The sequence below is a fragment of the Amblyraja radiata genome, chromosome 14 (assembly GCF_010909765.2).
Source record: "Amblyraja radiata isolate CabotCenter1 chromosome 14, sAmbRad1.1.pri, whole genome shotgun sequence".
Classification (NCBI taxonomy): Eukaryota; Metazoa; Chordata; class Chondrichthyes; order Rajiformes; family Rajidae; genus Amblyraja; species Amblyraja radiata.
The window spans coordinates 48,638,612-48,700,244 of record NC_045969.1 but is presented as its reverse complement, the minus strand read 5'-3'; the positions used below and the strand labels follow the sequence as shown (position 1 = coordinate 48,700,244).

At 44.1% G+C, this 61,633-nt stretch overlaps 3 protein-coding genes across 6 annotated transcripts; 1 reads left to right on the top strand and 2 right to left on the bottom strand.

The window, feature by feature from the left end:
* Nucleotides 1-9,540: 9,540 nt before the first annotated feature.
* On the bottom strand, nt 9,541-11,626 carry klhl34 (kelch like family member 34). The gene has a single exon (XM_033033520.1). The coding sequence runs from the start codon at nt 11,580-11,582 to the stop codon at nt 9,723-9,725; it is 1,860 nt and encodes a 619-aa protein (XP_032889411.1). The 5' UTR covers nt 11,583-11,626; the 3' UTR covers nt 9,541-9,722.
* Nucleotides 11,627-27,480: 15,854 nt separating this feature from the next.
* smpx (small muscle protein X-linked) lies at nt 27,481-45,591 on the bottom strand. 3 transcript variants are annotated; one of them, XM_033033309.1, is made up of 4 exons: nt 45,475-45,591; nt 35,261-35,322; nt 35,037-35,123; nt 27,481-28,298 (listed from the first exon to the last, which is right to left on the bottom strand). In XM_033033309.1, exons 2-4 carry the CDS (start codon nt 35,294-35,296, stop codon nt 28,173-28,175), a joined length of 249 nt encoding a protein of 82 aa, XP_032889200.1. In that variant the 5' UTR covers nt 35,297-35,322; nt 45,475-45,591; the 3' UTR covers nt 27,481-28,172. The 3 variants fall into 3 exon arrangements, with proteins under 3 accessions (XP_032889200.1, XP_032889198.1, XP_032889199.1); XM_033033307.1 differs by lacking the exon at nt 45,475-45,591 and adding an exon at nt 37,071-37,397; XM_033033308.1 differs by lacking the exon at nt 45,475-45,591 and having other exon boundaries at nt 35,261-35,587.
* gtpbp8 (GTP binding protein 8 (putative)) lies at nt 35,777-61,394 on the top strand. 2 transcript variants are annotated; one of them, XM_033033306.1, is made up of 7 exons: nt 35,777-35,882; nt 48,680-49,066; nt 49,513-49,611; nt 51,705-51,835; nt 54,395-54,494; nt 58,745-58,863; nt 60,926-61,394. In XM_033033306.1, exons 2-7 carry the CDS (start codon nt 48,710-48,712, stop codon nt 61,020-61,022), a joined length of 903 nt encoding a protein of 300 aa, XP_032889197.1. In that variant the 5' UTR covers nt 35,777-35,882; nt 48,680-48,709; the 3' UTR covers nt 61,023-61,394. The 2 variants fall into 2 exon arrangements, with proteins under 2 accessions (XP_032889197.1, XP_032889196.1); XM_033033305.1 differs by lacking the exon at nt 35,777-35,882 and adding an exon at nt 47,402-47,576.
* Nucleotides 61,395-61,633: the final 239 nt, after the last annotated feature.

Sequence of the window (61,633 nt, the reverse complement as noted above, 5' to 3'; positions counted from 1 at the left end):
GGCAGGCAACAGAAAGCTCACGATTGCTTCTGCCGAATGAATGCAGGTGCTCTGCAAAATGATCACCCAATATGTGTTTGATGAAGAGGAGGGCACTTTGCGAACACTAAATGCAATCCACTAGATTGGAAGAAGTGCAGGTGAATCGTTGCTTCAACTGGTTTGGGTTCCTGGACGGTGGGAAGGGAAGAGAAGAGGTAGGTGAAAGGACAAGTGTTGCATCACCTGAGGTTGCTATGGAAAGGGGCCGTATGATGGGGTGGTTGGTGGGATTGGGAGAATGGACCGCGGGGTTATGAAAGGAATTGTCCCTGCAAAATGCTGGGAGGGGAAGAGAAGGGAAGATGTTTCTAGTGGTGGAATCTGTTTGAAGGTGGTAGAAATTGTGGAATGCAGAGGATGGTGGGATGGAAGGCAAGGACCAGGGTTGACTGCGATAAAGTCAACACTTAACCAACATAAATTGTGAAAGCATCAAACACATTATTAAATAAGTCCTCACAAAAAACTCCAACTTACGAACAAAAACTTCTCTCTACAGAACTGACTTGGGTACTAGTAATTTGAACATTCACTGAAGAATTATTTTTGCAGTAGATATCTTATGCACTATGTGTTAACAGCATGCAACACACTCACAGGAAAAGCATCTGTACCTAATATTGTTAAACTGTTCGACAGTTCTACCTCACCCCATTTAAACTGTAGGTTATATACTTTGAACTATGTTTCAGTTGCAAGTCACCGAGCTAAACTTTGACTGAATTAATGCCAACACAAAAACAAGATTGTCCCAATTGTACAAAACCTTGATAGAGCTTTACAACTTACTCCCCTGGAATTTCCAATTTTTATGGGACATTATCATCGTATTATATGTTATAAATGTACACGTTTTTAGTTACTATTTCTTTGTATCTAGTTCAGTATAATTCTAAAGCGACTGCTCTATCCTACATTACAGACAATTTATAATTTTACCAACGCCAATTAACCTACACACCTGTCCGTCTTTGGACTGTGGGAGGTAACCAGAGCACCCAGACAACCCACGGTACAAACTCCGTACAGACAGCACCTGTAGTCAGAATCGTACCTGGGTCCCTGTAAGGCAGCAACTCTACCTCTGCGCCAGTATGCCACCATAATATTAAACAATTGTGTTATTTACAGAACCAATTACCAGCAATTTTTTTGCCGTTCTTAATTCCCATAATGCAAATTGGGAGCAAAAAAAAATCTGTTACTTTTGTGACAGAAACAGTTCTGTTACTGTTACTTTTGCCTCTTTTAAGTCAATAAATGCACTGAATTATATTTTCACTTTCTCTGTGACTCGCAAGGGAATTCAAACCTTCTGCCAAAATGTTCTAAAAAACTAACTCAATTAATTGCAATAAGTAAAAATTCAACCCTAAAAATGACAAGTTCATTTTGATAAATATTGTAGAAATGGTTGTTGTGGCGAAAACAAATAGCAATATTCTTATTGATTGGTGGCTGTGAATGACTGACTTCTGCATTTATTCTTTGTGTTCTATTATTGACCAAAAAAATAGAGTGTAAACATAGAAACAAAAAATAAATTATATGTTTCCCTTTGAAAACAAAGTGGGCTTCACAAAATAAACTACACATTACAGGCTCTATGAGCAGTAAAATGGTGGCAATTAATCATTCAAATGCTTTTGAACATATTCTAAAGTTCTGGTGAGCCCAAGACACAAGACAAATATGCTCACTCCCAAAAGTGTCCAAGTAGGAAACTGTTGAAAGAATAACATGCTATTTTTATTAAGGCGTCTTCTAAGTTCCTCACAAAGTCCTCATTTGCCAAGCTACAGAAGTTCTAGTCTAGTCCGTCTATTCATCTTCTTTCACACTCATAGATTAATCAATACGTTCAGGATTTATATTTTTCTTCTTGACACCATATCAAATTAGTACCAGTCAGCAGGATTCCAGCTAGATAACCACTAGAACCTATATTTTACTGCAGTTCCCTATACCATTGAGCTGTTAGTGTGTACTGTTCTGAAGGGGTGTGAGATCAAGTCCAACAAATAGAATTTGATTTGGCTGTTATGTTTTATCAAAGGAACCTGACAAAGATATTCTGGCCTGATCACAATATGTTTATGTACCCCTCTCCAAAGATTTGCCAAAGACATTTATTATTCCTACCAATGATGCAATAGATTTGGGCAGTAGAGATGCACCTTGAAATGTAAGACATGACACTTAACAGAAACGACCATCACTCCTATACCAAGAGACTTACAAATGCAAATAGCATTGACAAAACATCCATGTGAAAAATCTTGCTGCATGTTTGAGTATGCATTTGTTTTTTTTCCGAAACAGGGCAGCACAGAGGCACAGTGGTAGAGTTGCTGCCTTACAGCGCCAGAGACCCGGGTCCGATTCTGACCATGGGTGTTGTCTGTACGGAGTTTGTACGTTCTCCATGTGACCACATGGGTTTTTTCCAGGTGCTCCGGTTTCTTCCTACATCCCAAAGACATACAGGTTTGAAGATTAATTGGCATCTGTAAATTGTCCCTCGTGTCCAGGATAGAACTAGAGTATGAATGTTCATTGGTCGGCATGGACCCAGTGGGCCGAAAGGCCTGTTCCCATGCTGTATATCTGAAACTAAAACTAATATAAAAACAGAAGGATATGGATAATTGAAGATTTGGGTGAAACTAATTCTTGAGTATTTAGACAGAATATTTTTATGCCAGAACAGATGTTGGCACAAACATAATGGACTCCACAAGTGGTTGTATTACTTTAATAAGACTTGCATGGTCCAGGTAGTCAATTTTTGTTGTGTTACTCGTGCAAACATAGAGTTGACCTACACTGAGACTTCAGTAAGGTGATATATAGGAGATTCTGTATCAAATTATGAAGTGAATTTATTCCACATTGGGTAATCCCAAAAGTCAGATCATGTTTACATGCTTATCTCTGAATTTGAAGCTCAAGCAAAACCTAATCAAATAGAACATAAAAGCACTGGACATACAGCACTGGAACAGGCCCTTTGGTCTACAATGTCTATGCTGAACATAAAGCCAAGATAAACTAATCTCACCTGTTGCTTGTCCATACCCTGCATATCCATGTGAAATCCAGAATCCATAACATTTTAAATCAGAATGAATTATTGCTGTAGAGGTTGTTGGAGTAAAAAACAGGCCATGTACTTATTTTAAAATTTCTGACCCATGGCCAAAGGGGTCTTGGAAGGCATCTAAACTATTTGGACATGTTATTTTTCAGATGAAAAATAAACATACAAAGTGCTGGAGTAACTCAATGGGTAGGCAGCATCTCTGAAGGGCATGTGGTAGGTGACGTCTTTGGTCGGGACCTTTTTTCAGACTGATTGTAGTAGGGGAGAGCATGCTAGAAAAGAGATGGGTGTGGAATAAAGCCTGGCAAGTGATAGGTAGGTACAGCTGAGGCCTTTACATTTCACTTCTCTCCTCACCTTATCTGACCTTCTATTGTCTCTTCATCCCAGCCTTTATTGACCCATCTGCCAATCAAACCTTCCTCACCTGTATCCACTTATCAAATGCAAGACTTTATCCCATCCTCACCCTTTTCCAGCTTTCTCCCCATTGCTACATTCTGAAGGGTCCCGACTCGAAACGTCTCCTTTCCATGTCCTCCAGAGACGCAGCTGAACCCACTGAGTTACTCCAGCACTTCGTGGGTTTTTTTGGTAAACCAGTATCTGCAGTTCCATACGTCTTTCTTTATTTTTCAGATGGCTAGGTTAACCACCTAAATGGTTATTAAATAAATTGCCTCTTCCAACGTGAGGAAGGCATCAGTTTTAGGACCTCTTTTTCAAGCAGTGTCTGCACTGTGGTAACTTTCTATTAGATGTGGAAAATGCAATGTGGATTTATTATTATTATTACGGCATTGTATACTCTTTACTCTGTGAACTTAATGTGAACAAGGAATTATATTGTGCACTCATGCATATAGCAATAAACTAAGCTGGACAAAATGTGTAGGAAGGAACTGCAGATGCCGGTTTAAACCGAAGATAAGACAAAAAATGCTGCAGTAACTTGGCGGGACAGGCAGCATCTCTAGTGAGAAGGAATGGGTGATGTTTCGGGGCGAGACACTTCTTCAGCTTAAACTAAGCAGGATTTGGCAGCAGGGGAGGTGGTGAACCATCATAGAAATGATCAGCAGCTTCAATTTCCTACACATCCCTATCACTAACCTAACCTGGTCCCTTAACACTGATGCTGTTATCAAGAAAATACATTTGCGTATTTACTTTCGTAGACATCTAAGATTCACCATGTCCGCAAGGATTGTCTCAAACATCTACAGATGCGCTGTAATAGGTATTACATCTCATCTGAACCTGCAGAGTGGTGAACAGAGCTCAATCCATCGCAGGCTCACAATTTCTTCACATCCAGCCCATCGTAGCAGTCATGTAGGTTTGGAGGTTTCACGAAGGATGCCTACCACCCTAGCCATTCCCTTGTCTACCTTCCAGGAAAAGATACGTTTGAAAGCCCAGACATCCAAACTTTAAGAACAATTACTTCCCCATTTCTATCACACTCCTGAATTAATAACCTCATTCTCTCCCACTTCCTGGAGGTGCTGACACATATTCTTATTCTTAACTCCTGCATTCGGTTATTCCATTATTGCACATATTTATTTTGTGCTCTGCTTCAGATTGCACCACATTCTTTGCACTATTCTGCTGTTTTACATTTTTCATTGTATTTATTGTTTGTCTACCATTAACATGCTTACTGTTTTCTCTGTGAGCTTTATACGAACAAGTAATTTCATTACACCCTGGTGTATATGACAATTAACATATGAATATGAAGCTATTTTATCGGATGAGACCTTATACATGCCTGCTCAAATGAATGGAAAGAATTAGAGTGTTTGCTCAGAGTGGTTTTCAAAACAATGGTTCCTCAATTTAACCAATAGACACACTGGTCAGATTTATGCTTGTCAAAGTTTGGTGTGTATTGGTTGCTGCATGTTCTTAGATTACAGCGACAACAGCCCAGATGTAATTTATTAGCTTTTTAAGGATTTGAGATATCCTTCTTTCATTACAGTCAAGAGTTTAAATAATTTTATTATGAAAATAGTTCATTTACAGTACATTCATTTCTTAACATTTTCAAAAATTAACATTGACATGTCTTCCTAGGGATCCAAAATTAGGCAACCTCACTTTATAATTTAATGAAGTACAGAGCATGAAAAACTATGGCAACTCTGCCTATCAACTGGTGTTTCATACAGTCCGCAGATTCTGTACTATCCCACAATATCGACATTAAATGCGGTAAGGTTACTACACAGAGACTCAGTTTCTGTCCATCAATAATATTGCTGTCAATCCGGACAACAATGACAATATGTAGTTTGTCAGTGAGTTTCAGTGGATTACTTTGAAGATAACTCGTGAAATTTGTCTCTCTGTGGAAAGTTGTTGAAATGAACATAAATACCAATGAAAAATACCGTGCAAATCAATTGACACCTTCAGCCCGACAATAAGCGAGTTTGGTATTTCAACTGCGCATGCCCAGTTCATAGGTCACTCGTGATAAACGTTCTCGGCAGCTGAGCTGCTGCATGTATACAGACCTGCGTTTCATCCATAGTTAGGATCGAACCCGGGTCTCCGGCGCTGCAAGAGCTGTTGAATAGCTATTGGACCGTCCCCGTCCCCTGCCGAGTGCCCCATCCCTATCCGGGACAGCCGGAGATGTCCAGGGTGACCATGGACTGACGGGACAACAGCCCGGAGCAATGGTGGCCCCAGGCTTACAGCCAGTGCAGAGAAGAGGCAGCTCCCGAGGAACCCAAGATGGGTCTCGACCCGAAACGTCACCTATTCCTTTTCTCCAAAGATGCCACCTGTCCTGCTGAGTTACTGCAGCATTTTGTGTGCATCCCCATTGATGACTGGTGCTCGGCTTTTGCCGGCACCGAGGGGGTTAACCGACAGCCACTGGATAAGGCAAGAGGTGCAGCTGACAGTCCCCGGGAGGTGGAGCAGAGGTCAGCTGTAGTTAGCGCTTCTTCTCTGCACTGGCTGTAAGCCTGGGGTCGCCACAGCTCCGGGAAGGTGTCCTGTCAGTCCAGGGCTGTCAGTTTACCCGGCGGGACAGGCAGATTTAGGCTGGAGTTAGCGCTTCTTCCCTGTGCTGGCTGTAAGCCTGGGACTGCCATTGCTCCGGGCTGGTGTCCCGTCAGTCCAGGGTCAACCCGGACATCTCTGGCCACCCCCGGACAGGGATGGGACACTCGGGAGGGTACAGGGACTGTCCAGTGGCAATTCAACAGCACTTGCAGCGCCGGAGACCCGGGTTCGATTCTGACCACAGATGAAACGCAGGTCAGTACACCTGCCGCAGCTCAGCTGCCAAGAATGTCTCTCCACCGGTCCAGTCTCTCCCCGTCTCCCACTCGCATCTGCCCCCTCCCTCTCGCTGTTATATCCCGCTCTCCTGCAACCTGACACCCCCGTTCCTCAGATTAAATATATTTTTACACATAAATTATGAACAAAAGATAAGAATTTATACAGTTATACAGCCAGCACTTTGTTCACTTTTTCTTTATCACGAATGACCTTTGACAAATCCCATAATTCCTTATCTTTTTCGGAATACTGAACTCGCTTATTCACAAAACTGAGGAACAGCAAAAGGAACTGTGCAAATGTAATACATAATTCCAACAATATCGCAACTACAACAATTACAACTCCTGAACTGAGCTTTAAAGCTTCTTGAATACAAGTGTATTTTTATTTGCTTATTCTTGTATTTGTTGTTCACGTTTAACATTGCACAGCTCCTTCCAGAGCTTCATTAGTACATTTACCATATTCGTATGCTATAAAGTGACAATATAATTTACAAATAGGAGAAAAGGTGATAATATAACACTGGAATAAAGTTATTTTACAGTACCAGACATCCAAAGGACTTTCTCAAAATATATTAGTATTTTTAAAAGTGCAGATTATTACCCGACTTCTTCTGTGACATTAAAAGATAGCTGGGCATTACAGAAAAAGCACCTGCAATCACAGAGTTTCAGCAGAACGCATTGTAACTTCCAGCATCATTCAGATAAGGTACCCCAATAAAGCTGCAAACACAGATTATGGATGGTTTCACTCAGAGATCATAACATCATGCAGCACAAGAGGCCATTGTCAGTCCATGTCACCTCTTTCAAGAATCAAATCAAACAATGCATCTTCCTGTTCATTGCCTGTAATATTGGAAATAGTCTTTTTTTTTTTAAACATACAATTCCATTTTAGGAAAATGGCATTGAATCTGCTTCCATTGCACCTTAACCCTCTGTGTTGCAGGATTCTAAATATTCTAATTTCCTATGATTCTGTTGCTGATTATTTAAAATTAGTTTTCTGGCCATAGACATTCCCTGACAGTGGAAACTACTGTATTTCCAACCTACTCAAATTCCTTCATACATTTGGACACATCTCTTAAATGTTCCTCAAACCAACTCTTCAAGAAAACAATCCCAATTTTTCCAGTCTCTACATAACTCCAATGGTGAAATGGTGCTGTATTTGTCACATGTGCAACTGTACAGCGACATTCTTTTGGCATAGTTACACATGCAGCCGCCGCCACGCTTTGCCGCCATTTCCACGATACAAAGTCCAATCCGCCCATGCGCTCGGTCTACTGAAGCAGTTCCCAATCCTAGTAAACCATAGGCTCCTTCCGGGGCTTCCTCCCACTCATCCCACTGGGACATTAGTTCAATATCTGGCCCACGCTAAGCCATCCTGAGGTTTAAAATTCATAATGGTGGAGCTGAGTCAAGACATACCCACATCAGTTTCAACTTCAGTTTCTAACTTTATAGCAAAAAAGCCACCTGTCATCAGGAATACTGCAACCAACAAAATGCACGTAGATTTTCTGCCAATGTACTACTTTCGCCAGTTATTGAAGAGTGAGGAAAAGCCACCCGTTTACCCAATTCACTCTCTCCTATATAATGGAAAAAGATCGTTTTAATTCACACCGAAGATAGACACAAAATGTCTGAGTAACTCAGCGGGACAGGCAGAATCTCTAGATAGTTTCAAGTCGAGACCCTTCTTCACACTGAGAGTTAGGGGAGAGGGGGACACAGAGCTAAGGAAGGGTAAGGTGTGAAAACGAGACATCTAAAGGGGATGATGGTCAAGGAAAATATAGCTAGGAGAAGTTGACAACGAAGAATAGGGTGATTTCACGAAAGGTCACTGGATCATAGACCCTCACACACATGACCGCAAAATCCAACTGGGGTACAAGCGTCACTTCCGGTACATGTTATTGATGCTGAAAACGCGCACTTTCACACCCGTTAAAAACCGCGAAAACGGCCCGTTTTTGAGCTGTAAATAACTGTGCCAGTCGGGGTGACCGTGAGGCACAGTTATCTTACTTTATAGTCCAGAAGATAGATAAAAACGAAGGTAAATACAAGAGGGAGCTGAAGGGGCAACAACAGCGGAAGTGGTTAGCGGACATTCGCCGTGGAGATATAAAGATCGAAAATATCGGGAATTATCGCGTTTCCTCGCTGCATTTCATCAAAAGTAAGGCTTTATTGACGTTTTATCTTTATTCATTTGTTATATGAAAAGTTGTAAAAGTTGTTGCACGTGCGTGGCGTTCTTGTGCACGTTGTTTATCCTGCTCACAGTGGGTGCCCAATCAGGATTGGTGACATCATTCCATGCTGCAGGCTTGTCTGTTATTAGATGATAAATAAATAAGTAGTTTGGGTGATTGTGCAGGCTTTAAACAAGAAACATTGAGAAATATATTTTGGCAAATAATTAAATGTCCTGATTTTGTCCAATTAACAGCTGACAATTATCCCATTCCTTAGCTTGCATCTGAGTAAAATTTATTTCAAAACGCATTGATAGTTTACGATTATTTAAATGGTAAATGTAGCTTCAGAAGCGTTTTCATTTTGCATGTTAAAACCCACCTGAGAACCATGGGCGATTTTGCAATTTTACTGACGGATTTTTCACTTTTACATCTTTTTATATAACAAATGAATAAAGATAAAACGTCAATAAAGCCTTACTTTTGATGAAATGCAGCGGGCAAACGCGATAATTCCCGATATTTTCAATATTTATATCTCCACGGCAATGCCCGCTAACCACTTCCGCTGTTGTTGCCCCTTCAGCTCCCTCTTGTATTTACCTTCGTTTTTATCTATCTTCTGGACTGTAAAGTAAGATAACTGCGCCTCGCGGTCACCCCGACTGGCACAGTAATTTACAGCTCAAAAACGGGCCGTTTTCAACGGGTGTGAAAGTGCGCGTTTTCAGCATCAATAACATGTACCGGAAGTGACGCTTGTACCCCAGTTGGATTTTGCGGTCACGTGGGTGAGGATCTATGATCCAGTGACCTTTCGTGAAATCACCCCTATACAGATAGAACATTTAATCAGGGCGAGAGCCAGACTGATGGGGAACTAGGAAGGGGGAGAGAGACGGAGGGGGGAGCAAAGGTTACGAAGTTAGAGGTCAAGTTAGATGAAGATCAAGGGAAATGTAGAACATATTAGATTCTATAGATAGGGGAAGGTGACAACGACGCCTACAGAGATATGGTCTGCAGCTCGGCCTAACACTGGGCCTCGGGCAGCTCTGGCAGGAGCAGCGCCCCGCACTGAGTGCCGTACAGGGACACGGGCAGCGGGCACACCTGTCGCCAGGTGTCGGAGGCCGGCTCGTAGGCCACGGCGCTCTGGGCCGCAACCTCACGGCCTTGCTGCCACTTCTTGCCGCCCACCAGGTAGACGGTGCCGTCGAGCACGGCCAGGCCGTAGCAGGAGCGGTCGAAGAGCAGAGGCCGGAGGCGCTGCCACTGGGCCCGCAGCGGCTCGTAGCACTCGATGTCGCAGAAGGGCTCGTACATGCCGACGAACGAGTAGATGCGCTCGCCCACCGTGGCCATCTGATGGCCGAAGCGGGCGATGGTCATGGGCGGGCAGCACTGCCAGGAGGCCCCGGCCTGCGGCGCCAGGCTGTACATCTCCTTGCAGGCCTCGGCCTGGCCTGACGCCCGCCCGCCCGACACGTACACGGTGCCGGCGTGGACGGCGCTGGCGTGGCCGTGCAGACGCTGCGGCAACTCGGCCGCCGCCACCCAGCGCCCGGCCCCGCCGCCGGCCCCGAGGTCGAGTTGCTCGGTGGCCGAGAGCGAAGGGTGTCCGTGGCCGCAGCGGCCGCCCAGCGCCAGCAGCCGCTCGCCCAGCACACAGCAGGCGAACTGGGCCCGACGCTTCAACATGTTGGCCGCCCGGCTCCAGCTGTCTGAGCGGGGGTCGTAGCGGAACACACGGCGGCTGGGGATCGGCCCGAGGCCGCTGCTGCACCTACCCGGCTCCCCGGCTTGGGCCTGGTCCACCTCCTCCTCCAGCAGTTCTCCCCCCAGCACGAACAAGAAGTCGCCCAGCACACACACGCAGTGGCCCTGCACCCTGGGCCCGGCGGCCAGCGGCCTCCAGCTGCCGCTGCGGGGATCGAGCGCCGCCAGGCCGCGGAAAGGCGGGCAGGCACCGGCCTCGCCGCTGTCTGATGCCGGCGGCGGCAGCAGCAGCCCCCCGGCGGACACCAGCAGCAGCCGGCCGCTCCTCAACGTGCTCTGGCGGCTCTGGCGCGCCGGCTGGCGGGCCTCGGCGTGGTGGTAGCGCAAGGCCTGGGTGATGAGGCGGCGGGCGGCGGGGGCGCGGCCGGTCACTCCCTGCCCGCCCTTGTCCTCCTGCAGCAGCCGCTGTAGTTCAGCGCAGGGGACGAGGCCGTAGCGGACGCGGCTGAGCAGCGGGTCGGCCAAGAGCCAGCGCTGCGGGTCAGGGTCGGGGCCGCGGCCCAGCCAGTCGAGGACCAGGCCGAGCAGCGACACCTCGGCCACGCCGGGCAGCCGCTCCGAGTCGAGCAAGGCGAGCAGTGAGTCGGGGTTGAGGTCGTCCAGGCCGCTGCGCTCCGGCCCCAACTCCAGCAGCCGCCACAGGTTGGCGGCCATGTAGAGGTCGGCGCGGTGTCGAGCCTCGGGCAGGGCGAAGGCGGCCGCAAGGTTGGCCGAGTGGCAGCAGCGGGCGTTGCTCAAGCTGCCGGCCAGGTAGACGGAGCAGAGGCGCAGCGCCTCGGGCACCTGCAAGTAGCTGGCCGCCTGCAGCGTCTGCTCCACGCTGTCGGGGCAGAGCACCAGGCAGGAGGTGTAGATGAAGTCGAGCACCCGGCCCAGGCCGCCGGCCGACACCAGCTGCAGCTGCACCGCCGCCGCGCCCGCCTCCCGGGTGTGAGCCTGGAACAGGCACCTGAAGTAGTCGCTGGCGCAGGCCAGCAGCGAGCGGTGGGCGCGGAACTCAGTGCCTTCGGCCACCAGCACCACGTCGCACAGCAGCCTCTCCTCCCGCAGCGCCCGGTACCGGGACACCACCGCCTCGCCGTGGGTGTTGGACAGCGCCAGGAAATAGCTCATACCCCTCCTAGATTCACTCACCACCCAGCCCTCTTCTCTCCCCTTTCCCGATTCTCTCCCTTCCCCCTAGACTCCTCGTCTCAGCCTCAATATTCCTCTACCCTCCCTCTATCCCCCTCTTCCACCCCCCTGTCCTCCTCTCCTTCCCATATCCCCCTCCCTCTACACTCCTTTACCCTTCCCTATACTTTTTCTACCCCTTCCCACTCCCTCCCCTCCCGTCCCACCAATGCACCAAAGAAACTTCAGGTCGGATAAGGTTTTTGGCAGGACGCCGAGGTCCAGAAATAATGTCTGAGCCTGCACTCCTTTAGAAATTATGCAGATTGCCCGGTTAACCCGCAAATTCAAACTTGCCCTTCATTACAACTCGTCCGGAAGATGATCCACAGAGCAGCTGGTTGCGATTTGAGACATTATCACCGCAGCGCTGTCCCGCTGGGACTTTGATTCGGTCGTTGAGAAGTGCATCAATCCACGCAAGACCGATGTTGCGCTTCCAATCTTCCGCTTTCAGCTAAAGGCGCACTCCATTCAAATCAGATGAGATTATTTTTGAATGTTGAATTTGTCCTCATTATAAATGGCCCGTCTGGGAGATCATCCTGGCAACGACGAGCTGCAAGAGTTGGCATCTGAAGCAGAACACGCACTGGAATCTGAAGTCAGTCTCGGAGGACCCACCGCGTTAAGGGATTACAGAAAACGTCTCGTCCATCCAGTTCAAAGTTGCTCTCAGTTCAATTGAATGCCGCGGTTGTTCGTAAACCTGAAGTCCTTCGCCATTAAGCGATGATCTGTCCCGGAGGCCATCGTGGAACTGGCCGTGTGAGCTGATAGTTTAAACTTCCAAGTCTATAAGTCCTCGTGTGATGACAAACAGCGCCGGGCGACACCAAATTCCCGATGTGGTTTTGTGTGTCCTGGTGTTAGATAATGTCCGCGGGATGCTCTCTCCACTCACCTACACGAGCTACTAATCTAGCTGGCAGGCCGGTGACCTCTCGTTAGCGATGATGGACGCCAAGACCAGAATAGAAACAGCAAACAAAACAAGGCTGTGTCAAGTTTGTAAAGTCTGCGGTCGATCTGCTTAGCTGTGTCCCGCCCACTGCCCTACTTCCTGATGAAGTGGTCAACGAGCATTGGGAACGACCAGTGGAGTCAGTTGAAAGGCGAGGAAAGTATTTTACAGATATCAATGCCTAGACCTGTGGGCCGATTGGCCTGCATTTACTTTGTATTTAACACAATCTATAAACTCGTTGGCACAAGCCCTTGCAAATGGCGCGATGGAGCTAATGCATACCATCCTTGTATCCCAATTGATACCAGTGATCTTCGACAAGGGCCATAAACAAGTCCACTACCGCGCTGATAATGTCCCAGTGCAATCTGAGTTTTGCATGAAAAAGTGCTGGAGTTACTCTTCAACTGCTGACGAATCCTTCTACAAATACACCCAGAAGATGCTGGAAATTCTCAGCAGGTCGACTAACATCTCAAGAGAGAAGTAGATTTAACTTTAAAGTTCATCGCATCAGAACGTGTATTGGAGTGTGGAACTGGTTTCAGTGTTTCACGTTCCGATGCTCTCCCTGTAGCCCAGACCGAGGAGTCGCATGTTGCATGCTGATTGTACAAATATACCACCAAATAATTTCGTCGCCTTTGAAGACCATGATATGCATCCAATGAGATATTGTATCTAGGGCCACAGGAACTGCAGATGCTGGAATCTTGAATAACATACAAAGTACTGGAATAACTCAGCAGATCAAATAACATCAGCCCCGACCCAAAACGTCGCCGATCCATTCCCTCCGTGGATGGTACCTGGCCTCTCTGAGTTACTACGGTACTTTGTGTTTTTCTCGAGATCTTAAATCGCACACTTTCAGGATTACTCGCACCACGCGCACTGAAGAATGTCTGCCAATAATTAAATATATTGCTGACTTTTATGTAGCGTCCCTATGTGTTGGCTGATGGCTGGGGCAACTCATAACTCAATCGCACACCAGGTGCTACCTGATCCTCGCCCTGCACCTGCAACGCGGAAACACAACTCACAGAGTCAAAGGCTACAGCCAGACTCTCGCTAACCTGAAAATACAGGATAGAATAGCAACAATTTCGCCTCTTCTGACCCCCTTAAGTAGAGTTACAGAGACCAGGGTTCGATCCTGACCACGGGTGCAGTATGTACGGAGTTTGTACGTTCTCCATGTGACCTTCGTGGGTTTTCTCTGAGAACTTCGGTTTCCTCCCACATTCCGAAGACGTGCAGATTTGTAGGTTAATTGATGTAGTGTAACAGCAACACAACAATCGGCTTGGTATAAATGTAAAAACATGTCCACAGTGTGTCGGATAGTGTTAATATGCGGGGATCGCTGGTCGGTGCGGAGTCGATGGGCCGAAGGGCTCAAAAGTTCTAAACTAAACCTTTCAGACTCGGTTTTTAAAATATAAACATGTGTCGGGAGCGGAGGGAATGTAAACGTGATTTATTTTGAGGCTCACATGTCGCAATGGGTATGTACTAGCGTTAGAAAGTGAAATGGATGTTCGGTGCTCCAAAGCAAAGATTATGCTCCAAAGTAACCATATTTAAAATAACCGCAACATTTGTTTTCAGTAAACGAAGAGGATTGGACGGTAAACTGTGCACAGCAGGTAAGAATAATTTCCTGCCATTTAATCGTGAATTTGGCGGGGGTTTTATTTTGTTCTGAACTTTGCTTCCTGTCAGTTAAAATGTTGTCGTTAAAAAAGACGATTTAAAATATATTTTAAGAATATTTTTGTTTAATGTTTTTTTTTTTTTTAATTAACTAATATTTTAAGAACTGAGGTCGTTTTTTGACCGTTTTTGTGGATATCGGTGCTATGGTTGGGTCGGTGCCAATGACACAGTCATTGCCTTTTTTTAGACTATGTGCATTCCATGAGATGAGTGGATGAGAATAAACAAAATCTCTGGACAAATGCCTGGGAACATTTTTGGATGGTTATCAGTCAGTATTGTACCTGAGGAAGGGCCAAGGTTCTACCCCCTGTCTGATGTGCAATTTTTAAACCCGAATACAAAATGGAAAACTCCAAACATAAACCACTGGTGGCACAGTGGCGAGCAAAGTATCTTTGGTGATGAGCTAGTGGAAACCCTTGCCTCAGAGCGGCAGAGGCTCAGGTTTATTTTAGTTTATTGTCACATGTACCAAGGCACAGTGAAAAGCTTTTGTTTGCGTGCTCTCCAGTTCAATCGTGATCTTGTGTGGGGTTTTGCATGTTAGCCCTGTTGTCGCACGGGATTCTCGAGGTACTCCCGCTTCCTCCCACAAAGACATTCAGGTTTGTACGTTCGTTGTAAATTGTCCCCACGTGTGCAGTGCGTGGTCGAGTCTCGGGGGAGTTAACGTGAACACGAGGAGTTATTTTTAAAGCAGTTCGTGTAAATGGGTGATAGACACAAAATGCTGGAGTATCTCAGCGGGTCAGGCATCATCTCCAGAGGAAAAGGTCTCAATGCAAAACCTTTCCTCCAGAGATGCTGTGTTACTCAAGCATTTTGTGCCTATCTTCGGTTTAAGCCAGCATCTGCAGTTCCTTTCTACACATCTCATGTAAATGGGTTGTTTAATGATAAGCGTTGGAGTCGATGGGCCGAAGGGTCATCTTCTGTTCTGTGTCTCACAATGAGACACCAAATAAGAACACCATAGTAAACAAAGACAAATTCAAGCCCCATGAATCAAAAATCTAGCCAATCCACAAACAATAACTATCCAGAATGTCGTTTATAAACCAAAATTTTAAAAAATGAAAATTCTGAAATTGTTGCAACCCTACGTCGAATTCTTGAATAAATTATAAAATATGATTTGTTAAAGCATTTATTTTTTGTAATATCAAATTGCCAAAATTTGGCAGAAAAAAATCTCTCATCTCATGACATGATTTAATTTTAAATGAGAGGGAGTTTAATGTACTAAAAGGATTGTCGCTTATTATTTATTTAAAAAAAATGAAACCCTGACCACGAGGAGGTAGAGAATAATGTTTGCTGCAAAAAAATATCAAAAATGTATGAAAGAACATGATTCTCACCATCGATACAATGTACCTCCAAGATAGTACTAAAAATGTTAAGGATGCACGAGATTCAATAAGCGAGTTCGGTATTCCGAAAACGCAAGGAATCATGGAATTTGTCAAAGGTCATTCGCGATAAACATTCTTGACAACTGTGCTGCTGCATGTATACAGACCTACGTTTCATCTATAGTCAGGATCGAGCCTGGATCTCCGGCGCAGCACTGGTGAATTGCTACTGGACCTTCCTTGTTCCCTCCCGAGTGACCTATCCTTGTCCAGGGGTGGCCAGAGATGTCTGGGGTGACCCTGGACTGACGGGTCACTGGCCCGGATCAGTGGCTGCCCCAGGCTTCCAGCCAGCATGGAGAAGAAGCGCTAACTCCAGCTCAACTCTGCCTGTCGCGCAGGGTTAACCAACAGCCCTGGACTGACACCGACCGGGAGCAGTGGAGTTAACGCTTCGTCTCCGCGCTGGCTGTAAGCCTGGGGCCGCCACTGCTCCGGGCCGGTGTCCCGTCAGTCCAGGCAGCTACGCATCATGTTCGGCACAAACATTGTGGGCCGAAAGGCTCGTTCCTGTGCTGTACTATTCTATGTTATCCATTGCCTGGTTCAAGAATGATCACTTTATCTCAAGACTGTGCAAAGATGACAAATCAAATTTGGCAGAAAGACATTTTAATTTAAACATAGAAACATAGAAAATAGGTGCAGGAGGAGGCCATTCGACCCTTCGAGCCATTGTGATCACAGCTGATCGTCCCCAATCAATAACCCGTGCCTGCCTTCTCCTCATATCCCTTGATTCCACTAGTCCCTAGAATAGAAACATAGAAATTGAATGTCCAATCCCAAAATACTATTCGTGGTATCCCCTCATTTTAATGTAACTAATTGTTAACCTGGTCCAGTCAGCAGTGCTGAGCTCTGTTGAAGAATATTATAGACTTCCTATTCCAGGATTTGAGCACGTAATCCCATCTGGTATTTCAGTAAGATACTGTAAGAATAGAATTGAACACTTTGCTTTGATCTGTTGCACTGAGGCTTGTCTGCTTGTGCACACGAGGCATTAATGGCCCCATCATGTCTCTATTCAACAACGAACAGATATTTGGCAAACATTTTTCCTTCAATCAACAACAGCGTAGAAAGATTAATTGGGCATCCATCTCATTTGTTGCTCTGGGATTCTAGCTGGACACACACTTGCTCTTGTGTTTACTTCCGTAACAACAGTAATGCCACTTGAAACATAATTCCAGTTCATTCCAAACATGATTTTCACTGGGTGATTTCAAACACAGGACTAAATGAAAGCCCTTCCCTAGTTATAAATTTATCGTGATTTCTAAGAGGCACTAATTTAAAGTAATAAAAAATGAGCTAACTAACAGCAATAGATTCCATGCTTTCATATATGTTTTATACAAGAGTTTATGAAAGAAGAATTGAGAGGAAAATATGTTTGATGTTTGTGTCAGGAGTACCACCTTGCTTCATATGTGTCGGGCATCTTAACCCCAACTTCAGCATTGACATAAATCATAAACAGATTTTGAATATTAATATTATTAGTTAGGGGCCTGTGGAGAGTAGGGATGAGCCTCATCCCTGTTTAATTTAAGAAGGCTGAGCATCATGCAGCACAGCAGTTGTTAATTACTATGAGGTTGTGCTGAACTACTATCTACCTCTTTGATGACCCTCGGACTATCCTTGATCGGACTTTGCTGACGTTACCTTGCACTAAACATTATCCCCTTATATATCTGTACACTGTAAATGGATTGATTGTAATCATGTATTGTCTTTCTGCTGACTGGTTAGCACGCAACAAAAGCTTTTCACTCTACCTCGGTACACGTGACAATAAGCTAAACTAAACTATCTCAACACTTTCCTCTCCCAACTGGCTCCATCTGGCCATCAACCCCTCCTCTCCTGCAGTCACCTGCACCGTGTCCGTTCCCGCTTTAGCATTTCCCCTCACCTCTTTGCATCCCCCTTACACTCTCAATCCTGAGCAGAGACACAATCTGAAATCGCAACCATCTCTTTGCCTCTCCAGATGCTGACTGACCCACGACATGGCTCCAACAACTCTTTATTATGACATGGCGACCCGAGCCAACTTTACTTCACAGTAACTATGCACAGAGAGTCATTTGAAGGATTCATCATTGCAAAAGTTAATTTCCATCATTCATTTCTTAATTGCTTTTCATCCTTTTACTGCTGAAATTTAGATTCCTGAAGTGTCATGACCCTATCAATGGTTTTCCAAGTTGAAATTCCTGGATATTTTGCTATCAGAATAAGAGAAACCAACAGAAGCATGCAAGACAAACAAGGCGCAGAGTGCCCATCTTCTGGCCTGCGTGCATGCACGTGCTTGGAGAGAGGAGAAAACGTCTCACTTTGTCAAATGATTAGTGTAGGTAAAGATCCAATTATCCCCAAACTTTCAAAATAGAATCCAATAGCAGCATTAATATATTTAACCTTCTTAGAAACGATTATTGAATTCGTTATACAGAAGCACTTCAATCTGGAGATGCTCCAGAGATGCTGCCTGTCCCACTGAGTTACTCCAGCATTTTGTGTCTATCTTTGGTTTAAACCAACATCTGCAGTTCCTTCCTGTAAATCGGTTTTGTTTAGTTTAGTTTAGAGATACATCGCGGAAACAGGCCTTTCAGCCCATTGTGTCCGTACCGACCAGCGATCCCCGCACGTTAACACTATCGGACACACATTAGGGACAATTTATACATTTATACCAAGCCAATTAACCTACAAACCTTTGCATCTTTGGAGTGTGGGAGGAAACCAAAGATCTCGGAGTTCGTACAAACTCTGTACAGACAAACACCCATAGCCAGGATCAAACCAGGGTCTCTGGTGCTATAAGCGCTGCAAGGCAGCAACTCTACCTCTGCGCCACCCATGACATTCCATGAAATAAGGTTTTCCTGAGTAATTACCAGTCAATGCAGCCTGCTTAATAATACTTAATCACCACAATGCCATAACTCCATCTGCAGGTGCTGTTGTACCCCAGTGCTGAGTGATGCTCTACCTAGTGCTTTTCAGCGCACTACATCCAGATCCAGGTCCCTGCAGTTAGCCGTGGGGAAGACACAGAATGCTGGAGTAGCTCAGCAGACCAGGCAGCATTTCAGTGATCATGGACAGGCAATTTTTCTCCAGCCTGATTGTACGGGTGGGTGGGGATAGGGGAAGAAAGCTGGAAGAGGGGAGGGACAGGACTGATACAGTTGTGGAGGGTTACTTGATAGGTAGATATCGGACAAAGGCCAGAGATATGAGACAAAGTAATTGAAGAGTTGCAAATTGTGAAGCTAGAGGTGAGAATGGATGTGTTTTCCAGGTGGAGGACAAGGGAGGATGTGGGGAAGATGGGGGTTGATATGATGAAAGAAGGGAGTGTTATGATGCCATGGGGATATGTGTTCACAGGATCCACTTCAGAGGACACTGAAATGCAGAGCTGTGCCATCTATGGATACCTACAGGCACCATCCAGTGTACATCTGCACCTTGGAGTAATGTACTAGTAATGGCAATGTACTAGTAATGCCAAAGATTTGCTGGACAAAACTTATCGCTGTTTGGATGTCGACGACACCTCTGCAACTGGGTGTTTGCTGAACTGGCCCTGCCAAGATATTTCTCCCTGGCTGCATTCAAATAGATGCAACAAACCATCAGCCAAGCCCACCTTCTTAAGGCCATTTAAAGATGAGCAATAAATGCTGTTCTCACCAGCAATGCCCATATCCCACAATTTGAATAAATCAAAACAAATGTGCTTTGATTTGTTTGACAACCATCATTTCCTCTGCTGAAAAGCTTTCGTTAAAGAGTTTGGCAATAGGGAAGGAAATATTATTGAAATATTGCCACCTCAGGCAAAAGAGAAGTGGGAACTGATGAGAGCTTCAATTGCAACAATGAAAAGATAGAAAACAGTTAAGAGATGAAAGATAGAAATCCACCTCAGCAATAATGTGTCCTTTAAATGGACTGCTATGAGAATCACTCGGTCAGACCACATGGACAGAATTAAAAACCCACACACTGCCTGTTCTTTAATGCAGGTTTTTGTGTAAAATATTCACTGCTTGTTAGTTTTTTTCTAAATATATGTATCCAATATTATGTCCCCAAGAAAGCCTTCTGTGCTGGTAGATCCCTCTGAGTTATTGAATATAATACTCTTCATATTATAAGGTAATTCCTGCCTAATGCTAGTGAGAGTAGACTTGATCCTGAATCCTAAGGGAACATTACTAAAGGAAGATGTAAAGCAAGGCCAGAGAATAGTGGTTCAACTCTAGTGGCTCAAAACAATGGACTGAAGCTAAGCCTCAGCTTAAATCTTATAATTCATTCATTAACTAATATAACTAATTAATTCACAATATTTATGTGTGAAACTATTCATTAAACATAATCATTACTAATTCATTTAAATACATTTTTACATTTAAAATTCCCAGGACAATCATATTGCAGAAATTAATGAGTTCCTCGCATGAAGAAGACTTTATAGTATATTTTCCAAGGCTACATAATTTCATCAAACTTTTCATATTTAAAATTAAAATTGTAATTTCAACATTCATCCATAGAACATTTGTGAATCAAAGACAAACTATCATATCTATCATATACTTACTAAAAGTCTGATCTTGTACATGTGTATATGTGTGTGTGTGTGTATATGTGGTTGTCTTTACATCTTTGCAAAAACACTACGTGGTAACGATAATATTTTTACATATTCCGATTGACATATTTCCCCTTGAGGCCAGGATCACCTTTTCTGAACATTTTATGCTTTATTTTTCGACTTATTACTGATTAAAAGTTAGTAAGGTTTAAAAACATCAAAAGACTTTGAATTTAAAACGACCAGCTTTCACTGAAGACGTCACAATGACTCGGCTCGGAGTCGTATCACACACAGAATCTTCCATGCGCTTCAAGAAACATCACCCCCCCCCCCCCCCCCCCCCAAACCCCGACCCCCCCCCCCCCCCCGGGTTATTCACAATCCCCCCCCCCCCCTCCCCGCCAGGTTATTCACATTCCCCCCCCCCCCCGGATTATTCTCTCCCTCTCTACCCGTCCCCTCCATCTCTACCCCCTCCCCAATACCCCATCCCCTTCCCTCTCTACCCCCCTCCCTCTCTACCCCTCCTCCCTCTCTACCCCCCTCCCTCTCTAACCCCCTCCCTCTCTACCCCCTCTCCCTCTCTACCCCCCTCGTCTCTGCCCCCCCTCCCTCTCTGCCTCCCCTCCCTCTCTGCCCCTCTCACTCTCTGCCCCCTCCCTCTCTACCCCCCCCCCCCCTCTCTACCACCACTACCTCAATAGGCCTGACTTTGGGGTGAACTTGGGGTTGGGGACTGGACATTGTGCCTTCCCCCACAGTGGTATCCATTGTGGGGGGATGATTTTTTGTCTGTAAGGTAATCCTGTTAGCCTTTGTCCAAGATGGCTGCCGTGAAGGGAGAGTGGACGTTGGCGCGCTTTAGCTGCCGCTGCTCTCTCTTCACATTGTGTTTTTGATTTTTTGTTTTTGGACTGAATTCTGTTTTTAATTTGTGTTTCTGTGATGTCTTTATTATTTATTTTATTCTGATTATATGTTTTTATTCCTGTTAATCTCTGTAAGGTGTCCTTGAGATGTCTGAAAGGCGCCCAAAAATAAAATTATTATTATTTATTATTATTACCTCTCTACCCCCCTCACCTTCTCTGCCCCCTCCCTCTCTACCCCCCCCCCCCCCCCTCTCTAGCCATGCCTGCGCAGTTGGGGGCTATGCGTGGGTGGATAGGGCGAGGGATAATTAATAATATTAATATAATATCAAGGCGGGGTTCGTGTGTGTGGGGTGGTTAGCGTATGTGTGTGTGACGCTGCAGGCCGCCCCCCAACCCCGCAACCATGTATTAAGGGGACGGAACCCAACGGGCCCCACTTGGTCTAGTATAATTCTAAAACTCTTACCTTGTACGTGTGTATATGTGTGTGTCTTTACATCTTCGCAAAAACACTACGCGGTAACGATAACATTTTTACATATTCGAATTCACATTTTTCCCCTCTAGGTAGAGATTACCTTCACTGAACCTTTTATGCTTTATTTCTCGACTTATTTCAGAGAAAATTAGTGAGACCAAGCAGCGAAGTAATGTTTCTGAGGAGCTATGATGGCACAACAAATAGGTTGCGGCATGAGATTCTCTCCGCACAGGAAGTGCGGGACCACAGCTCAAAAAGGCAGCAAACACCCCCCCCCCCCCCCCCCCCGGATTATTCACACCCCCCGACACCTCTCCCCCCAGGTTATTCACATCTCCCCCAGTTATTCACACTCCCCCCCCGCCCGGGTTATTCACCCCCCCAGGTTATTCACACTCCCCCCCCTGGGGTTATTCACCCCTCCCCTCCCGGGTTATTCACAACACCCGCACCCTCCCCCCACCCCCAGGTTATTCACACCCCCTGCACCTTCACCCCCCCCCTTGGTTTATTCACAACCACCCCCCCGGGTTATTCACGCTCTCCCCCTGGTTTATTCACACTCCCCCCCCCCCTGGGTTATTCAGAAACCCCACTCCTCCCCGGGTTATCCACACCCCTACACCCTCCCCGCCTCAGAAAGGCAGCCAACACCCCCTCCCTCTCTACCCCCTCCCTCTCTACCCCCACCCTCTCTACCCCTCCTGCCTCTCAGCCCCCATCCTCTCTGCTCCCCGTCCCTCTCTGCCACCACTCCCTCTCTGCGCCCCCTCACTCTTTACCCCCTCCCTCTCTAGCCACGCCTGCGCCATCAGGGGCTATGTGTGAATGGATAGGGCAGCGGATGGGGAAAAGGAGTGAATTAATAATATTAATAAAATATCAGGTGTGTGTGTGTGTGTGATGCCGCAGGCCACCCCCCCCCCCCCCCCCCCCCCAATGGGTCCCCCTTGGTCTAGTACTTATTAAAAGTCTGATCTTGTATTTGTGTGTGTGTTTGTATATGTGGTTGTCTTTGCATCTTAGCAAAAACACTACGTGGTAACGATTACATTTTTACATATTCCAATGGACATTTTTCCCCTTGGGGCCGAGAGCACCTTCACTGAACATTTTATGCTTTATTTCTCGACTTATCACTGATTAAAAGTAAATACGTTTAAAAACATCAAAAAACATTGAATTTAAAACGACCAGCTTTCATTGATGACGTCACAACTGCTTGGCTAGCAGTGAGCAGCTTCACTGAAGATTTCATTCTATATTTCACGTTATTCGCGATTAAAATTTTAAAAATGCCAACTTTCACAAGATTTTTACATACTCTGATTCACATTTTTCCCCTCTAGGCAGAGAACACCTTCACTGAACATTTTATGCTTTATTTCTCGACATTATTGATTAATGTTTAAAAAAAATCAAAATACTTTGAATTTAAAATGACCAATTTCAACTGATGACGTCACAATAGCTCAGCTAATAGTGATCAGCTTCACTTACGTTCAGGAACGGCTTGAGTTAGAGAACCACGCCTCCCGTGGTAGTTACGCGTAGGGAACGGGTGCGTTTGGGGAGCTGCATTTTGTCTAGATACATATAAAAACTATATACAGGTAAACTATTAAGATTCAAGATTCAATTTAATTGTCACATGTACCAATTAAGGTACAGTGAAATTTGAGTTACTATACACTCATACTAAAAAAGCAAAATTACACACAGCACATTAAATAAATTTTAACATAAACATCCACCACAATGGAATCAACATTCCTCACTGTGATGGAAGGCAATAAAGTTCAATGTTCACCCATGGTCGGGGCCTTGAACCCTCCGCACTTGCTGTTGCCGACGGTCCGCTGTTCAAGCCTTCTCGTCGGGATGATCGAAACTCCGTCGTCGGGACGGATCAGAACATGGAGCTCCCGAGTCGGCCGCTTCTTACCGAAGACCGCTGCTTCATGGTGTTAAAGTCCACAGGCCCCGCGGTCGGAGCTCTAACACTGGCGATCCTCGGCAAAAGATCCCAGGCTCCGTATTGGTAAATCTGCGCCGCATCCACGGCTTGAATCTCTGGGCCGGTCTACAGAAAAGGCCGCACCACTCCATGTTGTAGGCCGCGGGGGGGGGGAGATGCGACACGCAGAAAAATCACATCGCCGTCGAGGTAAGTGACTGGAAAAAGCTTCCCCCGATCCCCGCACCCCCCACACCCCCAACATTAAACATACCAAGAGACATTAAAACAAACATTCAAGACACACTTAAAATAATAAAAACAGAAGGGACAAGACAGACTGCTGGCGAGGCGGCCATTACCGGCGCCACCCGGTGGTGAAATGTAATTTCAAACCATGTACTACAATTGTAGACCAATGTATTAATGTATTGTGTCAAGTTTCCTTGGGATGAAAATTCAGTGTACATCACAAAAGTAGTTAAAAAATGTAGCAAAAACCCAATTTCTAATCTTCCTTGACATAATTGGAGGGAAATTGAAGCTGTGTGCAAAATATGCTGCGGTTTCTCAGTAGAAATAAAGATACATTTAAATCCCTTCTCAGTCATGGCATTCTTCAGCCCATAAAAAATGTCATGCATCAAGCACGAGATATGATGACTTGCTTTCTTGGTTGTAATTATTTAAATCCTGCCAGAAACACACCTACATCAACATAAAATGATTGCAAGGGATGCATCAGCTGTGGCCAACTCCAATTGCACATATCCCATATTGAGTGGATCACTTTCTCCTAATGATGTTACTCATATGTCACATCGTAGGTAATTTTTAAAGGAGGGAAACTGAATGCAGTTCCCATACGGTCACTTACTAGATGGAAATCATTATACCTTGCCATAATTAACTATCACTAACTTGGGATGTAGATAGCACATCAAGAATATTTTTGAAACTCATAGTTCATTCTCTAAAACTTAATTCTACTTTTATATTTCAATAATTTAACCAACAATCATTGTACCTTGTGGTGTAATAATGCATATGCTGCTAGGTGTGTACAAGAGTATAAAACCAACAAGAGTTGGAGGTCATTTGAGACCTGTTCTCCATTACAACAGTAACTGTTCTAAAATATATTTAAACATTTTGGAGTTCTTTGGGATCTCCTGAGTTATTGAAAGGTGTTATGTTAATACAAATCTTTCTTTTCAATGCTAGCATTTATATCAAAAAGACTGGAATACAAAAACAGAAATGTAATGCTGAGGCTGTATAAGGCACTGGTCAGGCCGCATTTGGAGTATTGTGAGCAGATTTGGGTCTCATATCTGAGGAAGGATGTGCTGGCTCTGGAGAGAGTTCAGAGGAGGTTTACAAGAATGATCCCAGGAATGAGTGTGTTAACATATGATAAGCGTTTAACAGCACTAGACCCCTACTCGCTGGAGTTTAGAAGGTTGAGGGGGGACCTCATTGAAACTTACAGAATAATGAAAGGTATAGATAGAGTGGATGTGGAAAGGATGTTTCCACTGGTAGGAGAGTCTAGGACCAGAGGTCATAGCTTCAGAATTAAAGGGTGCTCTTTTAGAAAGGAGGTGAGGAGGAACTTCTTTAGTCAGAGGGTAGTTAATCTGTGGAACTCTGCCACAGAGGGCTGTGGAGGCTAAGTCAGTGGATATTTTTAAGGCAGAGATAGACAAATTCTTGATTAGAACCGGTGTCAAGGGTTATGGAGAGAAGGCAGAAAAATGGGATTAGGAGGCAGAGATCAGCCATGATTGAATGGCAGAGTAGACTCGATGGACCGAATGGCCTAATTCTACTCCTATAACTTGTGAACTTTTAATTTTAGTTGTGCCAATCTTGGCAATGTGTTACATAGAGACTTGAGGACCTGAGAAGCAGATGGCCCAAAGCATTAAAATAACGTAATTGGTAATTTTTAAAGGAGGGAAGCTGAATACATCGTAAAAGAGTACAGTAACCCCTTGTTTATATGGACCTCTTTGTAACAGATTGTCATGAGCTTATTCCCTACTAACTTACTTATCTACTTCTATGACACGATCCTATTTGTCTTTTAGAGAGAAGATGAGGAGAAATGTATTTAGTTAGAGTGTGGGGAATCTTTGGAATTCTTTGCCACAGCAGGCTGCGGAGGCCATCAGGGGATAATTTTAAGGCAGAGATAGATAGATTTTTGATTAGTACAGGTTATGGGAAGGCAGGAGAATGGGGTTAGGAGGAAGAGATAGATCATCCATGATTGAATGGTGGAGTAGACTTGATGGGCCAAATGGCCTAATTCTACTCCTATTCCTGATGACATGACAATTCTGAGGATATGACCTCTAGTCCAAGCCTCTCCCACTAATGGAAACATCTTTCATTCTGCATCTTTCTACTTCCCTTTCGTTCATTTAAAAACAAAAAGGCACCTCTGTAAGTGCAGTTCTTGCTCACACTAAATGTTATTGTTGGAATGCCATAGATTACATTTGGTTATGGCGGATAATCAGTAATAATGGATACTATGGTGTGCTTTAACGAGGGTTTACTGTAGTGCTTTCCATGGTAATGAGAAGAAAGAAAATTCCCAAGGTCATGATCGAACATAGCTCGCTGTAGCTGTAAAGCAGCAACTAACAGCTGTGCCACCTGCTGGTTGTCACTGTTCACCATTAAAAAATGCCTGTGACATGTTTGCAGCAATTTCAGCTTTCAAGTATTGTCTTTGGTGTGTACATTTGTTAGATGTACAATTTCACAAATGAAGAAGGGGGAGGAGGAATGGATGAGAATAAGAGGAGAATAACACATGGGATTAATGCTGGATTAGTGTAGAATGGGTGGACGATGATCAGCATGCACGTGATGGGCCAAAGGGCCCATTTCTGTGCTGTGTCTCTACTATACCCATTGCTTTCAGTCATCAAAATAATTTCTCACTTACCTTGTGACATAGTACAGCACAAGAATAGGCCCTTCATCCCCAATGTCTGTGCTGAACATGAAACCTTGTTTTGGAATCACTGCCTCGGCAGGCAGGTACAATTGGATGGTTTGCATAATGTTCACTGTGTGTCTCGTTCTCCTTGTTGTCAAGAACCCACATACGCACACAATCCTGATTTCCGTAGAGGCAAGATCAGGCTGATTCAAACCTGTTTGATGAATTGACAATGTGGAAACAGGCCCTTTGGTCCACGGAGTCCACGCCGACCTTCGATCACGGGTTCACACAAGTGCTATGTTATCCCAATTTTGCGTGCACTCCCTACACACTGGGGGCAATTTATAGAGGTCAATTAACCCGCAAACTTGCATGTATTTGGCAGGTGGGTGAAAACAGGAGCACCCAGATGAAACATGTGCAGGAGCTCTTCCATCTGCGCCACTGTGTCACCCCTGTTCCACCACCATTGCAGGACCAGCCTGCGTTAGGACCAGTGAACAGCAGGTGGAGTGGAACAAGAAGTCAGATCACTTTCACTATTGTAACTGGGCTCGCCTCTACTTCCATGTTTGAATCAGGCCTGCAGTCTTTATTAGCGCTTGGAAACCTACTGCTGCTCAATGCTAATGGTCTGAGGGATTGGGCTGGTTATTTTACAATTAATATAACAGTTGATGATCTTAAATAGATTTCACAATTATTATGAAATGAAACAATCTGTCTCAATAACTATTGTCTTATTATTATGGTTATTGAGACAGATTGTGCGTATTCACTTTAAGTATTCGTAAAGAAACAAATACTAATAGAAGCATGACAGACTTTAGGTACATTGTTTATTGCTGTTAAGTAGACTTGCGATGAAGAACCTTGTAGTGAACAAAGATTTAATCTGAAAGTCAACATGTTCTACTATTTTGTGCTGTAACGACACCTGGAGATAGTATTATTATTTAAAACAAATACAGTATTTGCCTAAAATCCACATATTATGTTAAAAGTAATTTATCATCTGAATTTAACATGTCTACAGGCTTAATAATCTTTCATTATTTCATAATAAGTGTTATAATCACATTCAGAGGGCGGTGGAGGCCAGTTCTCTGGATACTTTCAAGAGAGAGCTAGATAGGGCTCTTAAAGATAGCGGAGTCAGGGGATATGGGGAGAAGGCAGGAACGGCGTACTGATTGTGGATGATCAGCCATGATGACATTGAATGGCGGTGCTGGCTCGAAGGGCCGAATGGCCTACTCCTGCACTTATTGTCTATTGTCTATTGTCTTGAGGAAGAAGGTCAGAATGCATAGGAACACAAATTTTACAGTATTGGAGGCAATAGTGGTGAAGGGTGGGCCTTGCATATATCATCGGTTTATTCTACTGAAGCCTGTATAAAATCTTGGGGCATATGAGTAGTCCAATACCATTCTGTGTGGGCAGAGATGGCACAAAGTGAAATTCCATGGGAATAGTTGCTGCTCCTCAAGCCAAGTGCAGGTTCTTTTACTAAACCTTGGGGACAAATTTGAGCTCACTCTTGGCCTCTTGAAGCTGCTTGAGGTTGACGGTCGGTCCTGGTAATTTCACTGCTCCAGGCAACTCTTTCTTCTCATCTGATTTATTGCATGTCCCCTGTATTAAACAAAATTAATTACCAATCACCAGAAAGGAATAAGACCTTTTCCTCACACATTGGCCACTCTCTTGGCCAGAAGATAATGTGGGCTCATTGGTAGCATTGTTACAGCCGAATGAAAGGGATGCGAGTTAGCAGTTGGCAACCTGGAGAGGTGTGAGCCATGAATGAAACCGTGGAACCTTTCCTTCTGGTCGGAAGGCCGTGGCGTCAAATCTGCCCCAGAGACACAGGTTTTGAGTACAAAATCTACACTTTTGTGGCAAGTCTGCTTTGTTAAAAAATATCTGGTGCTTTCATTGAAACAATGTCCCTCAGCAGTATTTTAAAGCGGAGAAAGTGAGTTTTCCCAAATGATATGGTCAATACTTATTCCTTGCCTAACATCCTAACATTTGTGGATGACACAAAGCTGGGTGGCTGTGTGAGCTGCGTGGAGGATGCCATGAGGCTGCAGGGTGACTTGGATAGGTTGGGTGAGTGGGCAGATGCATGGCAGGTACAGTATTATGAGGATAAATGTAAGGTTATCCACTTTGATGACAAGAATAAGAAGGCAGATTATTATCTGAATGGTGTCAGATTAAGAAAAGGGGAGGTGCAACGAGACCTGGGGGTCCATGTACACCAGTCACTGAAAGTAAGCATACCGGCACAGCTAGCAGTGAAGATAGCAAATGGCAAGTTGGCCTTCATAGCGAGAGGATTTGATTATTGGAGCAAGGAGGTCCAACTGCAGGTGAGACTTGAATATTGGAATATTGTGTGTGGTTTTGGTCTCCTAATTTGAGGAAGGACATTCTTGCTATTGAGGGAGTGCAGCATGGCTTCAACAGGGTAACTCCCGGGATGGTGGAACTGACATATGATGGAAGAATGGATCAACTGGGCTTATACTCACTGGAATTTAGGATGAGAGGGGATCTTATAGAAACATACAAAATTCTTAAGGGATTGGACAGGCTAGACGCAGGAAAAATGTTCCCGATATTGGGAGAGTCTAGAACCAGGGGTCACAGTTTAAGAATAAGGGGTAGGCCATTTGGGATTGAGATGAGGAAAAACATTTTCACCCAGCGAATTGTGAATCTGTGGAATTCTCTGCCACAGAAGGCTGTGGAGGCCAATTCACTGGATGTATTCAAGAGAGAGTTGGATATAGCTCTTAGGGCTAACAGAAACAAGGGTTATGGGGAGAAAGCAGGAACGGGGTACTGATTCTGGATGATCAATAATGTTTTATTATTAATGTTTAATGTTTTAACTGTCACTGTATGTCATGTTGTCACTTGCGGGTGTGGCACCAAGGCAAATTCCTTGTATGTGAATACTACCAATAAACATTCATTCATCATTTTGAATGGCTCTGCTGGCTAGAAGGGCCGAATGGCCTACTCCTGCACCTATTTTCTATGTTTCTATCCGGTTATTTAAATGCTGTTTGTTGGGACCTGCTCTGGGCAAATTAGGTGCTGTATTTCCCTTATTACAATAGTGACTGCTCTTCAAAATTATGCCCCTGTCCCACTTAGGAAACCTGAACGGAAACCTCTGGAGACTTTGCGCCCCACCCAAGGTTTCCATGCGGTTCCCGGAGGTTGCAGATAGTGGAAGCAGGTAGGGAGACTGACAAAAACCTCCGGGAACCGCACGGAAACCTTGGGTGGGGCGCAAAGTCTCCAGAGGTTTCCTAAGTGGGACAGGGGCATTACTGTACCTCCTTAATTTTAGAGCACCTTCGACCTTCTTTGGTTTGATTTAGTTTAGTTTAGATATATAGCACGGAAACGGCCCTTCGAGTCCGCGACGACCAGTGATCCTCGCACATTAACACACACTAGGGACAATTTACAAATTTTCAAGTCAATTAACCTACAAACCTGTACATCGTTGGAATGTGGGAGGAAGCCGGAGTTCTCGGGGAAAACTCACATGGTCACAGGGGGAATGTACAAACCATCCAGACAGCACCCATAGTCAGGATTGAACCCGGGTCTGGTGCTGTAAGGCAGCAACGTTACCGCTGCACCACCAGATATCTGGACATCCAGAAAAGCACTTCATAAATTAAAATCTTCACAATCTTAGAGTACAAGTGCCTCGTACATAAAGGGCAGATCATTCTGTAACTTGTTGCATGGTCTTATTCAAATACATAAAGGTATTACTTATCAAGAGGTTGATGTTTCCACCCTATCCCCACTAAGTTATATTAAAAATCTTGAATAAAAGTTAAATTCATACAACCCAGCTATGGACGGGAGACATGGCAACTGAGATTCTTTAGACCTGCTGAATTATAGAGCAAAATTAAAATGTTGTCATATTTTAGCTTGCTGAAACGAGACTGGTGCTGCAGTACAGCGATATATGTTACTGTAATATTAATCCAGAGACTAGGCCTGATAATGTGGAGACATAAATTCACGTCCGCCAACACCAACTGGGGAATTTCATGAACATGGAATACAAAGCTGGTTAGGATTTGTAATGGGGATCATGGAACTACTAGCTGGTTAATACAATTCCACCTGTGTCGCTGATACCTTGTGAGGAAGGAAATCTGCTGTCCTCACCTGATTTGGCCATGCTGACTGATGATCAATTTCCAACTATTTATCATCGTTAGACCAAAATACGAGAGAACTCTCCCTAATAGTACTGTGGGTGAACAATAACCAATAGTACAAGATGGTGACTCATTCACCAACATCTTTTTAAGAGCAATTTGAAAATGCATAACTGGTCAGCGATCTCTACGTCCCATGAATGAATAAGTAAAGGAAAATGGTGGTATTGTTCTGTAAATGGAGCTAATTCTGGCAAGTGCCATAAACGCACCAATTCTTTCAAACCTGGTTATGAATGTGAAACAGATGCCTCACTTCTACTTGCAGAATTGAGTCATTTAGTCTTACAGTACAGCGTGGAAACAGGCACTTTGGCCCACATTGCCCACACCGGCCAACATCTCCCATTACACTAGTCCCATATCCCTCAAAACCTGTCCTATCCATGTATCTGTCTGAATGTTTCTTACACCTTGCAATAATACCTGCTTCAACTCCCTCCAGCACATCCGATATACCCACCACCCTTTATGCGGTACGGTGGCACAGCAATAGATTTCCTGCCGTACAGCGTCAGAGATCCGGGTACGATCCTGCCTACGGCGCTGTCTGTACGGAGTTTGTGCGTTCTCCCTGAAACCCGTGGGTTTTGTCCAGGAGCTCCGATTTCCTCCCACACTCCAAAGACGTAGAGGTTTGTAGGTTAATGGGCTTGGTATAAATGTAAATTGTTCATAGTGTGTGTAGAATAATGTTAGTGTGCGGGGATCACTGATCGGTGGGCCGAAGGGCTTGTTTCCACACTGTATCTCCAAACTAAACTAAGGGAGACCTGGCGTGGGGGAAGGGGGGTGCCAAGTACAAAGGGGGGTCCGAGTGGGGGGACGGGGAGGGGACGAAGAAGGGATGTACTTTTTGTAACATTGTCGCAGCCTTTGTGGTGACTCTTGTGTACTTTCTATGCAAAAACAAAGGATTTTGCTGCACCTAACTAGGTACAAATGGCAAAGTATCATCATCCTCATCACCCTTTCCGCTTGACAACATATTTCCTATAACATGGTGAAGAGTATTCTTTAGTATTTACTTTAGTTTTAGAGAAACGACAAGGAAACCTTCGGCCCACTGAGTTCAAGCCGGCCATCGATCACCCATTCACACTAGTCCTGTTATCCCACTTTCTTATCCACTACCTACACTGCCTACACCTTGAAACTCACATGACTTTGGGATGTGAGGAAACTGGAGCACCCAAAGATCAAAGAAAGAGCATGTAAACTTCACACAGACAGCACCCAAGGTCAGGATGGAACCCAGATCTCTGGTGTTGTGAGACAGCAGCTCTAAAAGCTGTTGGTATTCTGTCAGGTGTCCTGAGTAATATTTAACACTCTACCAACATCACTGTCCATGGATGTTGTAAAGCTATACATCGTGGCCACAGGCCTATTGGCCCTAGTTGTCCATGCCTGACGTTACCTAAACAAACTAGTCTTACTTTCCTCACCTGGTGCATATGCATCCAATTTTTTCCTATCCATGTACCCATGTACACTATTTTCTTTCACAATAGACAATAGGTGCAGGATTAGGCCATTCGGCCCTTCGAGCCAGCACCACCATCTATATTACTAAAACGCTGATCTTGACCACTTCCTGTTGGTCTGTATATTGATTTTAGAAAAAACACTGCCACTTACGGCTGTGATTTTTGGCCATCTTACTCAGAGTCCCCTCCGCTGTGCAGGACAAGAGGATTTTTCCCATCGATGAAAAATAAAAGAGTTATTAGTGTTTAAAAAATGTTGCGATTCTCTCTCCTGAAGGCCACTCCCCTTCCGGAGGGACTATAAAACCCAGAAGTGTTGAGTGCCTCAGTCAGTCTCTGCAAGATGCGGGAGCGAGAGGGTCACGTCTCTCAGTCTGAGCTGTGAATAACACTGAACATATGTCTACTAAACTGTGAGTGTGGTTTTACTGACCTGTCAGTGTCCTTAATGTGGTTTGAAAATATAGTTTGGAAATGCTAAAGCTTGAAGTGGCATGAAACGGCACTTGAATTTGGTGGCCTTGCACCCTGCTTCAAGTGGCATGAAACTGCACTTGAATTTGGTGGTCTGGCACCCTGCTTGAAATGGCATGAAACTGCACTTGAATTTGGTGGCCCTGCACCCTGCTTGAAATGGCATGAAACTGCACTTGAATTTGGTGGCCTTGCACCCTGCTTGAAGTGGCATGAAACTGAACTTGAATTTGGTGGCCTTGCCTCCTGCTTGAAGTGGCATGAAACTGCACTTGAGTTTGGTGGCCTTGCACTCTGATTGAAGTGGTAGGAAACTGCACTTGAGTTTGGTGACCCTGCACCCTGCTTGAATTGGTAGGAAACTGCACTTGAATTTGGTGGCCTTGCACCCTGCCTGAAATGGAATTTCAAGGAATAGCCATGATTCAACTGCCAGCCCACCAACCGTGAGTGAGCTGCCAGCACATCAGGCTTGAGTGACTGATCTGCCACCCCAGGAATCCATTTGGCCCACAATGGAAACCAGTCCCTTCAGCCACAACACCCATACTAGCAGTCCATAAAGCCTCCCCCCACTGGCCACCAATATTGGAATTGGTGGAAAGGTGGAATATTGCGTTGGGGGACCAGCCCTCCCATGTAAACATGGGACCCAACGGGTCCCACTTAGTCTAGTTCAATATGATCATGGCTGATCATCCACAATCAGTACCCTGTTCCTGCCTCCTCCCCATCTCCCCTGACTCCGCTATCTTTAAGAGCTCATTCAAGGTATACCCCACCCTCTGTGTGAATTAATTGTCCCTTAGGTCCCGTTTAAACCATTCCCTTCTCTCCTTAAACCTATGCCCTCTATTATTGAACTCCCCAACCCTGGGGGGATGACTGTGGTTGTTTCGAAACCTAACTTTATAAGGTTACCCTTGAGCCTCCTACACTCCAAGGGAAAATGACCAAGCCTATCCAGCCTCTCCCTATAACTAATTTGCTTGAGACCTGGTAACATCCACTTTGTTCACCTTTTCCACTTTAATGGCACCCTTCCCATGGCTGTACATAGTACTCCAACTTTGACCTTACCAACATCACACACACCTGCAACACGATGTCCCAACTCTTGTACTCAATACCCTGACTGAACAGGGCAAACATGCAAACATCACCACATTATCCACTTGCAAATCATGCCACTTGCATTTGCATCCAAATCATTGTGGACTCAGCACCAATCATTTGGTACAACATGGGTTACGGTGGACCCAGAACGAATAATCTAGTGCAACATGTGTTACAGGCCTCCAGTTTGAATAACAAACCTCTTACACCCCCCTCAGTCTCCAACATTCAAGCCAATTCTAAGTCCAATAGGCTAGCCTATCTTGGATCTCACGTAACCGTTTACAAGGTTAATTCCCGGGATGGCGGGACTCATATGCTGAGAGAATGGAGCAGATGGGCTTGTACACTCTGGAGTTTAGAAGGATGAGAGGGTATCTTATTGAAGCATATAAGATTGTTAAGGGTTTGGACACGCTGGAGGCAGGAAACATGTTCCCGATGTTGGGGGAGTCCAGAACCAGGGGCCACAGTTTAAGAATAAGGGGTAAGCCATTTAGAACGGAGACGAGGAAACACTTTTTCTCACAGAGGGTTGTGAGTGTGTGGAATTCTCTGCCTCATAGGGCGGTAGAGAGCTTTCAAGAGAGAGCTGGATAGGGCTCTTAAACTTAGCGGAGTCAGGGGATATGGGGAAAAGGCAGGAACGGGCACTGATTGGGAATGATCAGCCATGATCACATTGAATGGCGGTGCTGGCTCGAAGGGCCGAATGGCCTACTCCTGCACCTATTGTCTATTGTAACCTAACCAGCTTATCATGAGGTACCTTGCCTTGGTCATTTCAAAATTCTCGATCATCTTGGTAAGACACCATGTCGCACCCTCAATGGTACTACCCTCAATATGTTCTTGCCTTTCGCTCGGCATCTCCTCCAATAGCTTACCCACCACTGATATCGTTCTTGTAGAAAGTGCTGCTCATTTTGTCAAATTATAACAATTGTCGGTGTCTAAGTGGGGTCCAGATACCCTGAAATACGCTGTGACCGCATTGCATCGCTGTAATCCACGTTCTCTCTTACCTCGTCGGCATCTATTGTACATTCTTTTCTTTTGCTGGGATGTCCCGCTCCAGGCAGTAAGGCACCCATGGGTATGTTTATGTTGGCCTGCAATTATTTCAGACAAACCAACCAGTTAAGCATTCAATGGCAATCGTGACAGCCCGCCATACCCGCTGATAAGCATCGGGTGTCACCATGTCGCGTTGTTTCAGCAACTCTCTGCCAAGTTTTATCCATCTCACCTGAATAGATTTGACGTTGGAACTTCGTTTGGACATTTTGTAGAGAGAGGCCTGATTTCCCGCTGGAAACGAGAAAAGACAATTAAATCCAAACATTCAGAATATAGGAGCCGTACGTTTAGAACTGGAACTGACAAAATTGCCGCAGCATTATAGGTGATCCGGCTGCAGATAATCTTTCAGTGTTCATTTCAGTGTTGCCTGGATACCTCTTGCAGAGACACAAGCTATGAACATTTGATCCTCTGTTCAATGAGACCCAGATGAATCTTTAATAGACATCGAAATTATGTTCCCGATCCAATCCGCATTGTGCCGCGGAAAGAAATGGGCGTTAGCGGGTCGGACGGGAGGACACTTGAAGAAAGTTTAGGCTTATCCAAAACAATGACAGCAAGGAACGAGAACTGAAACGCAGAGGTCCCTCCCTCCTGGCGGCTGTGGAAGGCAGAGCGTTGAGCAGTACGCCAGCAGCTCTTTCAGAACTGGGAGAGTTTTAATAAATAGAAACGGAACAACACACATCCAATATCGGTCGGATGTCAGTAACTAATTTAGTCTCGAAAGTTTTAATAGACAGCAGTGTAACAAGCGGGCAGTTCACATTCAACAATCGTTGGAGGTCAGTATTCAAGTGTCGGGCAGGCAGGTGAGGGGGCTGGTGTTGTGCTCACATGAAGCTGGTTGAAATTATTTCTTCCAAACATGGAAATAGGCTTTTTTTTTCAAGCACTACAAGCGGGAACTAGCAACCATCGTGAAATGTTTTCAATTCATTACGCGAGATGAGAGTGTGGCTGCAAGGATAACTTTGCTGCCAAACTTCAGTGTGGTGCAGAAGGCCACGGTGATGCGCGTACAAGTGTCCTAGTGTTAATACTCTGGACCATTGCAAGCCGCTGCGCCCACCAAACAGAGAGGTCGTGGAGAGGTATGTGTGTAGGAATTGAACCGCAGGTGCTGATTTACACCGAAGATAGTCACAACATGGGTTGGACACGCTAGAGGCAGGAAACATGTTCCCGATGTTGGGGGAGTCCAGAACCAGGGGCCACAGTTTAAGAATAAGGAGTAAGCCATTTAGAACGGAAACGAGGAAACACTTTTTCTCACAGAGAGTGGGTGAGTCTGTGGAATAGTGGGTTCTCTGGATACTTTCAAGAGAGAGCTAGATAGGGCTCTTAAAAATAGCGGAGTCAGGGGATATACCGGGTAGAAGGCAAGAACGGGGTACTGATTGGGGATGATCAGCCATGATCACATTGAATGGCGGTGCTGGCTCGAAGGGCCGAAGGGCCTACTGCACCGGGCAGCGGGCCAGGCAGCATCTCTGGAGTGAAGGAATGGGGTGGCGTTTCGGGTCGAGACCCTTGTTCAGACTTGTGGTGGAGTGGGCGATGCTCGCGAGAATCACATCCTCAGATGAAGTATTGGACTACACCGTGGATTGCATCCGGATGACTCACTGTGTGTGAAGGCGGGCCAGGCTGTGGAAAGGTCACTCGGGTTTTTTGGGAGCGTCGCGTCAAAGCCATATGAGCGGGTTGAGCGGACAGACAAGTCAGCCCAACAAAGTCACACCACGCCAGAGCTACCGAGAGTGACTTTCCACAACAACCCCGGGCTTTCGCCCAATGTCCTTATCATTGTCCCCGTGTGTCGTTTGCCCGTTCTTACCCACCAGATCAACTAAACAGGACAACAGCCCGACTCAATCCCCTTTACATTCCATCAAATCCACTCAAAGATGCACCACTGACCCTCGGCCGCATAAGCAGCAGAATGTGTTGAAAAGTTTACAAAAACTGACCTTGTTGACAAGAGTGCAGGGTTTTGTTTTCAGCTTGTTATCCCGAACCAACAGGTGGAATGCTGGGCGCTGTTGAAGTTGGGAAGTAAAGACCCCGAGGTGTTATTGGACGGGCTCAAGGCGACTGGGAGCCGGGTGCTGTGCATCAGTCCGGCTTAGAAGCAACCAGCGAAGAGATAGATTCCTGACGCGGCTCGCAGTTGTTCCAACTAAAAATAGCGGCTGACGGGCAGAAGCTGCTTTTTCCATGTTAGTATCTGCCCTTTTAACTGGGAGGGTCAGCCGCGAATGGCTCGCACCCTCCCGAACCGGGGCACAGCGGGAACGAATTGCACTCTCTCGGACCCCGTTTATTTAACCCGGGGTATTCCGTAACAATTTCCCGACTTTCCTTTCCAGCCTGACTTTATTTCACACCAGGAATGATTTGGACAACATGTATCCAAACATAACACATAACTCCTGTTTACATCTACACAAATATAAATGATGCGATTCCAACATAAAAAACTATGGATCAGGTCATTCTAAAGACACGCGATCAAAAACTACAAGCGAAACATTTCTTGAATCGTTCATTCAACGATTCAGAAAGCGCTTAGTAAATATATCTCAACAGAATATTGTTCTGACCTAATGTCAAGGTTATTGTCATGACTGGCAAATGTAACCAGAGCTTCAGGAACCTATATGTGCAACCTAAGCTAACTTTGAGTGAAAGACGCCCTCAAATTATTGACACATCACCGCATTTGAAGCGAGGCGTCAGGTTTACTAAATCATCAAGTTATACAGCTGTAATTTAGACAAGTAGCCTTGTAATGACATGTAATTCATGAAATTATATTCGCACAATGCAAAGAACTTAATCAGAACTCAAATGAGTAAATACACAATTCTGCTTATACATATGTTTTCTTAAAATATGAATCACTTGCAGATAAGAAAAAAATCACTTTTCATAATTAGTATTTGGAATCTGGACCCCACATATTTGCTGATTGGAGATTTCATTTTGTAAGCAGTTTTAATTCCCCAATCAGTGAATTCATGCCTTCAGTGCTATCATCAAAGATAATAACTTGTCATCTCCAGACTGTCATTTTCAGAAGGAGTAAATAGCAATTTGATTGATTTATTTAGTTCCATAACTAAATGATTAACATTCCACTGGCAACGAATTTCCAAAATGGAAAGGATTCTGGAGTATAGATCCAGGTGACATAGTGGCTGAATAGTTGGGATTGTTTCTTTACAGCTCCATGGACCTGGGTTGAGTTCTAACCTTGAGTGCTAACTGCTTGGAGTTTGCATGTTCTCCCTGTGGCTGTGTGGATTTCTGCTACTTGTTCTGGATCTTTGCAACTCCCAAGGATGGGCTAACAGATTAATTGATTATTAAGAATTATTGATAGTGACAAAATAATCAAAGGTGCAAGGGTATTTGATCACAGCATGGTTAGGATTAGAATACTAAAACAGGGATGTGATGCTGAGGCTTTATAAGGCACTGCTCAGATTGCATTTAGAGTATTGTGAGCAGTTTTGTGCCCCATATCTGAGGAAGGATGTGCTAACGTTGGAGAGGGTCCAGAGAAGGTTTGCGAAAATTATCCCAGGAATGAGTGGGTTAACATATGATGAGCGTTTGATGGCACTGGTCCTGAACCTGCTGGAGTTTAGAAGGATGAGGTGACACCTCATTGAAACTTCCCAAAAAATGAAAGGCCTGGATAGTGTAGATGTGGGGAGGATGTTTCCACTAGTGGGACAGTCTAGGAGCAGAGGCCATGGCCTCAGAATAAATGATGTACCATTTGAAAAGAGATGAGGAATTTCTTTAGTCATCGGGTGGTGAATCTGTGGAATTTGTGGCCACAGATGGCTGTGGAGACCGTCAATTGAGGCGGAGATTGACAGATTCTTGATTAGTACGGGTGTCAGGGGTTATGTGGACAAGGCAGGAAAACGGGGTTGAGAGTGAAAGATATATTTCAACCATGATTGAATGGCGGAGTAGACTTGATGAGCTGAATGGCCTAATTCTGCTCCTATAACTTATGAACATGGTTATAGCAGATAAGGAAGCCCGTTTAGGCCTTTGTACTGAACAATGTGTATGAGTGGAATGAGTGGGATATAATTCTCCACCCTAGTCAGACCTTTGTCTCAGTGGACTCTCACACTGTGCCCAATATATGCTGTAAACTGGAAGCTTATCTTGTTGCAGCATTCTGGACTGAAATATTGGTATTAGTGTAGGATGCACTAAGATGCACTGAAAAGCCTTTGTGTGTTATCTAATTAAATCGGATAATGTTATATATGAATCAAAGTATAATAGCCTGAAGAACAGTCTCGACCTGAAACGTCACCCATTCCGTCTATCCAGAGATGCTGCCTGTCCCGTTGAGTTACTCCAGCATTTTGTGTCTAACTTCAATATTTGGAAGCATATGACCAGGGCTTTCACAATTACCTTTTTTTACATCCCTCCGCCATCTAGGAGAAATTCCACCTGGACCAGGTGACTTATCAGGTTAGTGCACCTAACCTTTCATGCAACTCTTCCTGACCAATTTCTAGCCTGTCCAGAATTATCTTCCTTTGCTGGGATTGCACTTTCTTCCTTGGTAAAGACTGACGTAAAGTACTCAATTACTGTGCCATTCTCATTATTCTGAAAGGCACAATCTGCTCAATCTTTCTTCAAAAGTAAATATATTCACAATCACAAGAATCAATCTTGTAAATCTCTGCAGAACTTCCAATGCAAATATATTATTCCTTAAATATGCAGATCAGATATGAACACAAATTCCAGGAGTAGTTGCACCACCAACAACAAAGTTATATTAAACAAGCCTCCTCTGGAACACCACACCCCTGAAGAATCAAATACACAGGACAAGATGTTAAGAAGTCCCTTGTGCCAATAGGTGGGGAGCATTTCACGACATTCGTTGATTGTTGAGAGTGGTAGACGCTCAACATCTGTGGGGGGGGGGGGCGGGGGGGGGGGTGGGGGAGTGGATACGTATATCTTGGCCTGGGTAACCTTCAGGACAGTTGGGCACAGGACACATCATCAGTAGTGTACCCTTGCATCACTGGGTGTTTCGGCCTTTTAACACTATACACCCTCCACAAGGGCGGCCCGCTGCAGGATGATCAGCCCTCAGCGCGTGTCCCGTGGCAAACCGTCCCAAAGATTCACCCTGAAATACTTGGGCCCAGCATGGGTCTTTCCGCTTGAGCCAAATCCACCGGCTGCTTCTTTCAGCCGCCTCTGAGAGTGATCTTATGGTCTTCCGCAGAGCCTGACCGTGGATTCCAAGCTCCTTCAGCAGTCTGATGGTAGATGACGCAACAAATCCTCTGCATCCCACTTCAACTGGATAGACTTTGGTGTTCCAGCCACGCTGCGTTGCCTCTGCTGCAAGCTCTGCGTAACGCAGCTTCTTACGCTCATAGGCCTCCTCAACAGAGTTCTCCCATGGAACTGTGAGCTCTATGATGTAAGCAGTCTTCTGTGAAGGGGACCAGAACACCAAGTCTGGCCTGAGGTTGGTGGAAGCAATTTCAGGTGGAAAAACTAGTTGTCGGCCGATGTCCGCCAGCATCCTCCAGTCGCGGGCCCTGCATAGGTTTCCTTCTTCTGATCTGGTGGAAGGATGTTTAGATGTTTTCTGTCCTTCTCGGACAAAGGTTGTTGCCCTTAGGGGGAGGGGGTTGCTTGCTCTCGGAGGCAAGGAGTTGGTCGCACACCGCCTGTTCTCAAGGGCTGATGCCAGGCTTTTTAGTACCTGATTATGGCGCCACGTGTATCTCCCTTGCGTGAGGCTGGTCTTGCAGCCTACCATGATGTGTTTGAGGGTCGCTGGAGTTGGGCAGAGGGCAAGTTATATTAAACAAGCCTCCTCTGGAACACCACACCCCTTACTATACAAGTCAATACTCCATTTGCCCTTCGACTTACCTGCTGTAACTACACGCTATATTTTGTGAAACTGTAGATACTAGAAATCTAAAATTAAAACAGAAAATTCTCCGAAGACATACAAGTTTGTACGTTAATTGGCTTGGTATATTTGTAAATTGTCCTTAGTGTGTGTGGGATAGTGTAAGTGTGCGTGGATCGCTTGTCAGCATGGACTCGATGGGCCGAAGCGCTTATTTCCGCAATGTATTGCTGAACTAAACTAAATAAACTAAACTAAAATTCTAGGAGCACTCAGCAACTCAGGCAGCATCTGTGGAAAGAGAAACAGAGTTAATGTATCAGGTCGAAGATTTATTTGGCAGAATTATATCAATAGAGGCTCAGAAACAAGCCTTTTGGCCCAACTTGTCCAAACCAAGCAAGATGCCCTATTATGCTAGCCCCGCCCACCCATGTTTGGCTCGTATCCCTCTAAATCTTTCATGTCCCTGTACCTGTCAAAATGTCTTCTAAATGTTGTTTTAGTACCTGCCACAACTATCTCCTCTGGAAGGTGGTGCCATATATGTACCATCCTCTGAGTGAAAAACTTGCACCTCAGGTTCCTATTAACTCTTTCCCCTCTCATCTTAAACCTATGTCCTATGGTTCTTGATTCCTCTACTCATTCACCCTATCTACTTGTTTTCAAGAGAGAGGTAGATTTAGCTCTAATGGCTAATGGAATCAAGGGATATGGGGGAAAAAGCAGGAACGGGGTACTGATTTTGGATGATCAGCCATGATCGTATTGAATGGTGGTGCTGACTCGAAGGACCGAGTGGCCTTCTCCTGCACCTATTTTCTATGTTTCTATTTTCTATGTTTCTATTCGAACACAAACAACCTACAACTTCTGACACTCAATATCCTGACTGATGAAGGCCAAATTCTACATAGTACCCTTTGACTGGTGAAAGCCAATGTTTCAAAAGCATTCTTGACTGCCTTATCTACCTGTGACACCACTTTCAGTGAACTATGTACCTGCGCTCTAAGAGCCTATTGCTCTACAACACTTTCCAGAGCCCTGGTTTGACTTCCCAAAATGCAACAACTCACACCTCCCTGCATTGAACTCCATTAGCCATTCCTCAGCCCACTTGCCCAGATGGTCAAGAGCCTGCTCTAAATTTTGATAACCGTCTTTACTACCTATGTTACCACCCACTTTAGTGTCAACAAGTAGGAAAGCAGGCTAGTTTAATGTTGCAAAGAAGGTGGGAAGAAATATACTGAACAAAATGCAAATCTCTGACAAGGAGAGGCCAGGGTTGTTGTGGTGATATCTGTCCATGGAGTCATCTGGTTGATAGATGGTGATACAAGGGACTGCAGATGCTGGAATCTTGAGCAAAAAAAAGAAATTGCTGGAGAAACTCAGCAAGTCTGGCTGTGGAGGGAATGGGTAGATGACATTTCATGTCGAGACCCTTTTTCAGACTGAGTTCCTCCAGCACTTTGTTTTTTGTTCATTATTAGAGGTATTGGTGAGTTTTACTGCAGATTTTCCATCACAGCTACATCTTCAACTACTTTTGGAAGATTAACTGGCTATTGCGAATTGCCTTTCAGTGTAGGTTTCAAAGGTCAAAGGTTTCAAAGGTCTTTTATTGTCACGTGTATCAACTAAAGTACAGTGATATTCGAATGATCATACAGCCTTACTAAAAAAAGCAACAAAACACACAACTGCATGAAAGTTAACATAAACATCCACCACAGCTGATTCCCCACATTCCTCACTGTGATGGAAGGCAATAAAATCTAATCTTCTTCCATCTTTATTCTCCCGCTGTCGGCGAGGTGATCGAAGCTCCCGCAGCCGGCGATCGAAGCCCCCGCGTCGGGGCGATCGAAGCCCCCGCGTTGGGGAGATCGAAGCTCCCACGTCGGGTTGGTCGAAGCTCCTGCATCTTGAAGCTCCCGGTCGGTCTCTGACCAGAGACCGCAAGCTCCGCGATGTTAAAATCCGCAGGCTCTCATGGTTGGAACTCCAAGGTTGATCCCCGACAGGGACTGCCAGCTCCATGATGTTAAGTCCTGCAGGCTCCCACGGTTGGAGCTCCCAAAGTTGGTCTTCAGCAAATGCTGCCAGCTCCTCAATGTTAGGCCGCAGTGCGGACGGAGATACGATACGGAAAAAAATCGCATCTCCGTTGAGGTAAGAGATTTTTTTTTGTTTCCCTCATCCCCCCACATAAAACAAGCTAAAGAACACTAAAACATACATTTAACACATACTATAAAACAACAGAGAGGAAGGGACAGACAGACTGTTGGCGAGGCAGCCATTGCTGGCGCCACCCGGGAGATAGGTCTGGGTAAGAAGAATCAAAGTAAGAAAATTGATGGGCATGTGGGGGAGAATAAATACTAGGGTCATCAGCAAATAAAAAGAATGGGGAATAGGGCTGGTCTTATGAGAGATGGCATGGACTGATGGGCTGAATGGCATCTTTTCATGTAGATGAGATGTAAACATACATGCTGAGAAATCAGAGTAAGGTTTTGGCTTTTGAGTCTTTTTTACTATTCAGAATCTGAATAGTATCCTAATATCTAAGGTTTTTCAAAAATATATTAATTTAAAAAAAGTGACGTGACCTAACATCATTTTTTAACAATCTGCATTGGCTGAAGTATTTCCTGGTTATTTTCCTGAACTGCCAGGTGTAATTATTGGACTAACTCCATTAATCGCAGTCATCCTAACCAAACAGAAATAGTTTCTGTCAATCTACCAGATCAGTTCTACTTAATATATTGAAGATTCTGTAACTTTCAAAAATCCAGGAAATGAATTTATAACTTGCAGTATCTTTGAACTCTTGAACCCAAGGTAGCATCCTGCTAAATCTATTTTTTTACTCTCTTTTGGCCGATGATTCCTCCCTGAGATGAAGTCACACGTTCTCACAATGCTCTCTAACCAAGGACCTGTAATTTGGTGTCTTAACTTCTTCCCCTTGTTCCCCAGACAGCTAGGTCAACATTCCATTAATGTGGATGGTTGGCTCTCCATCCCAACAAATAAGTAATTTAAAAAATGTTTGTAAGTATTTACAACATTTCCGTGTGCAGTACGCCATAGGACACTTGTTCCAAATTGCTACCCACCAGTAAACCCGACTGTGTGTGCCCCACTGCTCAACCAATACCCAAGCCGGTCAAATATCTTGCCTTGGGCAATTCCATGGGCCTGGATGTGCATTATCAAGCTGTTTACTGGGAATTTCCCAAAACAACTGGTTCCTCGTGGAGTTAAGTGATGGATTGGGAACGTTATGTTTTACCCAGAGCTTTCTCTGGGGAATCTGCCTGAAGAATTGCATTTGTATCAAATAGGGAGAATAACTATGAAGAAGAGTGCAGGAAGGAACTGCAGATGCTGATTTACACAGAAAACAAACACAAAATGCTAGAATAACTCAGCGGGTCAGGCAGCATCTCTGGAGAAAAGGAATAGATGATGTTTTGGGCCAAGACCCTTCCGTCTTTAGTCTGAAGAAGGGGCTCGACCCAAAACGTCACCTATTCCTTTTCTCCAGAGATGCTGCCTGCCCCGCTGAGTTACTCCAGGATTTTGTGTCTAACTATGAGGAAGATAAGTATTCACTGTTTCTGATTTCACTTGGATATCTGTTCATGGGATGTGGAAGCTGCCAATCCTGCCGATAACAGCCCCCCACTAATTGCTGCAGAGCCAGGTGCCAGTTAAAAGTTAAACGCACTGATTAAGACAGCTGATCTCCTTCACCAAGTCATTGGTAAACCAGATGTTTATTTTTAAATAACAATATCCTGGAATATTTTTTGATTGTCAGTTCAGATTTTTATTCAATTACTAGAATTATGTTGCTCTCAAAGGAATTGAACCCTGGATCAATGGTCTAGAACTCTGGATTTTGAGTTGGTATTTTAACTACCATGCCTCTACATCCTTGTACTTTGATGAAATTCATTGTTTTTAAGTGTTTTATTTTTTAATATATTCTTCTAAACATTAAAAAATCTTAGCCCAAACTGTATTTTAATGTTCTTGTAATAATAACACATATTCAATGCTTGGCAGCTTTGCCAGGCTATGATTCAACCAACTGTCAACACATTTCAGAGGGACTGCCAACTAACGAAACATTGCACTGTTTGGGCCTCCCTGATCAGCTCAGAGTCAGTCTCTTTGTAGAATTCCTGCCAGGAGTGGCTGTTTCAAGTAAGAGTTAGTGTAGCAAGTAGGCAATATATAGGCATACATTACTGTAACAGTCCGTTCAACCCACCGAGTGCTGTGAACTATCAAGCGCCTATTCGCACTAATGTCAATTTTATTCTCCGCTCATTCCCTTCAACTCTCTACAGATTCTTCCACTCATCTAAACGCTATAGAAAACACAGAGAAGGAACAGTTAATCTACCAACCTGCGTGTCTTCCTCACAGACTTGGCTGAAGGTCATGATTGAACCTGAGTCACTGGCTGAGAGGCAGCAGCTCTACCCGCTGCAACATTGTGCATCTTCCTGCAGATGACAAGCAACCTCTGGAGCACGAGCTTCAACTTAGTTAATAGTGTGTAATATGCAAATGAGTTAAATCCCTCCTGGAATTCTATAAAACAAAATGAGACATCAAGTACCAGCATTAGTTCTTTTTTCAATTTTCACCTTTCTTTACATTGCTCAGACCATAAAATATACTTGTTCTCTACAAGGGTATTTTTCTATTCTTTTTACATTAAACTATGTAATTCAGAGTGTCTTTGTACTGCTGACATAATCAAATGATCCTGCCCGTTTATAGTCAGTGCTTTGGTCTGCTTGGTGAAGTAACTTAATCATAAACAAGTTATTTGCTGTGAAGTTTGAAGGATCACAGATGCCTTGAATACTCTGACTCACGAACATAATAAATTAGCATAAACTAACAGGCTTCCTTTTTCTTTTGTTAATACTTTTGTCAATATGATATATAATGCCTGACATTTGCTGGGCATAGGACTACTTAACAAGTGGATAGCTTATGCCATTAGGTAATAGAAGGTTATACTGCAAGGGTGAGGCTGGGTGTGCAAAGGGAGAATGATTACAGTGGAGAAGGGACTGATAGAAGGGCACCGCGGCAGTAATGTAAATGTTGCTTCGGCAGCATCTCGGGAGAGGGGGAGTGGATGACGTTTCGGGTTCAGATCCTTCTTTAGACTAAAAGTCAGAGGGTGGGACTATAGACAGACACAAAATGCTGGAGTAACTCAGCTGGATGGGCAGCATCTCTGGAGAGAAGGAATGGGTGATGTTTGGGGTTGAGACCCTTCTTCAGACTGGATGATTATGTTAAATTTTATTTTATGTGGCTGTGTGTTTTGATGCTTTTCACTTAGTATGGCTGCATGGTAACTCAAATTTCACTGTACCTTAATTGGTATATGTGACAATAAACTGAGTCAGGGGAGAGAGAGAGAGAGAGACACACAGTCCAATTGATTTCTGTATCATAAAAGTATCTCCACAATGGGTTGCCGGGGTGAAGGTATGGGTCGGCGGTGGCGGTATGGTCTGGAAGCCGCCGAGGAAGCTGTGTGGGCCTGCGGTGGAAGCAGTAGGCCCGGCCTGCAGCCTTCTGGGGAGGTATTGCGGGCCAAGGGTGGTGTTGGCAGCGCAGCCTGGCAGTGAAAGTCGATAGGTCCTTCCACTTCTTCTTTCGTGTCCATCTTCCATGTTTCAAATATTGACATCGCTGTCATCGTCCGTCCTGAAAAGGACGCAAGCTTCCGGCGACAATCAGTGGGAGCCATCATTTGTTGCCATAGATGATGGAGGTAGCAGAATTAGCTCGGGATACTTCCAGTTTCCAAACCCGCAACGTGGATGCTTCTGGTCCTTCCACTATAACCATTATGATCCGTTATAATGAGGTCCCTAATAATGAGGATTTACTGTAATAATACTCATACTGAACTATATGCAAAAGAGCGTTTCATTGCCATCTCAGTACATGTGATGATAAAGTGCCATTGAATCACTGAAGAAGGATCTCAACCCGAATCGTCACCCTTCCTTCTCTCCAGAGATACTGCCTGTCCCACTGAGTTACTCCAGCTTTTGTGTCTATCTGCAGCATCTGAAGTTCCTTCCTTCACAAATTATAGAACACTTTTCTCTCTTAGGTTTGTTAAACACTATTCATTATCAGATGCATTCTATATCCTAAGGAGATATTTTTATGATGCAGCAATCAATTCAGAGACGATGTGGTGTTTATTACACATAAGTTTGGGGGGGAAAGGGGCACAGGGCAATTTAATTGTGTGCTTTAGTTGTCCAGACTTTAAGACCCGGCCCCGCTGCTGAAGGTCCACCGCCGCCACCCGGCCCTTCTGTCGCCCTCCTTGTTTCCCGGGGACGGGGAAGGCTGGGACCCGTGGCGCGGCCTCCTTGGCAACGGCGGCGTCTCACTCCTCACCCGGGTCTGCGGGGCCTCCTCTCCCTGGGACTCCCTCTCCCTCTCCCTCTCCGGCCAGCGGCAGGTGAGCCGTAGCGAGCCGGGTCTAACGCGAACCGCCGGGCAGCGCGGAGCCGGTCCCGAGAGCTGGGGACGGGGCAGAGGCTGTGTGGACATGGAGCCCTTTAACTCCCCCACTCACCCCTACCCCTTCTACTCAACCCACACTCTCCTCTCCTCTCCCCACCCCTCTCCTCCCCACCAACCACTCCCTGCCTTCTCGCCCCCACCCACCCCTCCGCTATCAATGCCCACCCCTTCCTTCAATTCCCCCTCCTCTCCCCCACCTACTCCTTTCACACCGCGCCCTCCTCCCCTCCCCCCCACCACCCTCTCCTCCCGGGCACCCACCCTCTCCCCCCGCACCCACCCCTCTCCTCTCCCCCCCCACCCTCTCTTCTCCCCCCCACCCACCGACCCTACTCCCCCCCACCTCTCCCCCCACCTCTCCCCCCGCACCCACCCATCTCCTCTGTGCAGGGAATAGAGGGATGTGGATCATGTACAGGCAAATGAGATCAGTTCCATTGTGGGCCGGTTCTGTACTGTTCTATGTATTCCTCTTAATCAATAAAGCAACACCCCACCCTCTTTTACCCCCACCTCTATCTCTCCTCTCACACCTGTTTGCTGGAACATTAAACTGCCAGTCCTGTCCCTCTCTTAGCCAGTAATGGCTACAACATCCCAGTCGCACCTACCTATCCATGTCCTGAGTTAATCCACTTTGCCTGTCAGGCATCTCCATTGAACTGAAACTACAACTAAAACAATTTAAAAAAAATGCTGGAATTGATTATCATGTCACCTATTATCAGAATTCTCTTTTGATGAATAACCATTGACTTAAAATATTAACTTTAATTATTTCTACAAATGTTGCCTGCTGAGTATCTTTTGCATTTTCTGTTTGTTCAAATTATCCTTACCTGCAATATTTTGCATTTGTGGAAAGTGTATAAACTGTTAAGATGTATAAACTGTTCAATAGAAATGTATGATCTCCAGAATCAGCTTCTGATGAGAACAGAGTTTGCAGTAAAAGTTCACACTTTGAAACCCTGCCTTTGAGAAGCTATTGGATGGTGCCTGTTTCGTTTCATTGTGTCTTCCAATTTTCTCTTCCAGGTACATTTCACGATTATAATACTGCAAGAGATGAGAAGAATGTTCACAGTACGATCAAGTTTGCCGTGCTTGGCACAAGTGTTAAAAGTGGCACAAGAGAGAGCTTTTTCAATCTGTCTGGTCCATGGAAACGCACACAAACTTTCTTCTGTCCATACAATTTCCAAACTTACCACAAAGAAACTTAAGAGTATTATTTTTCCGCTCAAAGACTTGGAACAGTACTTAGTCAAGAATGCAAATAAACTGAACTCTCACCTATTTGCTCCATGTTTTGAAGATATTGCTGCTGCAGAACAATTCTTCGTGCCTTCGAAATCACACATTATAGATTATTTCACCTCTGCGGTCAGGATTGATCACGCACCAGTGACAGTTCAACCTGAGGTTAGTCGTGCGTTTCCCCATGCAACATATGAGCTGATGGTCATGATGTAAAAATAAATATTATCTTCCATTAATATCTAAAACGCAAGTTGTATTCTTAGTTGCAGAGATCGGTAAATTCCAACCTTATTGTCACCTAATCTCTCCCTTCCTCTCTGTGGTTTTCACTGGAAATGTAAATGTATTGAAATATACCTTTTCACCTACTACTTGTACCTTTTTTTTAAAGTACATTTCTGTTTGTACCAACTTTGAAGCAAATTTTCCAAAATGGATAGATGTTGACTGAGGTTTAGATTAATTTTGACAAAACCCCTTGCAGTTATGATTGCAGAGCAAAGGTGTCATCTCCAAATCAATAGATTCAAACTGTAATTTTTCAAGTCTCTGGTTTACACTCTACTTTCTCAAATTTGACATGAACACTATTTTCCTTTCCTTTTTAGGTGTGTTTTATAGGGAGAAGCAATGTTGGAAAGTCTTCATTAATAAAATCTTTGTTTTCCTTGGTTCCTGGTTTAGAAGTAAGAGTTTCAAAAAATCCTGTGAGTATAAGTGGGTTATGGAATTAAATCTAATTATGTTTCCGATTGTCACACAGTATTTACAAAGGCCACACAGTATTTGCCACCCATGATGAATGCATTAATTAGGTGACATCAAAATTAGATTGTAATCTCAGGTTCTTTAGACCATTCAACTGCAGCACATTCTTCCCAATCACCTAGAACTCTTATTCTTAGCATGATGCTACAGATGTCAATGGGCTAGGAATTCTTCTACGTTAGGAAATGTTCTTTGCACAGATGGCACTGCACAGGAAGCATGTCCAAGTTTTACTCAAAGCCATTGAGCTATGAAACAGTTTCATCCAAGATCCTATGTGTAAAAGAACAGACCTTGTGTATTCTATTAGGGGGGGGGGGAGGGGGGGGGGGGGGGCTTTAAATTGTGGGGAAGTTAACTGAGGAAAACCTTCCAGATGATGAGGAGATGGAGATAGAAGGATTGGGAGCAGGTACAGCAGGGATTTATGGAAGTTACCTATGTAACTATGTACTGGAGGAGAGTTATCCAACATTTCACTTGGAAGGGCCAAGGAGGGTGGAGATGTGTAGAATTGACAGATGATCAAGCTTTCTATGAACTTTGGGATGGAAGTGGTGATATCAAAAATTTATTTGCAAGACAACAGATGTTCTGGAGTCTCGGGTAGTATTTCTACCTCAATACCTTTTCTCCCACGATTGATCCCACTTTCTGATGTCTTCCAAATAATTCATTTTTTACTGACGACACCTTCATGCAATTGCCAAACCTGCTGCAATGTTTTCTCCTTCCAAGCTTTGATAGATTTGTTCAGTGTGTTCCAATGTTTTGTCCTTGGCAGCAAATACAAGGTCAGCTTCCTGACCTATACAGACAGCATCCAACTTGACTTTTCTTCCAGCATTCTCAGTGCTGCAAATCTTAGTGAACTACATGTGTAGGAAGGAACTGTAGATGCTGGTTTACACCGAAGATAGACGCACATAATGCAGGAATAACTCAGCGGGACAGGCAGCATGAACTTTCTTCCTTCCAGAGATGCGACCTGTCCTGCTGAGTTACTCCAGCATCTTGAGTCTATCTTGCTGAACTCCATGATTAATTCAACCATTTTCCCACTTAGTTGGGTTCACACCTAAAAATGTTTTGGCTGGGTAAAACAGCCTCTGCTCTTGATAAATTATATTGGATCAGGTGTCAGGCCTTCTGAATTTTGCTCCTCAAAGCCAATATTTTCTTTGTTATATTACTGTCATATCAACAGCATTCTATTTCATAACTATGTAGCCTCCTATTGTTTGAAGCACAACAATATGTGTATGTGAACCATTTTGTTTTGGAGCAGGAATGTCTCCAAGGACATCCTCTTGATCTGTACCAGTATTGCTTTGAATTCAGTTTCTTCCCAACACTCCCTATGGGGTTGAATCAAACCTCTGGTCCCTGACTATGGAAAAATAACACTCTTTGAATTGCCAATTTGATGGCAAGTGCACAGAGACATACCGTGACAAAAAAGCTTTCTCATTTCAGTGCTTCATCAAAATCAATGACTTTGGATTGAGAGATACAGCTTAAGCTTCCATGATTGCTGAAACCTTTGCACAGCTCATCTGTTTGTCTCATAAAAAGAGAACTTAAACATCACTTTCACTTTTTTAAACCTTTTACCCCTTTCCATATCTAATTTGGTTTACCCAATTTCTTCCTTTGTCTTTCTCTCTTTTAGATTAAACATATTTGGTTAAGATGATAAATGAGGTTTGTCAGTTGCCTAAACCCGTTTGCTTTAGATTACTATTAGTTGGAACAATTTGTAAAATTGGAATGGAAAAATACCTCCCGGTGGGGTTTAGTTCAAGAGTAGCAAATTCCAACTTAATGATGTTCGTTCACTTTGCTTGGCAGTGTTTTTCAGTTGAATTCCTGAATGTTGGGGGTTTGTAAAGATTTGATGGGGTTAGTTTATTAATTCTGACTAATTGATTCTGGGGTAAAAATCTAAGAAAAGCTTATGAATTTGCAGTCCTAATACTATTGTTGTAGTTTGCTCACTGACCATGAGTAATCCCGTTCCCTTTTGTTTTAGGGGCATACAAAGAAAATGAATTTCTTTAAAGTGGGAAAGGCTTTTACTCTGCTGGATATGCCTGGTTATGGATACAGGGCACCTTCTGATTTTGTGGAAATGGTGGAGATGTATCTACAAGCAAGACAGAAGTGAGTTTTACCTGGTCTTCATTTTACCTGTTACCTGTAAATGTACAATTGGGAAAGTATTTGCCAATTAAACTCTGAGCCAATCTGCAAAAAACCTTGCATATAAGTAGCATCCTTCGTGATCTCTGGATACCGCAAACAAGGTAAATAAGTTGAGGCACAGGTCAGTGAATGAGCTGTGACAAACAGTTTGCTCATAACACTCCAGAAATGTATCCCAAATAGACACATTCATTCCATGAGAAAGATGAACCATTCATGGTCAATAAATGGTGGTCAAGAAACATAGAAAATAGGTGCAGGAGTAGGCCATTCGGCCCTTCGAGCTAGCACTGCCATTTAATATGATCATGGCTGATCATCCAAAATCAGTACACCGTTCCTGCTATTCCCCATATTCCTTGATTCCGTTAGCCCTAAAAGCTAAATCTGAATCTCTTGAATACATCCAGTGAATTGGCCTCCACTGCCTTCTGTGGCAGACAATTCCACAGATTAACAACTCTCTGGGTGAAAATGTTTTTCCTCATCTCAGTCCTAAATGGCCCACCCCTTATTCTTGAACTGTGACCACTGGTTCTGGGCTCCCCCAACATCGGGATCTTTTTTCCTGCATCTAGCCTGTCCAATCCCTTAAGAATTTTATACATTTTTATAAGATACCCTCTCATCCTTCTAAATTCCAATGAATACAAGCCCAGTCCGACCCATTCTTTCATCATATGTCAGTCCAGCCATCTCTGGAATTAACCGGGTGAATCTATGCTGCACTCCCTCAATAGCAAGAATGTCCTTCCTCCAATTAGGAGACAAAAACTGCACACAATACTCCAGCTGTGGTCTCACCAGAACAATCTTAAATCAAAAATTAGAGGTCTTACCTTCCACTACCAGCAACCACCTGCAACCTCCGGCAACCACCTTCAACTAGCATCGCAACCGGCTTCGACTAAAATATTACCGATTTTTAAAACGCCAACCTATTTTTAGTCGCGGCCGGTTTTTAATTTTTTAGAATAATCGCCGGAACATAGAAGAAGCAGAAACCACTTTCGACCATTAGGGAGACTGACAAAAACCTCCGGGAACCGCACGGAAACTTTGGGTGGGGTGCAAAGTCTCCAGAGGTTTCCGTTCTGGTTTCCTAAGTGGGACAGGGGCATTAGCATCCAGAATTTACTCTCACCAGGGTGGCCATTGAAGTTGACAAGCAATCGCTTTTATTGATTCTTGTGCAACAATATTCTATTAAACCGTAATATACAGTCTTTTTAGCTTGCAGTAATTAAAATATTTATTGCAAGATTATTGCGATTGAAAATACTTATTTTTGAAAATCTTGCATAAGAAATAACTTTGAGTCTGAAACACTCTAGCCCCTCACACCCTTTTCCCCATGAACACAATTGGCTTTATAACATGAATTTCAAACACATGAGATTTCTGAGGAACGTCATGTTATAGCAGAATTGCTACGCCGGAGAGTTGGTACGATCTTTTGGGGGTAGATTTATTATGTGGGGCTGAATTGCCTTCCTCAATGTGCTTGAGTTAGTTTTACTTTTCATCTAGCTATGTGGAAGGGCTTGCTGTCGACAAAAGTAGGAAAGCAGTTAAGTGGTCAAGCACCAATATCTTTCCTTATTGATCAGCTTTTTTTTTGGAGCAAAGTACGATACGATACAATAGAACTTTATTTATCCCAGGAGGGAAATTGATCTGCCAACAGTCATAAAACACAAGATACATGAAACATGAAATTAAAGTGACGAGTGAAAAGGATTGGGGATGTGCAAAGATTGGGGAGGGGGGGCAGAGAGGGGAGTCCGTCTACCCCACCACAGAAAGTCGAGGAGTTGTACAGTTTGATGGCCACAGGGAAAAAGGATCTCCTGTGGCGTTCTGTACTGCATCTTGGTGGAACCAGTCTGTTGCTGAAGGTACTCCTCAGGTTGACCAGTGTTTCATGGAGGGGGCGAGCTGTTTTGTCCAAGATGCTCCTTCCCTCCAAGACTACCGCTCATGAATCCAACTCCGCCGCCAGTACTGAGCCAACCTTCCTGATGAGCTTGTTAATCCTGTTCGTATCCGCGGCCTTCGCCCTGCTGCCCCAGCACACGACACCAAAGAAGATGGCACTGGCTACCACCGATTGGTAGAACATCTGCAGCATCTCACTGCAAACGTTGAAGGAGCCTTCTCAAAAGGACCCTTCTTGTACAGGGTCTCAGCGATCCTGGACCAGTCCAGTTTACCTGTCCAGGTAAATCCCAAGGTATTTGTACTCCTTGATAAAATGCATATCCACACCTTTTATGGTGACAGGGGACAGGGGGTTTCCTCTCCTCCTAAAGTCCACCACTAACTCCTTAGTCGTCCGTGTTGAGCTACAGGTGATTCAGCCCACACCACTCAATAAAGTTGTTGACTACACCTCTGTATTCAGAGAACCTCTGCAGGTGGCAGGAGTCTGAGTTATATCTGAAGTCCGAGGTGAACAGAAAGGGAGAGAGGAAATCAAGTTGTGAAAAATTAAACATTGCTTTGTTTCTTCAACAGCTTAAGGAGAACATTTTTATTGTTGGATGGCTCAATAGGAATTCAAGAAGCAGACCAAATAGCAATTGAGATGTGTGAGGAGTTTGGAATTCCATATGTTGTAAGTATAATAAATTTTCAGTTACATTTTTTGACTCCTTTATCTCCCGTCCCTTTCCCCTTTGGATTTTCTTCACCTACTTACTATAAGGTTATATAGTTACCAGATTTCCGTCAATGTTGGAAAAGTGTGCTATTATGTGTTGGAGATTGATTTTCCCTCCATAAAGTTGAACCTCTGAGAGATTTGTTCCATTCCTGGTTCCTGAAATAGATTCCTTGAATAAGCCCCAACTTGAAAGAGTAGTAGGTTAGGAGATAATGTACTGAATATTGATTGGCAGACAAGAAAGAGAGTTGAGATAAATGGGACTTTTTTGGGGAGGTAGGTCAAGATCAATGAAGGACGATAGGATGTATATTTAGGCTCGAGCTATTCACAAAGTGTATCAATAATTCTGAAAGGTAATCCAAATGTCATTAATCCTGAGTATCTTGATGACGTAAAACAGATTGTGAATGGTCAGGAAAACTTCAAATAAAATTTTGCCAAATTGAGAGAGTGGGCAAATACAAGTCAAGCGCAGAATAATGTGGATAAATGTGAAATTACCTACTGAGAAAAAGTATTATATATATATAATTTATTGGGAATTTGGCATTTGGATGATCATTTTGAGTGGTGATCATTTGGATGATCATTTTCAGTGGCAAGTGCCTTTTCCTACTAATTTTCTATGTTTCATAATGTGTATTTATCTGCCAGATAATTAGTTGAACGTACTACTCAGTTATCACAGCAAGATGAAAATCATTTCAACTTGGAGCCTGAATCCAGCCCTGGCTCATCTTTTCTCTGGCAGCTAATACTTCTTTGTGAGTGAGATCAAGAGTCAAGAGTGTTTTATTGTCATATGTCCCGGACGGGACAATGAAATTCTTACTTGCTGCAGCACAACAGAATACGTGAATATGTAAACATAGTACATAACGGGGGAAGAGAAAAATAAAATTTAAAAAATCAATAAAGCTATTTACAATATACATCAATGATTTGGATGAAGGGATTCAAAGTAACATTAGCAAATCCACATTAAACTTCATCTGCCATGCATCTGCCCACTCCCCCAACCTGTCCAAGTCAGCCTGAATTCTCATAGCATCCTCCTCACAGTTCACACTGCCACTCAGCTGGGTGGCAGTGTGAACTGTGAGGAGGATGCTATGAGGAGGATGCTATGAGAATTCAGGCTGACTTGGACAGGTTGGGGGAGTGAGCAGATGCATGGCAGATGAAGTTTAATGCGGATAAATGTGAGGTTATCCACTTTGGTAGCAAAAACAGGAAGGCAGATTACTATCTCAATGGCATCAAGTTGGGAAAAGGGAAGTACAACGGGATCTGGGGGTCCTTGTACATCAGTCTATGAAAGTAAGCATGCAGGTACAGCAGGCAGTGAAGAAAGTGAATGGCATGTTGGCCTTTATAACAAGAGGAATCAAATATAGGAGCAAAGAGGTCCTTCTGCAGTTGTACAGAGCCCTAGTGAGACCACACCTGGAGTATTGTGTACAGTTTTGGTCCCCTAATTTGAGGAAGGACCGTCTTGCTATTGAGGGAGTGCAGCGTAGGTTTACAAGGTTAATTCCCTGGATGGGAGGACTGTCATATGCTGAGAGAATGGAGCAGCTGGACTTGTACACTCTGTAGTTTAGAAGGATGAGAGGGATCTCATTGAAACATATAAGATTGTTAAGGGTTTGAACACGCTAGAGGCAGGAAACATGTTCCCGATGTTGGGGGAGTCCAGAACCAGGGGCCACTGATTAAGAATAAGGAGTAAGCCATTTAGAACAGAGACGAGGAAACACATTTTCTCACAGAGAGTGGTGAGTCTGTGGAATTCTCTGCCTGTGGACAGAGGGCGGTGGAGGTGGGTTCTCGGGATGCTTTCAAGAGAGAGCTGGATAGGGCTCTTAAAAATAGCAGTCAGGGGATATGGGAGAGAAGGCAGGAACGGGGTACTGATTGGGGATGATCAGCCATGATCACATTGAATGGCAGTGCTGGCTCGGGGCCGAATGGCCTACTCCTGCACCTATTGTCTATTGTCTATTGTCTAAATAACAAATATAGTGCAATAATAATATAGTATTTTGCAGTTCAGAGCTCAGAGCTTATTCGTTGGTGTGTTTAATAGTCTGATGGCTGTAGGGAAGAAGCTGTTCCTGAACCTGGTCGTTACAGTCTTCAGGCTCCTGTGCCTTCTTCCTGATGGCAATGGTGAGATGAGCGTGTGGCCAGGAACCGGTGATGGACTGGGCAGTGGTCACAACTTTTTGTGGTCTTTTTCGCCCCTGGATGTTCAAGTTGTTGAACCAGGGCACGATGCAACTAGTCAGAATGTGTTTCATCATGCAGATTTGATTAGATGTTTCAGGGTTTACCTTTTTTCAAATGCGGTACATGTATCCGTTGAAACACTTGGTCCACGATTCATTGTCATTGCTGAACAATGCACTTGACTTTTACATCTTGGCCTGCAACGTGGTCTAAAGTTATGATGCATACATTCAGAATGTTCGGTTTGGCGCCGACCTGTAGGGGGTATGGCTGCCTAGCCTGCAGCTGTCTGTTTTTTTCATCTTTTTTCTTATTTTAGTTAGTTTAGTGTTTTGTTTTTGAGGAGTTCTAGCTTTTCTATGTGTGGGGGAGGGGGGGGGGGAAGGGGGAAACTAATTTTCAGGGTCCCTACCTGGTCGGAGATGCAGCTTTTCTCCGGGCTGCACTTTCGACCCGTCCTCGCGGCCTACCAGCGGGCCTGGAGCGGCGTTTCCTGAGGGGACCGCCCGGGGCATCGGCGGCATCGGCGGCGGCTGCGGGTCCGAGGAGCGAGGGGACCGCCCTGAGCCTCGGCATCGGCGGCATCGGCGGCGGCGGCACCGGAGGCGGCGGCGGGGCTGCGGGTGTGAGGACGGTGGTGCAGCGCTGGAGCGCCATTGCGGGGCGGGCGGTGCCTTGCCTGGGTCGCCGCGCTGGAACTCCGGTGAGCTGGGACCGGCGTTAAAAACATTGCGGAGCTGCGGGCGGCGGCGCTGAAACTTTCCATAGGGAGCCTGGGATCTCGCAACGAGATCGCCAGTTGAGCTCCATTCGGCGCGGCCTTGTCGGCTCCGGAAGCCACGGTCTCGAGTAGGGAGGCGGCCGTTCCAGGGTTCCCAAGCCGCTGAGAGGACTCTCCCGACGCCGGAACACCATCACCCGGCGAGAACGGCCTGGAACATCGGGCCTCCGTGAAGGCAACTGTGGAGGCCTCAATAGGCCCGACTATGGGTGAACATTGGGGATGGGACTGGACTTTGTGCCTTGCCCCATAATGGGAACCATTGTGGGGGGATGTTTTTATGTTTTTATGTTGAAGCTATTTATTATTGCTATGTTTGTATTCTTTTTTATGTGCTGCATTGGCAAAAAGAATTTCACTACACCTAGGTGTATGTGACAATAAATCAACCTTTGAACCTTTGAACCTTTCTCCTCTAATGGGATCCCACATATTACCACTGGGATCAGAAAAGTATTTATGGTAAAAAAAAAACATTCATTAGATCATGGGTGGAAGATGTTATTTTTAAATTGAAATAATACTGAGAATAGCTCAATTCCAGTGTGATTACTAATGTCATATTTGGCATCTCAGCAAATGGGTAATTCCTAATTGGGTTTTTGTGGATGTTTTGATTCTGTTGAGAAGTGCTTATGCCAAGATACTGTACAATCCTGTAACACAAAAACAAATGTACAAGTATGGTTGCAACTAAAATGTTTCTAAACCTTTCAGCTCAAATTTAATTTTGATTAATCATCTTAATGTTTTGTATATCTTAGTTTAAATGTGTACAGAATATACAAAACAAATCCAAGTTGAATTGTTGAAAGAACTAATTAGAAGAAGTAAAATTTAAGTACAGTGTGACTAGCAGTGCACCACAGTTCAGTTGAATTCCATTGTATCTTTTAAGGGCCATTATAGATGGTAAATTGAATAGACCAACAAGATGGTATTTGTTGAGGTAATTTAATTTTTTGCATGAGATGTCAATATGTTCCTTAATTTTTACAGCAAACCATGGAAAAATGCTGATCTGTTTCTACTTGTGCTGTAAAAACTTGCTTTGCAGGGAGCCATCAAAATGGATAAATGGGCATTTTAATGAGGAATCTTGCAAATCATTCAAATAATAATGATAGGACTGAAAAGCTGCATCCTTAAGAGTAACAGAGAATTATTTCCATTATGTTCACTGCAGCTAGTATTAACGAAGATTGACAGACCCCAGCAGGGTAATCTAATGAAGGTGATCATGAGTGTACAAGAAGTGATAGAGAAGCAGACTCTCGGGTGTTTTCCTCAGCTCTTCCTTGTCAGGTAATTTAAAATAATAATTAAATTTGCTTTCAAATTCTAACGGTTTGATGGGAGAGAGGACATTGTGGTATAGAAATAAACATTCAGATTATTCTGTACTTGATTTCACTTCCAAGAAATTATTTTCTTCAGGGAGTTGGGAACCTAAATTTAATTGCCTGTTTCTGGGTTGTAAGTTCTATCAGCTCAACTGGTTAATATTGATTCTTGTATTCTACCAGAACCTCCTCCTCCCTTCAACATTACCTTCTGCGTTTTCCTCCTGTGTACTTTGGCATTTTGAAAGCAGTTTGAGTGGATAGACTCAGCATGATCTGTACCAATGTTACTACCAATGGTAGACACAAGGTGCTGGAGTAACACAGCGGGTCAGGCAGCATCAATGGAGAAAAAGGATGGGTGACGTTTTGGGTCTGTTTCGACCCATTCTATTTCTCCAATGATGCTGCCTGACCCTGTGAGTTACTCCAGCAATGTGTGTCTATCTTCGGCATAAACCAGCATCTGCTGCTCCTTTCTACACATTACTAGGAAAGGTGCTTGTTTAAAGGTGCTTGCACAAGTGTGATTGACTTCGGATGAATCATGTGATTCTCTGCATTCCCCTAATCGTTTTCCAGGACAAGTCTGAAATACTCAATCTTTCTCTTCACCAGTATCCATACTGGTTTCTCCCTTCACTGGCATCTGCAGTTATTATATCAGCCACTTGAAATGACCTCAGCGGTGTACTGTTTGCTTGAATTGAATCAATTGAATTGTATTTGGAAATTATATTTTTTAAGACAATTCAGATCTTGCATTTTTAAAGTGGATACTTTTTGCTGTTTGCTTCTATTCTCATATTATGAATTAACATTCCTCTAATACAAACCTTGATATGGAGCTTTATTCAATATAAATCAATCCACTGATGATTTATGCCCTGCTCATCTACTGAGGCAAGGAAGTTGAAAGATAAAATTGGATAGAAATTTGTCCTTTATCAATATGCTTCAAACACCTTTCCTTGATCATTGTTGCTAGCTTTGATTTGTCCTTTTGCACATCTTTCATTCGTTTGTTCTATGTCCCTTTTCATATCTCTCGTTTTCCTCTCCCCTGACTTGCAATCTGAAGAAGGGTCTCGACCTGAAACATCACCAATTCCTTTTCTCTGGAGGTGCTGCCTGACCCACTGAGTTACTGCAGCTTTTTGTGTCTATTAATAAGCAGCTGTGTGCTGTACCTTGCTTCTAAAATTCAGCTCCATTGATTTCAGTGAAACCCAGTGAGTAAGCAGACTACAGTGGACAGCTGTTATCATAAAATATGCCAGAGTTAAACCCAAAGCAGAGGTGCTGAGTAAGACTGGTAACAATTTCTTACTTCACTAACTCTTCTCTATTCTTGGACTATTGCAAATTGTAGGCCTATAGAATGGTTAATTGTAATTTCTGTTTTCGGGTACTCCTGACGGGCACCCGAAAAAGGGACCACATCACCCCGATCCTGGCCTCTCTCCACTGGCTCCCTGTGCGGTTTAGTATACATTTCAAGACCCTCCTCTATGTCTACAAAGCCCTCAATGGGCTTGCCCTCTCCTACATTAAAAGTCTTCTCACCCACCACTCCACCTCCAGGTCCCTCAGATCGGCCGACTTGGGGCTGCTGAATATCCCGCGGTCTAGGCATAAGCTTAGGGGCGACCGCGCCTTTGCGGTTGCAGCTCCTAGACTGTGGAACAGCATCCCCTTTCCCATCAGAACTGCCCCCTCCATCGACTCCTTTAAGTCAAGACTAAAAACTTATATATACTCCCAAGCCTTTCCTGAAGCCCACTGAGCGAGGGCTATATGTATATATGTATGTAGTTTAGTTTGTTTATATTATTCTTATAACAAATGTAAAGCACTTTGGCCAACAAGAGTTGTTTTTTAAATGTGCTATATAAATAAATGTGACTTGACTAAGACCGAGTGGATGTAAAATACAGAAATCTCTTAGAGTTTTCAGAACTGTTATATATAAAATGTTATCATTCTGTAAAGAAATAATAAAAGCGCGTTAATTGTTTCTACAGTTCTTTGAACTATTCTGGGATTCATCTGTTAAGGTGCTTCATTGCTCACGTTACTGGGAATCTTACGATTAAAGAGGATATCTCCATTTCTTCATGAAGAGGGGAAAATTCTCAAAAGGTGTGAACATTGACTTCAAAATATCATGACAAAACTTTTGTCCAGCAACAAATTCATTAAACTGACCTTTTGAATAGAGATTGCAAACTTGAGGTCAATTCAAAGTTGACCTCATTACGATGGCATATGGTGTATTATTAAGAATCATTACATAATCTATCTTTGTGTAATATCTGCATAGATTGTATAATTTAAGTTTCATGAGTACCTGTATTTCTGATTGTATGCAAGTAGAATCAGTTGCCTTTGGTCCAAAATTGACTTATAGCATTGAAAGTCATAGACCATTCAATTATGGTCGGATCAGTTATGATAATTATAAATATAAACTTTTTATGGTTAAATGGAAAATACATTATCATTTCAAATTATCCTAATGTGTGGCTAAAACATACGGGGACATTTTCTACAGGTGACAATTGTAACTACAAACAGTTTACAGGAGGGTCTGTCCAGTCTTGAAGTACATACAACTGTTACTTTTAAGTTATTTGTTTCCCTCACTCATTCAAGCATTAGCTGCTTATGATGTCTCTATAATAAAATACTGACAGGTTTTGAGGATTCAGATCAATGATGGAGGAAGAACA

Excerpts from the sequence above, each read along its gene's own strand:
- klhl34 (XM_033033520.1), bottom strand. The coding sequence starts at position 11,582 with ATGAGCTATTTCCTGGCGCTGTCCAACACCCACGGCGAGGCGGTGGTG.
- gtpbp8 (XM_033033306.1), top strand. The coding sequence starts at position 48,710 with ATGAGAAGAATGTTCACAGTACGATCAAGTTTGCCGTGCTTGGCACAA. Across the intron at positions 49,612-51,704 it reads TAAGAGTTTCAAAAAATCCT|GGGCATACAAAGAAAATGAA; the intron begins GTGAGTATAAGT and ends CTTTTGTTTTAG. Across the intron at positions 51,836-54,394 it reads TATCTACAAGCAAGACAGAA|CTTAAGGAGAACATTTTTAT; the intron begins GTGAGTTTTACC and ends TTTCTTCAACAG.
- smpx (XM_033033308.1), bottom strand. The coding sequence starts at position 35,356 with ATGTTTGGATTTAATTGTCTTTTCTCGTTTCCAGCGGGAAATCAGGCC. Across the intron at positions 35,124-35,260 it reads CCAACGTCAAATCTATTCAG|GCCAACATAAACATACCCAT; the intron begins GTGAGATGGATA and ends AAATAATTGCAG. Across the intron at positions 28,299-35,036 it reads GTACAATAGATGCCGACGAG|GGGACATGCAATAAATCAGA; the intron begins GTAAGAGAGAAC and ends TGTTTAATACAG.